General features: G+C 42.9%; 1 protein-coding gene across 1 annotated transcript; it reads right to left on the reverse strand.

The window, feature by feature from the left end:
• Positions 1-5,599: 5,599 nt before the first annotated feature.
• On the reverse strand, positions 5,600-56,191 carry SLC16A12 (solute carrier family 16 member 12). Its single transcript, XM_032770323.2, has 7 exons — positions 56,107-56,191; positions 24,527-24,748; positions 19,770-19,873; positions 17,228-17,371; positions 14,300-14,891; positions 11,651-11,910; positions 5,600-6,221 (listed from the first exon to the last, which is right to left on the reverse strand). The coding sequence occupies exons 2-7, from the start codon at positions 24,709-24,711 to the stop codon at positions 5,959-5,961; spliced, it is 1,548 nt and encodes a 515-aa protein (XP_032626214.1). The 5' UTR covers positions 24,712-24,748; positions 56,107-56,191; the 3' UTR covers positions 5,600-5,958.
• Positions 56,192-72,089: the final 15,898 nt, after the last annotated feature.

A 72,089-nucleotide genomic window follows, 5' to 3' on the forward strand; every position in this document is an offset into this window, starting at 1 on the left:
TACTCATACAAGAGGCTTCCTTGAAGACAATGGAATTACTGGCATGAGTAAGGGCTTCTCCTGTGAACAAGAGGATACTGGACTGGGCCTTTAATTTTATTAAATACTGCTTTACCAACTGCTTTACTGTTCCTAAGCACACAATTCGTTTTGCAAGCTAAGCTCATGTACCAGTATCCTAAAAAGTTGTGTTCTTAGAGATCAACCCATCTAGTTATTACTCCATCAAGATTTACATTGCACTCTCTGGGCATGTATAAGGTGCCAATCATTATGCTATAAAAAGCTGTCATACACAAACAAGCATTTTTGTCTACACAGTTGCAAAAGCACAAGACAAAAGAAAATACAAAATTAACACATGAAAGGGCCTGCAAATATAGCAACATCTTTCAACTGATTAAGGACCAGATTCTGCCACTCTTACTCACATTTAATAGTACCTTACTTGGTGAGCAATTCCATTTATTATTACTTAACTTAATAAGTATATATTATCTGCCATTTACAAATGATAAAGTAATCAAGAGATTTCAAGCCTCTCCAGCTTGAAAGAAATGTGCGTTGTTCAGGGACAACATTATACCCCAATTTTTTAATAGGATTTTGGAGTGGGACCTAAAAGACCAGGGTTCTACTCCTGGCTCTGCTACTGACAGTCACTTCACCTCTCTGTGCCTCCACAAACTCTTCAGGAGGGAGACTGTTTCTTGCTATGTGTTCAGTGCTATTTAAATATCATTCTCATAACTGGGATTTTCCCCATTGGTTTAAGCAGGAGCAGAATCAGAAACTAGAAGATACGTTGAATAAAAGCTGACTTCTTGTGAGCAATATGTGTTTTTATTTAGTCTCTGGTGCAACAGTACCAACACATGCTACATTCACTATCTGCCAAGATGCTGGTAAACAAGATGCATACAATTTAGAAACGTATATATTTCAATTTAACAATACATAAACAAAGTACTGATATTTTGACTTTGCTGTATTTTAATCTTGTGCGGACGTATAATCATTACTGCACTTTTTTCAACATAAATGTCTTTGAAAAGTTCCATTTACTGTTATAAAATACTGAAGGTCTATAATAAAATAAATACTCCTATTCATTCCTATCAGTACATTTTCCCAAGATGCTGACTATATGACCTATATTGGTCATAAAGAGTTATATAGTCAAACTTTTATTCAGCATTTCAGGGTAAATGGGTTGATAGCAACGTATTCTACAGCCAATTTTAGAGTCACTGAACACACTGCCATTACCACCGTATTTTCTACCTCCATATTTGCATGCCCCAAACATATAAACAAAAAAAAACTAATGAATGAATGTGACTGCAAATGCCTTTTATTTTTTCCTTAAAATACAAGAAGGGAGCCTGACCTTGCAAATCCTTACTCAAGCAAGTAGTTCTTATTCATATGAGTAGTCCTATTTGGATTGCCCGAAAGGGCAGCCCGACAGAATTTGAAAAAAGGACAAACTTCTTTTCCTAGCACAATTTACATACACAAGAACAATGCATTAATGTTTCTTTTTTATGGCAGCTTGTGGGAGTTTCTTCAGTAAGAAGAAGATGGGCAAACAGAGGGGGACAAAGTGAAGACAGGAGTTAGAATCTTACCTGAGAGTTTCCAAACTCTTTGATGTATAGGTGTTTTGAATGACAGCATAGTTCTCTGAAAACATCCCATCAATGTGCAGCAGCAGTCAAAAAAGATGACAGAATGTAAGGAACCATTAGGAAAGGGACAGATTATAAAACAGAAAATATTATAATGCCACTATATAAGACCATGGCACGCCCACACCTTGATTACTGTGTGCAGTTCTGTTGCCCTGTCTCAAAAACAATATTAGATATGGAAAAGGTACAGAGAAGGGAAACAAAAATTATTAGGGGTATGGAACAGCTTCCATATGAAGAGAATCAGAGGGGTAGCCGTGTTAGTCTGTGTCTGACGAAGTGGGTATTCACCCACGAAAGCTCATGCTCCAAAACGTCTGTTAGTCTATAAGGTGCCACAGGATTCTCTGCTGCTTTTACATATGAAGAGAGATTATAAAGATTGGGACTATTCATCTTGGAAAATAGACAATGAATGGGGGGTATGATACCATTCAATTATGAATGGTATGGAGACAGAGAATCAGGAAGTGTTATTTACCCTTTAACATAACATAAGAACTGGGATCACCTGATGAAATTAATAGGCATCAGGTTAAAAACAAAACAAAGGAAGTACTTCACACAACACACAGTACCCTGTGAAACTTGTTGCTAGAGGATGTTGTGAAGGCGAAAACTATAACTGGATTAAAAAAGAATTAGATAAATTCATGGAGGAGAGGTCCAGAAATGGCTATTAGCCAAGATGGTTGGGACGCAACCCAATGCTGCAGATGTCTCTAAACTGCCAGAAACTAGGCGTGGACAACAGGGGATGGATCATTCAGTAATAATGCCCTGTTTTGTTCATTCCCCGCTGAAGCATCTGGCACTGGTCACTGTCAGAAGACAGGATACTGAGCAAGGTGGACCTTTGGTTGACCCAGTATGGCCATTCTTATTTAAAAATAGCTCTTTTTGCTTAAGGTATGTCTGCTGTACCATACTTACAACTTGAATCCTTCCTGAAATTTATTGTTTGGCAATATTCCAATGATTTTTAAACCAGAATTCCCTGTGTGATTTCCTCCACTTAATACCCATTTTTGGTTTTTTTAACACTTTTTAGTAGCCTTTCTAGTTCCTCTGCAGCAATTATAATACACTACAGAATAAGCTGCAAATAGCTGAAAGAGTACAGAACTACAGGCTTCCAAAGAGAAAAGGATTATGTTAAAGTCAGGGGTCAGATTCACCAGTGTGGTTTGACCACTTGCATTGCACTATTGGCATAACTGGCCCACAGAGGGTCACCTTTGAGAGCGATCCTCCAGTGGCATAGAGTCAGCAAACTACGTTCTTCCTCTATATTATCAGAACAGCAAGGAGAAAGGGGATGTGGCTGGGACACCCTCATGCTATATGTGGATGAATGTCTGGGTCTTTCAGCCCCTGGGCCCTTTGCAGTCTGTGAATAGGGGTACCAGCCCTTTCACAGAGCTGCTGTAGTATCAGTGAAATGCAAAGGTAACTTTAAAGCTACCTTTGCATGCAACCCTCTTACCTATGCTCTGTGCAGCTAAACTGGAAGCAGAATCAGGCTCTTTAGCTTCATGGAACATGGTACCCATAACAAATACCTTCTCAGAACACTAACAATGAGGTCAAATTATGTCTCAATATTTTATATTGAAATATGCATGACAAATCTAGTCAACTCATGTTCTATTCATAAAAACAGTAAAAAAATATAGTGTTAAGCCCCTAAACTATGTACCATCAGCTCCCGATGATCTAAATCAGCTTTATATACTGTGATCACTGTCACTTTCCCTTCTCACATTTACAGAGAACTAGGAAATCATGAGCAACTGCTGAATACATTGTAGAGACAAAGAAAAATACTAGTTCGGTGTTAATGAAAATTCTTTGAACTCTAATCAATTTGAGAAAAAATAGAACACAACCTTATACAGTATCAAAACATAGAAACAACCTTCATTTCAGACTTTAGATGTCACCTGTCTGTTACATTTTGGAACAGCATTTTGGAAATGTAGAAGAGTGACATTATTTAATAGGTTTCAGAGTGGTAGCCGTGTTAGTTTGTATCAGCAAAAAGAACAGGAGTACTTGTGGCACTTTAGAGACTAACAAATTTATTTGAGCGTAAGTTTTCTTGGGCCAAAACCCACTTCATGGGATGCATGCAGTGAAAAATACGGTAGGAAGATACATATACACAGAGGACATGAAAAAATGGGTGTTGCCATACTAACTATAATGAGAATAATCAGTTAAAGTGAGCTATTATCAGCAGGAGAAAAAAAAACTTTTGTAGTGATAATCTGGATGGCCCATTTCCAACAGTTGACAAGAAGGTGTGAGCAACAGTAGATGAAAAAAAGTAGCATGGGAAAACAGTTTACACTTTGTGTAATGACCCATCTACTCCCAGTCTTTACTCGAGCCTAATTTAACTGTGTCAAGTTAGCAAATTAATTCCAATTCTGCAGTTTCTCGTTGGAGTCTGCTTTTGAAGTTTTTTTGTTGAAGTATTGCGACTTTGAAGTCTGTAATCGAGTGGCCAGGGAGGTTGAAGTGTTCTCTGACTGGTTTGAATGTTATAATTCTTGACGTCTGATTTGTGTCCATTTATTCTTTTGTGCAAAGACTGTCTGGTTTGGCCAATGTACATGGCAGAGGGGCATTGCTGGCACATGATGGCATATATCACATTGGTAGATGTGCAGATGAATGAGCCTCTGATAGTGTGGCTGATGTCACATCTACCAATGTGATATATGCCATCATGTGCCAGCAATGCCCCTCTGCACTGGGAGTAGATGGGTTAATACACAAAGTAAAATCTACTTCCCCATGCTAATTTTCCCCTACTGTTACTCACAGCTTCTTGTCAACTGTTGGAAATGGGCCATCCTGATTATCACTACAAAAGTTTTTCTCCTGCTGATAATAGCTCACCTTAACTGATTACTCTCATCATAGTTAGTATGGTAACACCCATTGTTTCATGTCCTCTGAGTTTATATATCTTCCTACTGTATTTCCCACTGCATGCATTCTGTGAAGTTGGTTTTAGCCCACAAAAGCTTATGCTCAAATAAATTTGTTAGTCTCTAAGGTGCCACAAATACTCCTCGTTCTTTTATTATTTAATAGATGAATGTATCAGTAATGTACTCCATAAGCTACATTTACTCCATAGCTTTTCTGAACCACCCAACTGTATTGTTTTTTTTCCCAGTACAAAAAGTCTGAATCAGCAGTAAATGTCAGCAGTTGTCTGCTGGTCCAAACAAGCCAAAAATAACTAGAGCCAGATCCTCATCTATTGTAAATCATGGATTCACGTCCACTGAGGATCTGGCCCCTGGAGTTCTAGAAAAGAGAAGGACCTCTCTGGATTTGGATCTGGTTTGGATTTCAAGCAATGAGAATTTGCTATGGCTCCTTTACATATCAGTATGGCTGGTCCCATGCATAAAAACCCTGGAGGACAAACCAAACACACTGGGCTCTAGAGGCCAGCTGGGATGGCAGTCACAGGCTCCTTTCCCATCTGTTCACAAAAGGGATCAGCAACAGGGGATAATACCTGAACTGGAACTCTACCCCCTAGAAATCCAGTTTCCAGGGACCTTTGAAGTGGGAAAGGGCAAATATCTTGTAGCAAGTTTGGGAACAGAGCTGCAAGAATCGTATTTTTCATAAAGCTGCATTCTAGTTATGTACAAAATTTAGGCACACTGTAAAATTAAAGCTGCTTCAGAGATACTTTGAAATAATGTTCTATATGGTCTAAAACACAACTCTCCTGCAGAATTCCTTAACAATGGCATTGACATTTGTAACAATGATTTTCAAACATTTGGCAAAGACCAATAAGCTTGGAACATTTTTTTGCTGGTCAGTCCACTGAAAAACAAGATGGAGTGCAACACTGAAAAGCTTATTTTTTAAAACAGTTTCAACTTAAGTTATATTGTTCAGTTTTGCTTTGTGATGGTCATGTGAATTACCTCTGATTATGATCAATTACCTCAGTAGATTCATCCTATTATCTCTGGAGCCAGCATTACTGACTCAGAAAATATCCTGCACACATTAACTGAAGAACTTTCCTCATTTGCATCTAACTTTGCTTTAGAGCTGTATAAATCACAGTTGTTATCCTACTAAAATATGAGAGAAAAATCTAGTTGAAAGATGCCTTGTTTCTTTCATTGTATGGGGAAAATATATCTTCAAAAGTGTAGCATGTGCAGTCACATCTCTCTTAGCCATGGCTGTGCTGCGTACCAAAGCTTGATGTCACTTGTCATCTGTTGCTGTAGCTATTTGCCTCAGTGGCCAATATTTCTACATCCTTTTGGTCTAAATCTCCAGACACAGAATAAGCTGCTGTTCCATTTGTCCAGTTCTGCTGTTTTGTGTCAGTATCTCTGGTAAGAGACCTCAGCTGTGTCCTTTTGATTTTCTTTGCTAGTCTAGCAAAGCACAGTAATGTTGAACTGAATATCATAGAAAATCCACACAGAATGAATGCTGCAGTGTAGCTGCTGGTTGTATCCACCAGCCAACCTATTGGAAAACAAATAATTTTTAAGGTATTTAGTAGTTTACAAACTCCTTGCATGGTACAGCATTCATACTGCAGTTTATCACATACAATGGTGATTAAGTGACAGGTATATATAGCTGACACATCAGTAAAAATACATTTTGCCTCCAGGGAAAGAAAACAAATATCTTACATAATGATCTCATCACACTTAGCTCAAGTTTTTAGAAGCTTTTGTTCAGAACATAACCCCATCACAAAAGGGCACTGGATTTTTCCCTACAATCCTATATAAACATCCTCTAAAAGCACTGATTTAGCTGACAGTCTGGAAATGTGCTCAGAGCCATCATGGGAGTAAATGCTATTCTGTGCATGAGTTCCCCACCCAGAAACTTTGTCTGGGCTTGTGTATCACTTGAAATGTTCCATTAATAATTTTGCTGTGACAAATCAAATTAAAAAGCATCAAAAGCAGAGGTGAATTTGAACCTAGAGTGAACAGCAAATACAAAATGAAAGACATATATACTGTACTATGGCTATTCAAGAAAGGCAATATGAATTGGTGATCTTCCCACATCACTCAAAATGGAGATAAATCCTTTCTGTGGAATCATCAGGACATCATTGTCCTAATCCCTACTACATTTTTCAAGCCAGAAATTTAAACTAAACTGGCAGGAGATATGGTGTTCACATATCCTGGTGATGATGATGGCTACTTAAGAACCTGAATAGAATTGAATGGACTATTGCCAGCCCATACTAAAGAAATTCAACAGTAAACCCCACTGCCTAACCCATGCCACATTTCTGAAATGGACGGATAAAGCTCTCTGGACCCTAAAGTCTATAAAAGAACATCCTTTGATTAAAACTCAAGGGTTATTTAATTTCAAAGCAAAAGATACATTTTTGCACTTTTTACATTGCTGAACTACATGAAACAATTAAATAACAATGTGCTGCATTATTTCTTTGTATGCCCCTGAATTTCCATTTGTTTTTAGTGTGCCGAATTCACTCCATCAAAATAGGGCTTAACTGGGACCCAAGCAGTGTGTAGGTCGTGCACTGGCCCTGTGCTCAGGGCTCAAGTGGACTCAAATACTGTTTGTTTATTTTCCTTTCTCTTTTCCATCATTTAGTGCTAAAGCCCACATGAATTTTACATACAATTTAGAAAACAACTAAGCCACGGGGATCTTTTCCTCACCAACACAATGAAAACATCAGAAACAGATTACTTTGATCGGTCACAAGGGAAGAACACATTGGGACTGTTCATAATATTTGAAAATGCTATAAAAATACACAAACTGAAAAGTAAAGCCATGCTAAGGTGTTTGCTCTTAACCACCATGGGCGGTGCACATCATAGCCTGGGGAAGGCTATGCCTCCTCAGACAGCCCTGTGCGGCCCTGCCCACGCTCTGCCCTGAGGCTCCCTTCTGCTTGCCGCTAGTTGGCCCTAGCCCAGGCAGACTGCTCCTTTTCCAGAAAGCCTGCTGTGGCTGTGGCTAGGGCAGCCAGCCTGTGGCCGGGACTTGGGGTGGCTGGAGCCACCCAGAGCAGGGGCACCCACAGCTCTGGGGCTGCACTGCCAGGCGCTCCAGGGCGGGGGCCACACTGCCCTGCGCTCTGGGGCTAGGACCACTTGTTGGTGCTTTGGGCAGAGGGGGAGCGCACCGTCCACCCGGCACTCCGGGGTTGAGGGCACTCAGGCTACCGGGACAAGGGAGTGGGGCCTCAGATGGAAGGGGCGGGCTAGGCCAGGGGTTAGCCTCCCTGAGCCCATGGCTCACCCACCACCCATGTTAACTCTTCTGGCTTTGTTACCTCCTTACCAATATCGGAGAAGGACTTTTGTTTTTAATATGGGCCAGATGCTCTCCTCCGCTCCAAGTGTTTTCTTGTCTCACCAAAATTTGTCATGGGAGTCTGTGTGGCGGGAGGGTCCCAGAGCTTGGGCTGCAGCCTGAGTCTAAACATCTACACAGCAATTAAACAGTCCCTTGGTCTGCGCCCACATGCCCAAATCAGCTGGCATGGGCCAGCCTCGGGTTTTTAATTGCAGTGTAGAGGGCTATGTTGCCAGGGCTGAGGAGGGATGCACCCTGCATGGATGTCCTGACCTCCACAGGATTCATATCAGGATTGTCTGTGGCTCTTCGTGCCATTTGAGAGAATGTGATCATGAAATGATAGATTACATGATTCTAAGGAAAGGAAGGAAGGAGAGCAGCAGAATAAAGACAATGGACTTCACAAAAGCAGGCTTTAACAAACTCAGAGAACCGATAGGTAAGGTCCCATGGGAAAAAAATCTAAGCAGAAAAGGTGTTCAGGAAAGCTGGCAGTTTCTCACAGAGTTAATATTAAAGGCACAACAGCTAACTATCTCAATGTGAAGGAAAGACAACAAGAGGCCAATATGGTTCTATCAGGAGCTCTTCAGTGACCTGAATATCAAATAGGTATCCAACTAAAAGTGGAAACAGACAACTTGCTAAGGAGGGATACAAAAGAATAGCACAAGCACGTAGGGACTAAATTAGGAAAGCTAAAGCACAAAATGAGTTACATCTAGTTAGAGACATAAAAGGCAATGGAAAGAGGTTCTATAAATATCATAAGAAGAAGAAAAAGATGAATGAAAATATAGATTCTCTACTTAATGGGGAAGGTGAGCTAATAATAGATGACTTCAAGAAGGCTGATACGTTTAATGCCTATTTTGCTTCAATCTTCACTAAAAAGGCAAACTCACCAGATACTTAACACAATAAATATTAACAAACAAGTGGAAGGAACACAAAGTAAAACAGGAAAATACCAGGTTAAAGAACATTTAGATTTAGATTTGGCTAAATGTAAATGTATACATCTAGGAACAAAGAATATAGGGTGTACTTACATAATGGGGGAGTCTATCCTGGGAAACTGTGACACTGAAAAAAAATTGGGGCTCATGGTAGATAATTAGCTGAACATGAACTCCCTGAGTGATGTTGTAACCAAAAGTACTAATGCAATCCTTGGGTGCAGAAACAGAGGAATCTCGAGTAATAGTGAATAGGTTATTTTGCCTCTGTATTTGGCACTGGTGCAACCACAGCTTGAATATTGTGTCCAATTCTGGTGTCCACAATTCAAGAAAGATATTGATAAATTGGAGAGGGATCAGAGAAGAGCCATGAGAATGATTAACAGATTAGAAAATTTGCTTTATAGAGACCGATTCAAGAAGCTCTATCTATTTATCTTAACAAAGAGAAGGTTAAGGGTTAACTTGATTACAGTTTACAAGTACTTACACATGGAGACAAATATTTGATAATGGGTTCTTCAGTCCAAGAGAAAAAAAAATAACAGGATCAAATGGCTGGAAGTTGACATTAGGCATATTCAGACAGGAACTAATTTTTTAATGGTAAGAATAATTAATCACCGGAACAATGTATTAAGTGTTGTGGCAGTTGCTTCACCACTGGCAATTTTTAAATCAAAAGATTGGATGTTTTTTCTAAAAGATATGAAAATTCTAGGAATTATTTTCAGAAAATTCTATGGTTTGCGTCATACAGAAGGTCAGTCTAGATAATTATAATAGTCTCTTCTGGCCTTGGAATCTATGAATCTAGATAAATTAGATATTTTCAAGTCAGCAGGGCCTGATGAAATTTATCCTAGAATACTTAAGGAACCATCTGAAACAATCTCAGAACCATTAGCAATTATCTTTGAGAAACCATGGAGGATGGGTGAGGTCACAACAGACTGAAGAAGGGCAGACACAGTACCTATCTTTTAAAAGAGGAAATAAAGAGGACCTGGGGAATTATAGGTATCTAGAAAGACAATAGAACAAATTATGAAACAATCAATTTGCAAGCACCTAGAAGATAACAGGATTACAAGGAATAGCCAACATGAATTTGTCAAGACTAAATCATGCCAAATCAACCTAATTTCCTTCTCTGACAGGGCTAATGGACTAATGGATGGGGGGCGGAGCTGTAGGTGTGATATATGTTGATTTTAACACAGCTTTTGACATAGTCCCACATGACATTCTCATAAGCAAACTAGAGATATGTGGTCTAGATTAAATTACTATAAAGTGGGTGCAAAACTGGCTGAAAGACCTTAATCAAAGAGTAGTTATAAATGGTTCTTGTCAAACTAGTGGGGTACTTGTCCTGTGTCCAATACTATTAAATATTTTCATAGACTAGAATTTGAAACTACTTTGACAAATTGGAGAATTGGTCTGATTTCAACAAGATTAAAGTAAAAAAAGACAAGTGCAAAATATTACATTTAAGAAGGAAAAATCAAAGGCACAGCTACAAAATAGGGAATAACTGGCTAGGCATTGTAAAAGCAGCAGAGAATCCTGTGGCACCATATAGACTAACAGACGTTTCGGAGCGTGAGCTTTCATGGGTGAATACCCACTTCGTCAGACGCAGCCACTAATACTGCTGGAAAGGATCTGAGGGTTACAGTGAATGACAAATTGAGTTAGAGTCAACAATGTTTTGCATTTGTGAAAGAGGCTAATATGATCCTGGGGTGTGTTAACGGGAGTGTTGTATGTAAGACACAGGAGATAAATGTCCTGCTCTATTCAGCATTGGTAAGCCCTCAGCTGGAATACTGTGTCCAGCCAGGTGCCACACTTTAAGAAAATGTGGAGAAATTGGAATTAGTCCAAAGGTGAGCAACAAAAATGCTAAAAGTTTTTTAAAAACCAGACCAGCGAGGAAAGGTTAAAAAAGCTGGGCATGTTTAGTTTCGAGGGGGAATAAAAGACAAGGGCTGGTCCTGATACCAGTCCTCAAATATGTTAAGGGCCTTTATAAAGAGGACACTGATCAATTGTTCTCCATGTCCACCGAGGGTAGAACCAAGAGTAATGGGCTAAATCTGCAGCAAGGAGATTTAGATTAGAGATTAGGAAAACATTTCTAATTATATGGATAGTTAAGCACTGGAAAAGGCTTCCAAGGGAGGTTGTAGAATACTCCCCATGACTGGAGGTTTTAAGAACAGGTTGGTCAAACGCCTGTCAGGGATGATCTAGGTTTACATGGTTCTGCCTCAGCACAGGGAGCTGGACTAGATGACCTTGGGAGGTCCCTTCCAATCCTACAGTTCTATAATTTTAGGCTCTGTTTTTTCACCTTTTAATGTGTTTTTCCACAAACGTGGATAATTTTGATGGCTGTAAGTTAGAGATGGGCAACGTTTACCAGAACTTGATTTTTCAATGACATTTTTCATCAGTGTTTGAAATTTCTATGAAACATATGGAACAAAATTTATGCACAAAATTACTTCCCACGTCTGACCAGCTCTAGATAAATAAATCATTCTGCTTTCAGAAGGTAAATCCAGAGTAACAGTATAAACAGTACAGTATAGTCATCTGTGAACTGACCTGCAATGGGTGGACTCACTAGATAAGGGAGTGCATGAAGAAAATACACTACCCCTAGGGCTGATGATAAGGAAGCAGTTCCCACTACATCTGCTGTCACAACAGGGATCAGTGTAACGTAGGCTCCATCAAAATACCCAAAGGTAAATGAGAATGGCACAAGCATAGGGAAACTTTGGAGAACAGGAAGGAAGAGACAACAGAGGCCATCCATTCCCACAGCAAAGAGGTAGCAAACATAGCGGTACTTCTTCAGACACCTGCAGATTTTAAAAAGAGGAAGGATAAGTCAATCACCTGTACTTCCTCTCTGTTTCTGTTCACTTCCAGACCTATTAGTTTACCACATGCAATTAACATAAAGTTGAGTCCTGGGATATTTTCTGTGTTAACCTGTTCCCTGTCTTTTCTATGCTGCACAGTTTTAATGTCTGGCTTACCACACAGCTTTCCAAGTGCAAAACCCAGCCAGTGAGGGCTCTAACACTGTGCTGGATTGACAAACCTGGATAGAGAAGTTCTCTATCTACCTGCAGAACACACAGTAGACACAGCAGTATGAGCTTCCCTACACTATGCACATGCCTCAGTTTTCTTGGGGACCACCCTGGGTAGGGTGAGGGTAGTTCAACCTCCATGCCCATTCAATCCTCGGTCTCTGTTTTAAAACTTTGTCTGAATAACATATACAGTAACTCCTCACTTAAAGTCATCCTGGTTAACATTGTTTCATTGTTACGTTGCTGATCAGTTAGAGAACATGCTCGTTTAAAGTTGCGCCATGCTCCCTTATTACGTTGTTTGGCAGTCGCCTGCTTTGTCCACTGCTTGCAGGAAGAGCAGCCTGTTGCAGCTAGCTGGTGGGGGCTTGGAACCAGGGTGGACTGGCAGCCCCACTATCAGCTCCCCGCTCCTCTAAGTTCCCTGTGCAGCAGCCGCTCAGCAGGCTATCAATTGCTGGCAGTTCAGCTGTCCCTTCCCGCGCCACTGCCATGTGTGGCTCCTGCCCTCTGCCTTGGAGCTGCTCCCAGGAGCCTCCTGCTTGCTGTGCAGGGGAGGGGGGCGTGCTAATGTCAGGGTGTCACACTTACCCCATCTCCATAGAGCAGGTGGGGACATGACAGGGCTCAGGACAGAGGGAGCTTGCTAGCAGCAGCTGCTGTCTCAAGTTGCTGATCCACTTAAAAAGGCAATGTACTTAGAGTGGAGTCAGCGTACTTCAAGGGGCAATGCACATCTCTCTCACACACCGGGTGTGTGTGTCTTCGTCTGCCATGCTGTCTCCCCTCCCTCCATTTGTGCTGTCTTGTAGAGTATGAGAGGCTATATTAACAACAATATGTTAACCCTTGAGGACTCAGCCGAGTGCTAGTTCATCATTCAGCACTAAGGCATTCCCCTGGGAAATACTCCACCCTCTGACTCCACCACCTCAACCAAGCTTCACAATCAGATATGGAGATATACCTATCTCATAGAACTGGAAGGGACCCTGAGAGGTCATCAAGCCTCCTGCCTTCACAAAAGTACTGATTTTGCCCCAGATCCCTCAGTGGCCCCCTCAAGGACTGAACTCACAACCCTGGGTTTAGCAGGCCAGTGCTTAAACCACTGAGCTATCCCTCCCCATCATTGCTATGTACAGTATTAAATTATTTGTTTAAAATTTATACTGTATATAGAATATAGTCTTTTGTCTGGTGAAAAAAATTTCCCTGGAACCTAACACCCACTTCCCCACATTTACATTATGGAGAAATTGGATTCGCTTTAACATCATTTCGCTTAAAGTCGCATTTTTCAGGAACATAACTACAATGTTAAGCAAGGAGTTACTGTACTCCTCTGTATTTATATCTAAGATCACTAAGACTGTTCCTAACATTTTGCAAAAATAAGACAAATGTCCTTATTCCCTCTTCTTACTTTTACAGGTGTAAATCAGAACTGATGCAATGGAGTTAAAAGTGGTGTAAGTGAGAGAAGCATCAAATCCACAATCCGCATTGACTCAAATATCCAGTGTACTGAATAAGTATGACGACTGAAAGAATAAGTATGATGACCTTTAGAATAACTTACTGCCACACTCACCTGATCTTTGCCACCAGTATTACAGACATTGCATAGAACAAAATGTCACAATGGAGTAAAGGTAGCAAAACATGGCTAAGTGCTAAAACCTCAGGAAATGCAGAAGTTAGGATTCACATACAACCTTAACTCTGCCCTTTTGTGTTTATGCATTACAATAGAGTGCCAGATCCTTCATCCCTTTTATGCCACGACAGCAGCACAAATGAGACAGAAAGGCAGAAGCAGTAGATCACATCCTCTACAGAGCTGGCACAGAGGGCAATGCTTAATATATACTGAACATTGAGCTGCATTTACACTATAGACAACAGCAACTTTGGACAAATATTATTCATTTCTAAAAATGAAAATTAAAAATATAAGTTAACTCAAAGATGAAAACTAAGGTAAAAAATGAGGATTTCTGAAAGTTGTATAAATACCATAAATTGAGCTGATCTACTGGAAAAATAACACAAGCCATTGTAATGTCCTCAAAATGTACGTTAGCAAGCATTCCACCTGGCTATTCCACATGCAAAGGTTTATAACTAGTTTGCGGTCTGTCGTTACCTTCTGTCTGTCAACCATCCAAAGGTGATATTACCAACGATATCGATGACACCAAGTATGGACATAAGGAAGGCAGCCTGCTGGTGACTCACACCAACACTCAAAGCATAAGGTACTAGGTAGACAAAAAGAGGGCTACAGCCATATGCCATAAATAAAACAGACACTGCTAGCACCAGGAAGTCTGGCATCAGGAAGAAGTTGTATTCTTGCCAGGAGCAGCAGCACAGACATTCATGAGACCATGCTTTGAATAAAGGTGAACAGCTAGACAATTGCTTTAAGTCTTGCTTCTGTGCTTCTGAGACATACTCCTGTTCAAGAAACTCAGAAGGGTGTTTATGGTCCTCCTTAAGAGTAATAGGCCTCATCAGGGCACCACAGACACAGAGATTTAAAACAAAACCTCCCAAGATGAGTAAGGCTCCACGCCAGGAAAATTGTTCAATCAAGAGTTGGACCACAGGGGCCAGAATGAAGGTACCGATTCCGCTCCCTGACATGGCTATTCCATAAGCCAGTGCTTTCTTTTTGTTGAAATATTTTCCCACCATTGCTATGGCTGGAGAATAACAAAGTGCAAATCCAAGTCCTAGGGAAAAAAGCAGAATGAAGGTTGTTTAATACTGAATACAAGTAACAGGATACATTAAATTAAACCAAGTAACCCACTCCCATCAGTACTAATAATGAAGAGGCCCTTTGTGGATTATCACATTTTGCAATTTAGTGAATATGGGATAAAAACATGAAGAAAAAAACAGGGATGCCAAGTCAAACAAATATAGTTGAACCTCACTAATATGTACCAAAGCAGTGGCTCAGTGAGGATTGATGAGCTTTGCATATGAACACGTACTCAGGCTAGATAGGAGCACAGCATCATCAGCCAGTTATCAGTAGCTTGGCCCTGTACCCAGGCATCTCTGAGTGCCAGGGGATGGAGGGACCTCTCATTTAGATTGTGGGATCATTGCATCAGGTACATTGGTCCTACCGTTGCTCGGTGTTACACTCAGCTACAAACCCAAATATCTATTTTCAGGGCAGATTTGTGTGTTTGCAGATCTCTGAAGGATGGCATAGGGAATTCTCTCTACTGTAAAATGTCCTACAAGAAACTTTCTTTGACAAGATGAAGAAATCTGCATTTCAACTGGCTGGAGTTCTGTGCAGTTTTAAATCCCCTGGGAAAGTCCTTATTCAAGGTGCTGAGACCACTTTCAGAACCGAGGTTAAAAAGGCTCAGAACAAGATGCCACTCCTGTTTAGTAGATTAATTAGATTCATTTGGGCAGGGAACAATTTCATGGATTTTGCCACAGAGCTTCAAGGACAGATGCACAAGAATCAGATGTTAGCATCAGTGCTGGCATTTCTGCAGGGATTTCTGAATCAGACACAGAAACTTATTCCAGGCTGGTATTTTGAAATAAACGGCACCCTCAGTTACACAGGTACCTCTCCCATTGCCTTTGGCAGAAAGCACAAGCTTGGGAGATTCTCAGGATGTAGCAGGCTATCAGTGTTGGCCTGAAACATTCCATCCTGCTAACAGGTGCTGACTCTGCTGGGAGAGGGCTGAATGGATTAAATTGACACACTGAGACCAGCAGCTTGTTACCTCACCAAGAGAGGTCTTGGGTGCCTTGAGGCAGGACCTGTGGCTTTTGCGGGGAAGGTTTGAATGGAACTTTATGTTCCCTCATTGTTTATTTCTTTGTGAAGAAAGCCAAACCCCAGGAAGGGCAGTGAATTTTGACACTACAAAGCTAGTGTTGTTCTCAACTGCCCTCTAGATTACAGGTCAGCTCGCTGCATCAGCACTACCAGCCTTTTACTATTAGTTCATTTCTTCCCTACTCACTCCCTGCAGACTAAATTCACCGCTTGTGAAATGGACTGTCTACAACTTAATGTACACTGCTTCATTGCTTCTCTTCCTCAATATTCATAACCGCTCTCATAAAGGCAGCCTCAGTGCCATAGGAGGGAATGTGACATGGTGCTGTGGGTTACAAGGGACCTTTTTATTTGTTATGAACACACTGGACAAGGATTAACATTGTAATGCAGGAGCAACACACACTGTAACAAGGAATTTTTTTTTTCTTAGCAAATAAGCTGTTGGCAGCACACAAAGTATAGTAATTCTACCAACTTGCTACTCAACGGCAGGGGACCAAGTACAAGGCTTATATCACCGTGGCTACCGTGGCAGTTTTAATGAGGCAGGAATTTCAGCATAACTATTGCAACCTCTCCCTTTCTTTAGTGTACAAGCAACTATACAAAAACAGGACAGACTGAGGGTATTCTTTTAACACCGTGGCTGAACTCAAAGGGAGGATGCATTAGGATAATGCATTCAACAGAAGATTTGTGCTTCTTAACTGAATGTAGAGCATGCAGAAATAAGCCATGCAATGGTGACTTAAGAAATTGATGCAATGACTCCCTCATTTATTTATTAATCATTTACCTTGACTTAAACAATTTAAAAAATCACCAATGCAAAGCTTTGTGTGTCTTGACCTATAATTTATATTACAACAAAACTCTGGAAGCATTATGCCAAAAGGAATCCTGCCGGCCAGTAACCTACCAACAAACAAACAAGCAAACAATCCTCTTTCCCACCCTCTTATCACCTGAGAAGTTTACCCTCAGCCACACAACTGTTGAGCAGTTGACTTTTGCTGTGTGCTAGGCTGGTCACCAAAACTGGGGTTATTTCAGATCAGGAGCAAATACCAGAGGGCTGGAGCCCTCCCACATAATTCTCAGCAAGCTGGTCGTTCTTTCATAACAAGGGGGTTCCAGCTTGAAAGCCTCTGCTGACTGCAGCTGGGGCAGTGTCAGTGGGACAGTGGTGGGCCCTCTAATGTAAAGGTAATGGCTGGAGCAAACATTATGAATCCCTCCTACCTGTAAGCACGCCTAATGAAAAGTAGAGGTGTTCCAGGCTTGTGGCAAATGAACTCAGGATCAGTCCAGCAGATGCGAGCAGTCCTCCAAGCATGATGCCCACTTGACATGATAGATGGTTACTGATAAAACTTCCAAGGGGGGCTTCGAAAATAATGAATGCAGTTAGTGAATGAATGCAGTGTATACTCACCTGCACTTCACCACCAGAGTCAAGGCTTGGGAACAAAAATCAGCACCAAAGCCACACAAACAAGAGAAAAACACTGATCTGCTGCTGCAGCTAATCGGAGTGACGTTTCAGATTCACATATATCATATCATGGTGTTTGTGACCTCCTCAAAAACCCTTTCAGAATGGCTGTTTTCTATTTTCCATAAAATCAGGTCAATGGCTATTTTAAAGCAGGCAATACCACTATAAGACAAAGCTGTTTTTCAATTAATGGGGTCAAAGAAGGCAAAGCCAATGACTAGGTTTTTGTTCATTACCCTATCATTACAGCAGCCATAAACCTGCTACCTCTGGAATTTGTACGGCTACTCTATGAAAAAATGGCCCTCTGCCTCCTCATTGAAGAGTTTAGACCCTATAAGTTGTAGAAATGATCTCTCTCTCTGGTAGGAATAGGCTGACCCAGAATATTAAAGTTAAAATCCCTGCACACACAAAGAGCAGTGTGGAGTGTCAAAGTCCAGTTTCACTCACGGGAAGTACAAATCCTAGAAACCTTTGTGCTCTTCTCTCTCCCTATTTAAAATTCCCTTTGCATTTCATGTGGAAAACTTTGTCCCCACATCTTCACCTATGACATGCGGTATAGTTGGTGCAGAGGTGTCTGGCTACATTTTAGGCCCCAGTCCTGGAACGCAATGAATATGGGCAGACCACTCTACGTGCAATATGATGTGTGCAGGATCAGAACCTAAGTTTGCACAGTACTTTGCAGATCTTTAAATGATATCCATGAGAAATTAAGTGTAACTCCAGAACAGAAAGGGTGTCCTAGGGCAGTGGTTTTCAAACTTGTTTTCTGGCGACCCAGTTGAAAAAAATTGTTGATGCCCGTGACCCACTGGAGCTGGAGATGAGGGGTTTGGGGTGTGGGAGGGACTCAGAGCTGGGGCAGAGTGTTGGTGTGCGGAGGTGAGGGCTGCGGGATGGGGGGTTCAGAGTGTGGGAGGGGGCTCTGAGCTGGAGTAGGGGGTTGCGGTGTGGGAGGGGGTCAGGGCTCTGGGCTGGGGGTGCAGGCTCTGGAGTGGGGTTGCGGATAAGGGGTTTGGGGTGTAGGAGGGGGCTCTGGGTTTAGGTGGGCTCAGTGCTGGGGCAGGGGTTTGGGGTGCAGGAGGGGCTCTGGTCTGGGGATGCAGTTCTGGGGTGGGGCCAAGGATGAGGGTTTAGGGGTGCAGGAGGGGGCTCCAGGTTTGGGAGGGCTCAGGGCTGGGGCAGGGGGTTGGGGTTTGGGAGGGGCCAGGACTCTGGCCTGGGGCTGCAGCCAGTGATGAGCGGTTTAGGGTGTAGGAGGAGGCTCTAGGTTTGAGGGAAGGGCTGAGGTAGGGGATTGGAGCGTGGAGTTGGGATGTAGGCTTACCTGCGGCAGCTCCCAGTCAGCGGTGCAGCCGGGGTGTAGAGGCAAACTTCCCGCCTGTCCTGGCACTGTGAACCATGCTGTGCCCCGGAAGCAGCCAGCCGCAGATCTGGCTCCTAGGCAGAGGCAGGCAAACGGCTCAGCACGGCTCTTGCCTGCAGGCACCGTCTCCTTCTCCTAGAGACCCCATTGGCTGGGAACCAGCCAATGGGAGTGTGGAGCCGGTGCTTGGGGTGGAGGCAGAACATGGAGCCCTGTGGCCCCCTCACCTAAGAGCCAGACCTGCTACTGGCTGCTTCTGGGGCCTAGCACAATGTCGGAACAGATAGGAATTAGCCTGCCTTAGCCGGGCAGCACCACCAATGGGACTTTTAATGGCCTGGTCGATGGTGCTGATCAGAGCTGCCATGACCCAGTGCCTTCCATTCTACAACCACAGTTTGAAAACCATTGTCCTAGGGGATATTTCATAAAGAAAACACACAGGACATTTGCTCACAAAAAAAGTTCAGTGAAGGGATGTGATGGTTGTGACTTGAACCAAAGGAACTAGGAAACACAGTCAAGTCTGAAATGTAACTGCAGTATACTAGATAAAACAAGTCCTAGTAGAATGCCTCTTAAACTGTGACCTTTCTCATAAGGTTTTTTTTTTCACAAAAACAGTTCTTAAAACACACATCACTTGACAATAAAATGCCCTGTTTCTTTTCAGTATCAGACAACATGGTACAAAAACCCCCCCTCCTTGCCAAACTGTGCTGTGGGATACAGCTTGGACATACTACACCCATTTGACGACAAAGCCAGGATGTGTTGGACAAAAGTCATTAGACAGCCTGAAACTAGAAATTTTCCACATTGGCTCTGATGAGTTGTGAATATACTAATATCAGGTGTCCCACAGCTCTAAAGAACAAACCAATTTATTATTCAGAGAGTGCAATACCCACCACACAGCATTGTGGCACAGTCTGCAATGGAATGGATCCAAGCTGTTCGCGCATAATCCTGAGCAAAGTATGTCTGGAACTCCACAAAGAAAATTGAGATGCATCTAGGAAAGAAAACATGAATACTGATCTGTTAAATTCCAGGATAAAGGGTACCTGGTTTGAGTCTGTTCCAAATCCTGTGAAAGTCAATGCAAAGATTCCTACTGATTTCCAAGGGAAATGCATTGAGTTATTAAACATCTGCAAAATGAAGCCTGAAATGAGAGACTATCTGGATGCACAGGAAATAATGATAAATGAAAATGGGGCACATAGGATGGATAGTTCCTACAGTAATTCATGTGGCTGGTTTATATCTGTCTAATTGAATCAGAAAAGAACAAATGAGACAATGACAAACGAGTCACAGAATGGTTACCAAGTATGACCTTAGTAGTGGGATTAGACAGATCAGTTTAATCCAGCAAGGACAAGGAAGACATTTCTTTCCACAAGGAGAGCCAATCTTTAAAAGAGCAGACAATTATATTGCCCTCTTTTATTTTAACCTCCCATAGACTATTATCCAATTCCTACATTGTTGTTTCTCTCTTTAAGGACTAATATATATTAGTCAGATGACTTCTGATGGCCCAGAAGTCACTTAAGGCACAAAGAAGGCCCTGCCATCCCTGTGTATCATGTTGTTTTCCAGAGTGGCTATCTTGTTGTGTTTCTATAACTTCACTTTTTCACTAGGCTAGGTTGTTGACCTATCATTCAACCTGTGATAATTCCCAGGTATACCCAGGGTCATGAGGAACTTCACTACCACCAGTCCTTAGCATGAGGAAGCCTTGTCTGTGTCTGCTCCCTGGCTGCATCAGCCACGGACAACACAAAAACTCCCCTATGCAGGCCCTGATTTCTCTACAAATTAGTGATAGGCACATTCCAACCCCCAAGCCCTCCAAGAATCTCCCTGGACTGTTCAGCACCTGATCCACCAGACACTTGCAGTATTCACAGAATAGCTGCTTCCAAAGAAGCAAGACACCCCAGCTTACCAATTACATCTCAGATCAATGCTCTATTTAACACACAGCACTTAGGTATGTTTATAGCGAAAACAGTAAACTTTTATCTAATAAACTATAGAGGTTCAAGTGATAACAAGTAACAGTACTGAAAACAAATCATTACAAATAAATTAAAACTGTAGCATGCATTCTAGAACTTAGACTTACTTTCAAATCTTAGAGCAATACTTATCCAAAATCCTTCCAGTGTATTACAACCAGGCTTGGCTGTGATCTTCCATTCATCAGACAAGTCATGCTGGCAGCTTGCCTCCTCAGTGAAAGATCTAGCATGTCTGTTTGCCTTCCCAGATAGATCAGAACAATTCATTGTCCATACTTATAAACAGCATACCACCTGCTGGTTGTTTCTTCCTGTGTACAACTTTACTGTAGACTTTGCCATTTCTTAATCAGCATCTGGCTCAATATGCAAATTGGCCTCCGTTGAGACACACACAATACACAATGACCAGGCAGGAAGATAAGCATCTGTTACCCCCTTCCTGAAAGGAAACCATCCAAGACATGTCATCTCCTGGTTATCTGCCTTAAGGATCTCATTTTCAGTATAGACATAACTCCTTAAATATTATCTGTGCATACATTTTGCAGTGATTATGATGGACCAGTGGGCTATTGGTTCTCAGTAAAGACTTCATATGCCAACCTTTACTGAATTATTAGGCATATATTTGACCTGGCAATCCCTATAAAACTCTTTCCACCCCTTGTGCTCTCAGTCAGTTGGCACCAAGATATTTCTCAAGGATAGGATGTTGGCCTGTCATTCTCCCTCGCAACCTGGAGGACCTAGGGACTCCTTTTTTGTCTAGCCCCTATCCTTTGACCTGTCCAGTTTGGGTGCCCCCACCAGAAGTTACAAATGCTGCCAGCACAGCTCTCAGGGTCACTGGAATGCAGAGGCCTTCCCATCGCTTTCCACCACATCGAGGATACTCTTCTCCTTTCCTGGGGACTGCACCTGAATGTGGTGGGAATGTTTGCACATGACCCTGAGAGCTCTGCCGGAGGGAGATTTAACTCCTGGCAAGGCCACCCAAGCAGGACAGGCCAATGGGAAGGGAGGGACCAGATGAAAAGTAGTCTACTGGTCCTCCAGGCTACAGGAGGTTGAGGGAGGTGGAAAGAAGGGGTTGAGCAACCTATCCTTGCAAAAAAGTGAAGTTATAGAAACACAACAAGATAACCACTCTGGCAAACAACATGATAGACAGGGATGGCAGAGCCTTCCCTATGCCCTAAGTGATTTCTGATAGCAGAAGATGGATTCAAATTCATGTTTACAGAGACATATAGCTATACAGACCTACACACGAAATGATATTCAGTTATGTATGGCTGGAACAAACTCACAGTAATCAAGGAATCCTGCACCCAGATGCCTGCAGACAGCAGCACACACGGTAACTGAACAAAGGATCCAAAATGCTGACTGCTTTAACAGTACAAACTCTGAAAGGCTCTTCACATACAGAGACTGATTCTGAGACCAGCCCTCACTTTTTGTGGCTGCAAATACTCGTGGATGCATTGTGCACACAAAGACAGGAGGCCATCTGTTTAAAATCTGGCCAATAAGGTAGAATGTTGAAGTACAAATAGTAAGCAAATCCCCCCTCCCCCCCACAAACCATCACCACACACATCCTGTCTATACTGATGCTAATTAATGTTAGACTTATTAGTATTATTTATTTAGGTACCTCCTACTGTAGATCAAATAACACAACTCCTGCTCTGGCAAGCTTATAAAGTATGGCATCAATGAGACTCATGTGCATAAAGTTAAGTTGTGTGCATGACGGTCTGCAGGATTGGGCATAGACTCTGACCCTGCAATCAGTTCAGTGTGGATAGAGCCAATGCCCCATAGATTCCATTAGCCTGAGTTGCAATAGAATACATACAAAAATAACAAGGTGTCCGATGGCACCTTAAAGACTAACAGATTTATTTGGGCATAAGTTTTCGTGGGTAAAAAAACCCACTTCTTCAGGTGCATCTGAAGAAGTGAGGTTTTTACCCATGAAAGCTTATGCCCAAATAAATCTTAGTCTTTAAGGTGCCACTGGACTCCTTGTTATTTTTGTGGGTACAGACTAACACAGCCACCCCCTGATACTTGAGAATATATACAGACATTCTTCTTCTTTCCTGAATCCACAACATCAAAGTGCAGGGTGTGTCTGCCATCTTTCCATATCACATGAATGAACAAAATTGACCTTTAGGATAAAATGCATTCATGTACTACTAGGAGCATGTTACTAAAGCAAAATAATAAGAGTTTTGTTGGAATGAAAGCACCAGTAAAGATGAGAGGCACAGTGTAATTCTCAAATATAGTCTGGTAAAGTAGACCTTTTCATCAGGTCTTCTTGCTGTATCTATGTCTGATCTCAAATTCACCATGGAATTCCATGGCCTCCTTCACTGCTCATGTGGCATCATACCACTATTTAGTAGTGTTTTTTGATACGTTAAAATAAAATATCAACACATCCAATATCTGATTGAGAAATAGGAATATTTCAAGTTTGCTAAATAAGCAAGGGATTGTTGGGTGGTTTTCCTGCTCTGTCCCCAATCAATCAACTGTCTCTCAGTTCAAAGTCAGATTTCAGATGCATCTGTTCTAGGAAACATAGCATCAATTAGATCAGTTATATAATGCAAATCAATCTATTTCACATGCAAAAAAGCAAACATTATGGGGACAAAAACTGCCTTTATAAAAACTAGTTGTGTTAGTATGTAGTTCATGTAGTTGTAGTAATATGGTAGCACTAGATCAACATTTACATGGTTATAGACAAGTGTTTATGAGACTTACCACACAATTCCTTCATCAAGTGTGGCAGCTTTATTTAAAAAGAAATACATTATGTAGGTAAGAAGAGTTGTAATTGTATCATGTTGCCAGTTCAAATGAGACTCTTGTCTCCAATGCCCCTCACATACTATGCTGCCTGTCTCTGATATCCCTCATACAGTTTACATGATCATATCAACATAGACCATCCTCCCAAGTATAGTAAAAATAAAACACAGCAACACCAGCAGAAGGAACCTTCTTGTCCCCAAATGTATAGATGAGCTTTTCAGAGTATGTTAGCCTATTTTCTCTCCTATTTTTGAGGAATACAGCAACAAATATTTCCTGCATAGTTAGGATACTTGAGGTATATATAGTGAAGGGCCTCTTTAGGTCATAGCTCTCATGCAGGATGGCACCTGAAATGCTTGTAGAGAGCAAAGAGATTACACTACAGGTCGATCGGATATACCCAAGAGTCAAACAAATCCACAGGAACTGGCCAAAACAAATCACAGGAAGGTCAAAGGGGACACAGGGCCTGGAAAGACCCTAACTGCTTTCTCTAGTCCCCACTGAACAACTACAGCATGAAGTAACTCTGACAGTGCAGAATAGTAAGGGCAGTGATAGGACAGGGCAGAACAGCTGTCATCGGGGACTAAGCAGGACTAATATTGGAAGAATCTTAATCTCTTAGCTGTCCCAGCCCCCATACAGATTTATCTTTCTTATTTTTCTCTTTAGAAAATAATAGTAAAGATTATCAGAATATCTTTCTTATTTTTCTCTTTAGAAAATAATAGAAAAGAATAGAAAAGATTACAAAGAGTCAGCCTGACAAGAAGCTATTTTACCTTGTTACAGCCCTAGTGCAGATAGTAACGAGGAAACAGCCAACAACAATCATCCATCCCCAGCCTCCATCGGGAGGGGAGGCGAGTAGAACTTTCTTTGGTGCTGCCATAGTTGTGATAGTGATTCTTTTTTCTTCTTTCCAGAGCCACTGTAAGGGACCGACTGCAGATGACGCGCAGAGCATGCATGGAATGTTACCTGGTACAAGGATTATTTGCCATCTGAAACAGAAAAACAGCAAGGAGAGAATCAAATTAAATCACCCTTCACCCAACCCCTGTGAAACCACACTATCAAAGGGTAAATATAGCTGTTGTTTTATTGTATGCGATGATTTATTTCTAACTACAATGACTGTGTAACGTGTTTTGTGCATTGTGACAAGCAAATGACTTTGGGTCAAATTCTGTTCTCATATACTCAGCTGTAAATCAGGAGGAACTTCACTGATTTCAATTTACGTTGTATAATCAAGAGCAGAATTTGGTCCTATATCTGAGAGATTTTCTATCTTTAATATTTGTTCCCGCAATTACACCCTAGAACATAATACCACAAAATGCAGTGATCCACATGTACAGGCAAAATCCTCAACTAGTATAAATCCCTATAGCTCCTTTAACTTCAACAGAGCTACATTGACTAACTCTAACTGATGCTCTGGCCTGATTTTAATTAAAGTTGTGAAATAGTTTTCCTTGTAATCAACTGTTTTCACTCACACATACTTTACTGAAAAAATTCACCTTTGGGACTGAAATTTTCACCTGGACATTAAGGTGAATATCCCTGGAAGTCTGATCTTTTTTGAACTTTCCCCTTCCCCTCCCGGCAAAATCTGTTAACTTCAGTTATGATTTTTCTGAGTAAGGAGAGAGGAGAAGCCTAAAGGGAGGAATTTTTACCCTTTCCCATGAAAACAGTCAACACAATGTCTGTGCACCACTTACATCCGAATTAAAACCTCAAAACAGGATGTAAATGCAATTTGAGTGGGGCTGGACCTCTGCATTAGACTGAATTCTACCCAAAGGGCTCAATCCTGTAACCAACTAAAATCATGTGGGTGGCCTTCTTAACAACTAAAGTTACTCAGGATTGAACCCATAGTGACAGTTGCCATGGCTGTGATTCAGCTTTCACCAACCACTACAATACAAGGCAGGGCTGAGCGTTCTGAGGCTAAGCCCCACTTATGCTCAGTTTCCTGCACATGCAGCTTGGCTGTCTGGGCTGTTCCCCATTCCCAGGTTTGGGCAGGATGACTGCATGGTTTGGGTGATTACTGTTAAGGGCTAGTTGCTTTGTTGCAGGGTTGTTGTTTTTTTGTTTTGTTTTGTTTTGTTTTTTTCCTGAATGAAGTAAAGACTTCAAACAAACAAGCAAAGCGGTCTGGTATGTGTTTTAATTTTGCTTGGAGAGAAACCTAAAATAGTACAGCTATAGTGTAATATTGTAAATGCTGAACATACAGCATTCACGCTGACAAGAATCACAGGCAGTCCCATGAAATGTTATCTGATAACATTTGGAGAAGGGCTTTGGGGCTCTTTAAAAGTACACAGTGATAAGCAACTCAGAGTAGCGATTAAATCTCTGACGAGATGCCTGCTCAAATCACACAGTTCCTCAGCCAGACACTGCACAGGGGCTCGACCCTGAAAGGCCCTGAGCACGATGGCCACAAACCAGCAAAGCACTACAGCACATGCTTAACATTAAGAACCTGAGCTCTCCCACTGAAACTTGCACAATCCACCCTTATATGCCGTAGCATCTCAGTTTGTGCATTTTGAAAGAGAAAATTCTTTCCAAAGTCAGAAGCTTCAACCCACTGGTGACCAGAGTTATATAATGAAGAGAAATATTTGGAATTGCAAAAAGGAAACGTGTGCTTGTCTTCCGTTTCAGGCTGTTATTTTAATGCAAATGTGTTTTAGAAGGCATACCCCAAAAACTGTATCAAGGAATAAAACAATCCACAGAGCAGGCTAAATCTACATGACACTGCCATGCAATGACACAAGTTAAACCCGGTCACTGACAAAATGTCTGCCCCAATTCTTGATGTAAAGGATACCAGAAAAACCAGTTATTTCTATGTTGTGATCCACTGGTTTTCTGTCACTCCCTTTACTTGAGGCCAAGGTACTGTTATCATGTGTGTTTTCTCTCTCTCTCTCACATCTGATGGGGATAGCTGATATTTCTAAATGATTCAGAGTCATCAAGCTATGCACATTGTCAGCCTATGGAAATGCATGTTTGTATATTATTACACCCTCCTCCCTCTGATTGTTTGTCACACCCATTGGTTTTTCACTTAAATCATATTGGAAATGGGCCGTGTCAACCTCCATGTTTGTATAGCACCTTGCACAATAGGCCTCTTGAGTGGCACCTTTGGGTGCTACCATAGCACAAAAAATAACAACACATTCATTAAAATAAAATAGGGCTGTAAGTGGCTCCAATTGTGGTGAAAATTATATCCCCTGTAACTGGTCAGCTACTCTTCCCAATTCACAGTGGCTTTCAATCTCATTAATTTGTCAGGCCCCTTATCCCCAACATAAAAAATAACCCATGTCAAACTGAACATCTGAAGTATCTGCAGTTTGGTTATATAGTAATGGTTATCTTTGCTCACAGAAATCTCACAAGAAGTCTCAGCCATCATTGCAAGAGTTTTTATGAGCAGCCACAGGAATAGGTAGATCAGCCACAAAAGTTCCTTTGGGAGTTTAAATTATACAACCTAATACAAGTACAAGGTCACTCTTGCAGGAGTAGAGACCACAGGCCTTGTCAGTTCAAATCTAGTTCAAGGTCTCAGCCCTTATCTTCAAGGCACTGAATGGTGTGGGCCAAGGATATCTAAAAGGTCAACTGAAGCTCTGGGATGAAGACTATGGCCGACAGCTTTGCTTCTCTGAACTCTACAATAAGAGTAAAGCTCTTCTGTTCAGGAGATAGGTCTTTCTCTAGGACTGGTCCAAGACTGTGGAATTAACTCCCCCAGGCACTATGGACCATCACAAACCTCGCAACGGTCCAGTGCAAAGTATGTTTCTTTGACCTACCTTCTCTAACTAAAACATATAGCAACATGTCTATACACCTTATTTTCAGAAGTTCCAAAAAAAGATGCTCCACTGCATACACTTCTCCCCTGATGGGAGGATGAGAGAACAAATATGTGACAAATGTTAGTCAGGTTGCTTTATCCATTAATGGAAGGAGCTCAGATATTATGGTGGTGAGCGCAGTATAGGAACCCATAAAGAATTACACACACACACACAAAATATATAAAAGAAAAGAATATTAAGGTTGCCAAGTCAAGCTCTCAAAAGCAAGGAGATGCCAGAGCTAAGGTTGCCTGTGTGTCCTTAATTTGTCCCCATTGTGCATATGCATTACGATACAGTCTTTAATTACATAATCACAGGGTGAGACTCAGGAATCTTTCCTTCCATTTCAGACTCTGGAGGAGAGTGTGTTTTAGTGACTATAGACTTTTTGGTCCTTTTCCTCCAACCTTGAGCCCTTCTGCCTCATCCCCTGTAACTGGTCCCTGACCCAGTCCTGTCTCTTTCACCACCCTTTGCTCCTTGTCACAGTCCCATTCTCTACTCCTCAGTCTTCTCATCCCAGTGCCAGTCTCCTTGTCCAGCCAGTCTTTGTATTCCCTTCCAGGTTCACTTCCAATCTCCCCACTGGCTCCTAGTTTCTCGACCTCCACACACCCAATCCCAGTCTCCTTGCCCAGGCAGTCCCAATTCCTGCCTCCCAGCTCCTCATCCAATCCATCTCTGTCTTCCCCACATTGGCTTCCAGTCCCAGTCTCCCTCCCTGGGTTTATCCAACCTCAATCTCTTCCTTTCATCTCCTCACTGGCTACTTAGCCTAGTCATTTTGCCTAGTCCAGGTTCTTCCCCCACACCCTGCTCCTTGTCAGATCTGTATCCCCTCTACCACTGACCCCATTTCCCTCCAAGCATTCCTAGTCCAAGTCCCCTTGTCTGCCAGTTCCAGTCTTCCTTCTGCCCTCCATCTCCTAGTACTTCATCCAACCTCAGTGTCATCCCCCCAGCCAACTGGTTTGCAATCCCCACCCCAGCCGAGGAGTCATTACAGATTAAGTCCCTCTGAGCTCCCATAACCCTGGGCTGTAGCATGTTCAGTCACTCTGTGGGGATGGCCACATATGCAGTCTGGTCAGCACTAGGCTATGAGAGTATGGAGCATGCTCAGTGAGGATAGAATCTTTGTAGATTTTAGCTGTGAATATTGACGTTTTTATTGAGCATGTGCAAACTGCAATTTTCAAAGGCTTATAACTTGACCAAATTTGGGAGGATTTTCCTGAGGTTGGCAATAGGCATATCCTTGACACACAGGCAATCCCCTGTCAAATTTCAAGTATCTGCTCCAAAGTACTAGAGCATTTCTGAAAAAGCCTCAAGAATTTTTTAATATGGGCTAAATAATGTATAGTTCCCTAGATTCTTTCTCACAAACAGGTGGACCATTTTGGCTGAAAGTTTCAAAGAAAATTCAGTCTCAGATTGACAACTGGCATAGAAAAATTCAGCACAAATAGTTAAAGTTTTGTAAAGTTATGAGCAACTGGAAACAGGGTCTTATAATGGGAAGTGTTGGAAAAGGTTCTATAACAGGCAGTGCTACCAGCCTTACCTATAACAAAATAGAATCACTTTCAGAAGAAAATGCTAAATTCCTCTCATTGACTTAGTTTTCCCCAGAAAATTCTTCACATGGTATATCCAGTAAACTAATAAGTAACTTAAATTATGTCTGTGCTAGGTGTTTCTGCTTCTGTCCACTGCACATTTATTTTGGCACTATGGCAATTTGATTCTCCAGTTAGAAAACGTTATCTGTCGTTAAACAAATCCAGTGTTATTTTTCTAATGGTGCCATACAACTGAATTTCTTTGGGTTGTGGACTCTGCAAACAAAGTCTTGAAAACTACTAATAAGGCATGTAGTTGTGTGACCCCCTGTCCTCCCTGCCACCATTCCTACCACTGTTTGTGCTCTGATCTATTGCATTTTAGCTTAATCTAGACACTAAGCTTTTCAGTGCAGGAAGTGTCTTCCTGGTGTTTTCACAGAATCTAGCATATGACCCTGATCCCAACTGGTCCCACTGGGGACTGTGGTAATACAAATAATGCATACATCATGAGTCTTGCTCTCAGATTTGGATGAGGGAAGGAAGGGTTAAGGGAAGAGATCACTAGAGAGTTTACACTTTGGAACCTTTCTTGGCTCATTTCCACTTGAGCATTAAAATGAATCTGCCTTATAATGAGTTCACATGAGGCTCCAGGGGGAAAAGGTAGCAGAAATTCTGCTGATGTATGAGGAAACTCTCAGCTTCCCTGTTTGTCCAGGAGTCACTGCTTACTGAGCTGGTTCTCAAGTTAATATGTTAGGGTCTAATCTGGAAAATAAATAGCCTTCAATTACTTTTACAGTTGTCTTCAAGATCCCTGGATAGGAAACAACAGTAACAGCATCTTCCTCGCTGTATCTGCTCAGCCAACAGAAAGAAGAGGGGAACTGTGCTCAAAGGACACTGCCTCAGTGTCTCACCTCATCAGGAGATCCCTCTCCTAATGGTAGGAAGGCAACCAAATCCACTGCAACCTAGCAACTGGCCTCTGCACATCACATGAGCCACCAGCCTTTAAAAAATGGCACATAGCCAATGAGGCATTTACTGCATCTCTCCGTACATCTGTCCTTTCACAGTAAAGATTTCATTTATTAAACAGTCCAATTCAGTGACACAGTGATATTGCAACAGCTTTTGTGTTTTAGAGGATATTAGTCTAAGTTATGGAAATTAGAGAGAGTCTCTTGTTTTTTCTTTTCTAGTCCATCTCTTCAATCTCCAGTGCAGAGTTTCTGGTTAATAATACTTCCGAAAATAGCAACTTCACCCATTGCAGATTTTGGATGATTCTCAGACTTTTAGGCTTCTCATTAGATATTTGATCCATGATGGAGAAACAGACATAGGGCTGGATTCTGCTCTCCCCCAGGGTAAAGCTGCAGTAATTCTATTAAAATCAATTACCATTAATCTCATTTATACTAAGCCTGCTTGGAAGTATAAAGGGAGCCTTAAAGTGGGAGTAAATTAAGGCCCCTTTCCACTGCAAATATAGCATAAAAGGGCCCGCGTGTAACTGAGAATCAGGCCCAAGAAGTTAGTCCAGATTTACAGCAGTATAATGGCAGTCAGAATCTGTCCCGTAGTTTCTACATATGTCAAATAATACAGAAGGAAAGGTCATTTTCATGAGACACAGATGAGTAACAAAGGGATTAGATAGTGTTTTGTCAGGAAAAAAATTCTGAGAAAAAGTTGTGTGTGTATATTTGTTATAGTTGTATAGTTGGGTGTGTATTTGATATTCACTTCACTATTTTAGCTGTAGTGTTTTTCTGTGATCAGATAAGGTACATATGATGACTGCTGCTGTGCCCTGAATGGCTGAGGGTACAAGTTCTCCTAGAATGAATTAATTTGCATGTGTGAATGTAAAATCTGTTTTCTGTGAATAGTAATGTACGTAGATTAGAAATTCACTTTCTGGGAATGAATGTCCATGGAAAGTGTATACAAGCTATATAAGCAAGGCTAATGCAAAATTAATTTATAAATTAGAGTGATTAATCACAGCTTTTTGTGTGTGTTCAATATTCACCCAGTTCTACTCGGTTTACTATTTTCCTAACAACTACTTTTTCCATTTTTCCATAGGATTTTCAATGCAGGGCTCAGATTATGAGATTTACTATAAATGGTTGGTATGCATATGTTATATTAATGCATTAACCTCTTGCTTGGATCCTTTCTGGTCTTCATTCTCCTCTGAATATTGCATATTTTCTTAGCAATGGAAGAAGGGGAAAGGGCAGAGAGGGGAAGAAGAGCAAAAGGTGGAACAAAAGGATGGAAATGGGAGAAAGAAGAAAGAAAATGGATGGTATAAAAGAAAAAATTAAAATATTTGATAAGTGCTATCGGAGATAGCTCATGTGACCTATATAAAGGTTAAGTCTGCATATGATTCCTGAATGTGCCTTGAAAGAGTTGTTTGCCCTAGAAAGGTTTTCACTGCTGCATACAGATGCATATAAACACATAGAGAAAGTAGCCTAAACCAAGCAGCACATTTGAAGGAAGATGAGATAGTACTCGTGATATGAAATAGCATGTTACCTTGCTGTGATCTGATTCTCTAAATTGGTAAATATTAAATATGGTATCAAGAATCTCCCTTCCCCACTCTCTGGTGTCCTTAGACGTTTACTATCCATTTTAGTTATTTTCTAAGTACACCTCTACCCCGATATAACACAACCCAATATAACACGAATTCAGATATAACGAGGTAAAGCAGTGCTCGGGGGGGATGGGGCTGCGCAGTCTGGTGGATCAAAGCAAGTTCGATATAATGCGGTTTCCCCTATAATGCAGTAAGATTTTTTTGCTCCCGAGGACAGCATTATATCAAGATAGAGGTGTATAATTAAAGATGTTAGTGTACATAATAATCTGCAAACTTTCTTTTTAGGAGCCATTTTTAAGTAATAAGAGGTGTGATACAGCATGGCCAGAGGGCAGCATAAGAGTGTTAGCAGGGGGCCTTATTCCCACCCAAGGGAGGAAGGTTTGCTTTAGATTAACTAGAACAGCTGTGGCCAGTTAGAGCACCTGACTCCAGTTAGAGCACCTGACTCCAGTCATGGGATATAAACCCCCTGCTTCAGTCAGACAGGGTGTGGTAGTTGAAGGAGAAAGGTTGGATTGGAGCAGAGTGCAGATTGCAGAAGAGAAGAGTTTGTCCAGAGAGAAATAGAAGGTTTGGAGGAGTGCTGCGGTGGATTGGGAAGCCCAACAGAAACCCTAGGTAAGGGGCACCAGGCTTGTATAGAAGAGAGGCGAGAAGCCCTTCACAAGCTGACGGGTATGAGAGGGAAGTAACCCAGGGGAAGAAACCGCTAGTCAAGTGGTTCACCACAACCCCAGGGCCCCTGGGTTGGGACCTGGAGTAGAGGGCGGGCCCAGGTCCCTCCCTCTACACTCCCCTCCTCCAAGGACACTAGGGGAGTGATTAAGAACTGGTTCAGAGGCAAGCAATATCGCCCTGAACCTACCCCAGAGAAGAGAAAGCACGAGACCCAGAGAACAATACCGGCAATTTGCCACAGAGGGGAGAAGATGTTGAAGGGCACAGGAATGTAGTCAAATGAATTATTATGAAAGAGCACCAGTTCTGGCCTCTCTTACCATTTTTCCATGACAATTACTTATCTCTAATGGCATTAAAATGAGAAGTTTGGCAGCCAGATAGATTTTAACTTATTCTTTAATGCATGAGAAACAAATACCCTTTTATTCTGGGATTCGAAGGCATTTTTTATTCTAATATGTTTTGTCCAATTAAGAAATGAAATGTCCCATTTTTCAACCTTGATTAGCTATTTAACCAAAAAAGAACAGCTTGTTTGGATAAGTAGCTCTGAGTTCTATGATTATGACTTTGCCTTGTTTTTAAATAAAACTCACTTGAAAATTTTAGTGCTGCTGCCCAAATGTCTCAGATTTCTTCTCCACTTAGAGATGTGTCTGTCTAATCTTTAGACAAAACCAGTTGTTTATGCTCTTCTGAGATAACATGTGGGGTTTACAGATCCCTACACAGGTTGCCCAATTAACATTTGCCCCCTTGGATTACACTGACTAAGGAACAGGGTTGTTCATTCAACTTTTAAGTGGGTCTTCCTAACTTCACTGCTTCTCTTATAGCTTTACGAAAGGTCATTAACAATTATCATTCCTTTAGTGAATTTTGCCTGTCAAAAAGATTTCAGCCAGATTATTAATTGTCACAACAGCGCTGAGATGGTACATACCTACTCTTGACCAGCTTACATTCCTTATCTCACTGTACCTTTGAGAAACATTTAGCCCTACATCACTCGTATCTTTATCAAACATTCATCCACAATACGATGCATTGCCTTATTTCTAACTGGGTGGCATCCATCTGATTGGTAGATAAGATTTAAATTGAAATGAGTGTGCTAGGCAATCTTATACTGCTATTAAGAAATGTTAAGAGTGAATCCAGGCACATGTCTATTTTTCTAAATTACAAATACGTTATATTTTGGATCATGTACAGGCCACACTGATATAGCCTGAGCTAGAAATATACCTTATTTATCTCAGTGCTCTCCGATTATGGGCTACATTCAGCTTTCAGTGCAGCCACTCAACCCTATGGATGATGACGATATGGCTCAACAATAGCCATAGCAGCTATTAGAGTAAAAAATCCATTTTAAAAGATGGCAATGCCTGGTTTACGTGCATCAGGAGATTCAAAACTTTTAAAGACACCCCCAAGGGGCAAGGACTGTTATTGTATTGTGACCTGAATCCTATTTTATTAATACAAACGTAAAACTATAGAAAAAAATCATCTTAGGCCAAATCCTACCCTTCTCTTTTACAGTTGAACATCTAAACATGTGGTGGTACTTCAGTTTTTCATTTTCTTGATTTCCCTAATTGTTCTGGGAATCATAAATTCACTCTGTTGGGTTGGGTTTTCATCAATTTCCCATTATGCCTTTAAACAGATGTGAACTTTTCAATTTAATTGCTTGCAGAAAAATACAGAAAAAGCTTTTTGTAAAGCCTTACACTCTTCCATCTTGCAGGAACACTACCATGAGAAAGAATTCTGCTGTACTACTGCAATAGGACACATGGGAATATGATGTTTTTCTCAAGGCATTTGATGATCAATGTGACTAAATTATTACTTTTTTTCCATTCACTGATGCAAACCAATTTCATCACTGAGATACCCTGACAATGATCCAAATGTTCTTCTTCCTTTGTTTTAGCTGGGGATGGTTTAGTAACAATGCGAACTGTAAAGGGAACATGACCTAGAAGAAGCTCATCTCTTCATTAATTCAGGGAAGATTTTTGGTGCCCAGGCAGCCCTAGCTGTGTGGGGAGTATAACATTATGTAGATTAAAAAGGAGTATGCTACATCATGTGGTCATATAGATAAGTTTATAAGAAAAGAAGCCAGGTCACTAAAAAGCAATGATACTGCCAGCTCTCTCAAGTCCCAGTCCTCAAGTGAGATCTACACAGGTGGACACTTTCTTCCACAATTATAGGATCAGAGCCTTAGGGAAGTGCTGGCAATAGTTCTGCAGGTTTATGGGAGCTTTGTTACTCATGCCTAAAATACTCCTAAATAGAGTGGATACCAAGTAAGCAGTAGTCAGGGCTACAGGAAGTTGAGATGACCCAACTTAGTACTTTTAGAAAATGTACTTGTATTTTGAGTTTCTCTCATTTTTCATCTGATGCTTTTTCATCCCTTCTATATGTGGAGTTGTTTTCATTCAAGTTATGAAAGGCTGAGCTGGGCAGTAACGTACTTGAGTTCTAGTAAAATGCAAAAATGCCCCTGTAAAGGAGTTAATTCATGGCAGGAGCACCTCCATGTGGCCAGTCGTAGCACAGCGGTTGTCCCCATATGGAGCTCCCTGATGAGGTTGCTCGCTCACTGCTGTGGTCTCTCTTCTCGCAATTTGGCCAAGTCATGCTTTAGTCCACCCCTTCTGAGGCAACAGAGTCCAAGCACACTACAGTCGAATGACTTAACAGGTGTCTTCCATTGGTCTCTGGGCTCCATAATGTGGCCAATGACATCAATGAGTGAAGGCATCTCTATTATAGCAGTGCCGTTCTTGCTATTAGAGATCATATGTCTGTGTCACCTCTGCATCTAAGAGTCATTAACACCATAAAATATTGTTCTGAAACAATCTTTGAAATAAAAGGCATTGGTGCAGAAAGAGCTGATTTTACAAAATGCTGAATGAAACCCTTTTTGCCTAGGTAAATATGTTGTTCCACATCTCTTGTCCCTTTACAGACATTATTTTCGTTAGGAGGTCAGAATAAAGGGTGAGCATATACTTTGTTCAAAATAAAGTTTGTCTATATATTAACAGGTGGAGGGTGCTGCTGTCTTTCCCTGAAGTGTCAAACAATAAGCCACAGGCCAACTTTTTTCATTTATAACCTTAAAATTCCCATTATTTCAATAATTCTCTATTTCTCAACAATACCAGTCTATACAGTATCTAATAAAAACCCTCAGCGGACACTATCCCATCTATTCCTAACCTATCTGCCTATTGCAAATTATATTTAAAAAGTAATGCATAGTTAAAGTTTGTTTTAAGAAATGTTCTCACTCTCCTGTAACTAAAATACTTTAAAAGCAACCAACCATCTATGCAGGTGACTAGTCAATAACAAATTATGCCATTCATATTCATAGCAAGTAAGATTTTAGGAAACACATGCTGTTAGGTACAAGAGAATACTTTGATGTGCTAGTCACTCTCAATCAATATAAAAAAATATAAAGTATTAAATACCCTATGACTAAGAAACATTGTAAGGAAGACACAGACAGGCAAACAGTGTATTCACATATAAAATACATGATCGACTTTCCTTGTTCCAGAAATCTGTATACGCCTAAGTTTTCCCTTGTATTTTAAGAAATGAGTGTAGGACTAAACTGTTGCACCTCAAGTCATCATCTGATTAGAAGAACCACTCAAACAAAAGGAAAGTCACTGCCTCTGTCATCCCCACAGCTTTTTGTTTTTCCACATAAGCTCATTCTCAGGGCAGGCACTCTTATAATACCAGGCAAAAATGAAAACAAATCTATGATTATTGTATCAATACCAGACTGATTTCTCTGTGATATTTTTCCAAAACAACAGGATAATATACTTCTGTGTGCACGCAACTTTACCATCCACTAGGAACCAGCATAAACTTCGAGTAGGTCACATCAAAGGCTTCTCTTTTCCAACATGAATAAGGCCACATTTCATGAGAAATCTTTGAAACCTGAGTGTTATTTTAATTCTGTTTGTTGAATCTCCTTCAACAATGTTTGCTTTTCTTTCCCACATATACCAGCACTAATCTGAGTTATAACCAGAGCCTAATAAAACTAGAATAACTCTTATCTTTCCCTGCATTGACTTAGAGATTTTTCTGTAATAATTTCCAATCTCACTCCTGCTGTGGTAGGCATTATAGCAGAGACATATTTACTAAACAGAAAGGTCTCTTCTTTTGTTCTTACTCCATGTTCATTAATACCAAACTGCATTCACATGTGACCATGACTGTAAGTGGCCAAATTCTGCCTTAGATATGTGTTTACAACTCCCATTAAAGTCAATCAGAGTTGCATCCATGTACTTTACGACAGAATTTGGCTAATTGGTCCTAATTTTTTCCTTTGACTGAACCATTCCTGACCTGACTACTTATTTACAACTCCAGTACAACCATAAGTACCATTACCTGCATCATTTAATAATAAGCAGCCAAAGTTCCACTACTGGTCCTTTAGGAGTTCAACAGAAACTCATTCAAGCATTTTAACAGTTTGAAGTCTGATTTCCCTGGCTAATAATATGTCTTTCTATATAGTCCAAATATTTTCATATATAGTTCAAAATGTATAACTTTATCACAGAACTCAGAAAATCTCAGACCTAGCTGAAGGGCATGCAGTATCTCTTTTGATTCCCTGAAGACTTTCCATAAAAGACACACATCTCTGCTTTCAGGACACTTCCATTTTCTTTCCTTGGTACGCTTGGCTTTTTCAAATAACTCTTACAATGTAGATTCTTCAGATGTTCTCCAGAGCTGGTGTTAATTCAACAGATCTGTAAATCCTTGTCATAAATTTAGGCCCTTTCTAAATATTTTACATTGCACAAAGTCATTCCAACAATATGAACAATAGCAGGAAGATTTCCTAGAATGAGGTTAATTAACAATAAGTTAATTTGAATATTATTTAAAATATTAAAAGTTGTGACCATAAACGTAGCTCTCAGAGAAGTACAGCAGGTACTCTGAAATGTGTTTCATTTCAGTCATCCCATTTTATTAGGAAAGTGCTGGAAGCCTCATCACTGGCACACTTTATAACTAGATTGGACAAAGCTATGGAGACTATCTGGAACAACCCTACGCTGGAAGGGGGAATATTTTCCACCTTTGTGATAATGTTATGATTCAGATAGTTCCTTCTCTACCTGCAGCACATCAGGCTGTGATCCTGTCTCATCTCGCAAACAAAGATAGGAACCTAGCTAGGAAATGTATGGAAGACCACCGGAAACACATGCTACAGGAAGCAGGGTTGGAGACTCAATAGTCTGCAATCTGCCTTCTAAGGCAGTGCTGAATCAATGCCTCAGTGAGATGATGAGTGCACAGTGTGACTGAATGGAGCTGTCATATTCTGGATGAGATATCAAATTTTTGACCACTTGTGTCATTAAAGATTCTATGGCATTTTTCACAAGTGTAGACCTATTCGCCCAGTTGCAGCTGAGTAATTTATATTCTGCTTACATAAAAATCTCCCTTATTTCAGTTGGTTAAAGTATTCTTCCCTTTCAGTAGTGCCCTAGTGTCACTGTCTGCCATTGTAAAGTTACAGATTTCCACACTACAGGTAGCTGTATTTCAATGGTAGGTGAAATGATTCATAAACCATGTGATTCCTCTAAATAGTTGTTCATTCTTTCAATAGCGTACTTGGAAATTCCAAGTTCTCTATCAGTCTGGAGTCTCTGGATTTAGTCAGAATCATATCTGTCCAAATAATACAATTACAATATATTCTTTTTGTCACATTGTATTTCTTTTAATAGAAATTGGGGGGTTTTTTCTGAGTTTTCCAAACAACATGGGAAGGAAACATCACACATTAAAGTGGAAGGAAATAGGTTGAGATCAAAAGAAAATGCTCTTTTGTTTTCCTTAGAAAACAACCTTTGAACAAGGAGAACCTATTATTCTGTAAGCACACTGTGAAACTAGGTAAAAACTTTGATCTGTTCACAAGTAAAAGTTTATTTTCTTGAAGAAATTATTTACCATGAATCAAAGAACAGCTGACATGTCTGAAATAAATGAGCACATTCCCTATGCTCAGTGTCCCAGTTTGTCTTACTGAATAATTCATGTTTAAACTAGTTTCCCATTAAGCTTGTTTCTTTTTACTCTTTGAACATCTTTGGAGCTATAAGAAAACTGCCTCTCTAGTTTCCACTCCAGAGCAAACCCTGGAACAGCTGTGTGATTACAGAGAATCTGCAGTGACTTCCAGGCATGGTACTGCTTGAGGTCATTGCAACCCAGGAGTTCAGTTTCAATATTCATCTCCCTTAATCGTTGACTTTGTGATTGGTAGAAGAATTACATTCTTCATATGTTTCAATGTATGGATCTGTAACTACTGGGAAATACTGAAGAAATAACTGCACATGAAAACAGAGGATTAGCCCAACACACAAAAAACACTAGACCAGGTGCTAGGTAGGTGAGATGCATAGAACTAAAGAACTACAACTGAGAACTAAAGAGTGTCCATGATGCTAAAACTAACTAGTACAAATGGAAGCCTGTGATTTTATATAAAAAGAGACTGAGTCACATCAGAGCTCAGGAGACAGCAAACAGAGAGAAAGACGGCATCACATTTGTTCTTTGATCGTTAGTAGCTACACTGAAACAGGAAAGAGAGCCATAAAAGAAAGGTTTGAGCTAGCAGAAGAGAAGAAGATAGTGAGTCAATGAACTGTGAGGCAGCAATCTTGGAGAATAGAGAATCATCTTTTAAGAAGTGAAGAAATTAATATAGCAGAGCCTGTGAAGGATGACATTTAAAGAGCCTGAAAAGACAAAGGGAGAGAGAGAGAGACAAAGACTGACTATCTATAAACCAATCTATGAATTTATCCATGAACCACTTACAGGAAAACTGCACAAAAACCTCTATATCTCCCTCCCATCAAATAATCCCCTACATCCACAGTAATTTTGCCTATGGATTAGAAAATTTACAAGACAAAATACTTGACCAGGCAGGCATTTTAGAAAAGATTATAGAACTAAGTATCAGATGATAGCATATGAATGGTACTGTTCTCCCACAGGGTGTGGGACAATAACAAGGGTGTGTAGAAATGGAGCAAGTACATCATCTTCCTGATACCCCGCTAGACTTGATCAGTGAACCATTCTAAGGAGAAGTTGTCGCTGGCTTGCCAGCCTGCACAGTCACTTCCCTAGCTGCTGGCAAATATCTGAGCACATACCTCAGCTAAAGGAACTACCACTATGTCACCTGTAGCAAACAAAAAGTGGGAGTATATTAATAGAATTTGCAGGTGATGAAGTTGGGAGATATTGCCAATACAGAGGAGGACTGGAATATCATACAAAAGAATAATAGAAATGGGATGAAATTTAATAGTTTGAAGTGAAAGGTCATGAATTTAGAGATTAACAATAAGAATTTTTGCTATAAGCTGGAGATTTATCAGTTGGAAGCAACAGAGGAAGAGAAAGACCTGGTGTTATTAGTTGATCACAGGATGACTATGAGCTACCAACATGAAGCAGCCAATGTACAAGATGTTGGTGGGACCTGATCTGGAAAACTATGCACAGTTCTGGTCTCCCATATTTAAAAAGGATTAATTCAAACTAATAGGGTGATCCGAGGAATGGAGAGCCTGCTTTACAAAAGGAGACCTAAGAAGCTTGGCTTGCTTAGCCTAACCAAATGAAGGCTGAGGAGAGATGTGAGTGCTCTCTATAAATACATCAGAGAAATAAACACCATGGAGGGAGAGGAGTTATTTAAATTAAGTGCCAATGTTGGCATAAGAACAAATGGATATAAACTGCCATCAATAAGTTTAGGCTTGAAATTAGATGAAGTTTTCTAACCATCTGTGACATTCCTCTCTGCCATTATCTGGACTGGTGATCTGCTAGGTCACTCCAATCCTTGACTCTTGGAGCCAGCCTTACCCTGCTCTGCTGTGAGATCCCATACTCCTGTTCACGCACAGCCTCTGGCATGTAAGCTGCTTCCAGCCACTTGCAACTGAATGACATTAGCCAATATCTCCGGTCCCAGACACAACCCTAAGAACCTCCATCTTGCAGTGTCCAATTACGCTCTCTGAACCTTGCAAGCTTATATGAATTTGTCAATTTAACAAATAAATTGATATGTACCAGGCTTGTTATCCCAAGGGGAGTCCCTGACACACTTCAAACCAAATGCACTGCTTCAGGTAGAATAAACAAACAGATTTATTAATTATAAAGATAGATTTCAAGTGATTATAAGTCAAAACATGTCATATTTGGTCAAATAAAAATAAAAGCAAAATGCATTCTAAGCTGATCTTAACACTTCCAGTGCCCTTACAAACCTAGATGCTTCTCACCACAGCCTGGCTGGTTGCTCTTCAGCCAGGCTCTCCCCTTTGATCTGCGCTTCAGTTGCTTGGTGTAGTGGTGTCTGTAGATGTAGGTGGAAGAGATAGGAAGAGCATGGCAAGTGTCTCTCCCTTTTATCATGTCCTTTCTTCCCTCTTGGCTTTGCCCCCTCCCCGCCCACAACCTCTACCTCAGAGTCAGGTGAGAATTTTCCTCCAGGTCAGATCGGCACAGACCCTGGGGGGCTTTCACCTTCCTCTGCAACGTGAGGCATGGGTCACCTGCTGTTTTGAACTAAAGTAAATGGTGAATTCTCTGTAACTTGAATTCTTTAAATAATGATTTGAGGACTTCAGTAACTCAGCCAGAGGTCAGGGGTCTATTACAGGAGTGGATGAGAGAGGTTCTGTGGCCTGCCATGTGCAGAAGATCAGACTAGATTATCATGATGTTCCTTCTGGCCTTAAAGTCTATGAGTCTATGAGAATTCTACAGCTAACTTTAACCCAGGTGGTTAGTCTAGTCCACCAGTTCTCAAATTGTGGGTCAGGACCCCAAAGTGGATCTCGAACCCTTTTTAATGGAGTTGCCAGGGCTGGTGTTAGACTTGTTGGGGTTCGGGGCTGAAGCCGAAGCCTGAGCCCCACCGCCCTGAGCCAAAGCCTAAGGACTTCAGCCCGGGGTGTCGAGGCTCAGGTTATAGGTGTCCTGTGTGGGGCTGAAGGCCTTGGGCTTCGGCTTTGGTCTCCCCACCCCGGGTAGTGGAGCACAGGCTTTGGCTTTGTCTCCCTTCCCACTCCACCTCACCCAGGTGGCAGGGCTCAGGCTGGCTCAGGCTTCGGTCCCCCATCCTGGGGTCATGTAGCAATTTTTGTTGTCAGAAGGGGGTCACAGTGCAATGAAGTTCGTGAAACCCAGTCTAGTCATTTGTCAATATACGTCAGCCTATGAACTCAGGAGCACGGAAACAATAGAGAATAAGACGCATAAGTCTCCTCAGGGACTAAACAACCATCCCCTTATCCTATTATTCTACTCCGTCTGGTTAACTAGATTCCATTACCAAAAACCCTTAATAACTGAATCTATTTAACCTTAACCAGCCTATTACACAAGACACCAAGAAAAACAAGAATGATGCAATATCAGAAGACAGAGATTCTAGCAGAAAAAAGTTTAGCTAGAAAAACATAAGATTACATTCCTAACAATCAATTTTGTCTGATTTAGTTCAATTCTTCCCCTGAAATATGCAATGCCTCAGTGTTCTCTTCAGAAAATTCTCCTATTTATAAAAGTAAATTCATCCCTTCAGAGAAACTATTACTATGTGATTTACGTGAGCAAATCACGTGAATAAATTCTAAATACCGAAAATCTGAAAAAGGACTCACTCTAGAAAGTTTTCAGAAAAGCCACAGGCACATATATTATCTATTCATAACTGTTTGGCAAAAAAATTATGAACAAACAAATTAGTATGAATTCCAATCTGCTTGTGGACAATTCATGAACAGAAAACAAGGACTGATCCAATAAATACATTGTTCACAATGAATAGTTCATCCAGCTCTGCTCTTATTTCTTGTCCAGTTAAGTGCAGCTTCAGTTTCTTTCTCCGTCTCCCCCTCAATCCCCAACAATTTCTAACTCCCTTTCTTGTTTTGTATGCAGAAAAATACTGTAGACCTTTCAGGCTATAAGAACATTCAAAAAGAATGTTCATTAGCTTGAAAGCCTCACCTGATTTATTATTAAAAAGTTCAACTGCAAATGAATTATGCATCACAATTTAGGCATGTTTTAAAAGACTGTGGGCCATATTCTGCTCTCCATTATGCACTTACATTGACCGTCACAGACATTACTGAATGCTGTTTGTGGAGATGTGGATTATTTGTGAACAGTTTAATTACAAGTTGAAGAGTCATTCCCGAGAGGTTATGCTTCAGGGCATCCTGGACTTTTGACCCAAATATGGCAATAAATAGAATGTCATGAGGACTGCACAACTACCAATACTCCTTGTCTTTTGTCTGTATGCTACGTACAGTATGTATTTGTGTCTTTGAATGGCCAGCTCCTTGGGGCAAGGACTGCGTGTTTTGTGAGATTTCATTTGGTATACTTCACCAGTTGTAAACTGCCACATTCATCTGTAAAATGAGGTTACTTGCCTCCCACTCCTTCTGAGGCAAGTAACCTCATTTTTCTCTTTAAAATCGATCCTTAAAAATATACTCTATGTGTTTTACATTGTTGCACAAAGCCTTCTGATGTTATTCTCTTTGACAGCATGTCTGCACCTTTGTGTACTTCAGTTTTAACTAATGTCTTAGAGCACATTGCAGGGAACTGCTCTTTGATGTATTGGTGAAGTGCTTCATATGCTTATTGTAGTCTATAATTAACAATCAGAGGGGTAGCCGTGTTAGTCTGGATCTGTAAAAGCAGCAAAGAGTCCTGTGGCACCTTATAGACTAACAGACGTTTTGGAATATGAGCTTTTGTGGGTGAATACCCACTTCGTCGGATGATGTAGTCTATAAGTAATTGCAAAAGCTCTTGCTCCTTAACCAGTCTAACCAAATCGCAGCCCTATATTCCAAGTTATCCAAAGTGCCTCCTGGGATTTACTCTCTCAACAAAGCACAGGTCAAAAAGTAAAATCAAACCCCTAAGAAAGGAAATGCCTCTAGGATTCTGTCTTTGAGAATTTCCGATGTGAAAGCTCTCATTTGGGAAGCATATTACTACTACCATCTGTATCTTGCTGGCAGACAATCAGATCCTGAAAACTATACCAGAAGGCACTTGGATGAAGGCTTCATTTCAGCACCAGTTGCGTGTGTTTGGGTATTTTTGCCCAAAGTGCAGCACAAACAAAAGCAGCATTATACAATGTGGCTCTATATCAACTCCCAAAAAATGACTATCCATCCATTAACTTCTCCAACAACCAACTGGCTGTGTTCTATAACTTGGTTAGTTCATTTTAACTTTGCTACTACAGCGGGGTAAATGAAATTAAACCTAATAGGATAAAATCCAACCACAGGTAAAACGTAAGAGAATGACTCCAAATAGCAAAGAGTGGGCTAGTGGTGGCCCAGCGGTGGCCCAGCAACCTACAATAACACTAAATTTGAGGTTCTCTCGTTCACCTCCACCCTACAGTGTCCCTGTATTGTTTCCACATCTGGATCCCTAAGCAACCTGGAATGATTATTTTTCAAACCCTGGGAGAGTTGGATTGTGCACTATTGGATTAAAGAATGTCAACCAAGGACACAGTGCTTCTTTCGACAGGAAACAGGCTCTTGCTTGTGTGCACAGTGATGTCTCTGTTGTGAAACTTTGTTGCCCTGCCAAATTACATCTCAGCCACATGCAAAAACCAAAACCAAACTGAGGCAACACAATTGTTCTCCAATAACATCCTGTTTTGAAGGCTGAGCATTTTCACATTTTTAAGGTAGAAGACAGTGTCTGCGTGGTGTAATGATATACCGTGCATATTTTTGCTCTTTGAAGGTTCTTTTTCTTCAAGCTGCAATGCTTCATACAGTACATGCTTCACTTTGGTGGATTCATTACTCTCATCGAATTGTATTCTGTAGAGTCTCCATTTCCCCGTTTGGTTGCAAATATGAATGTGACCCAAGCATAATGAACTAGAGGGAAATTGACTGAAATGATGTAGACAGGGAAATTAGCAAATTTAAGCCCCAGTTCAACAGTAATATCTTCTTTCACATCACAAAACTGGGGCTTCCTGAGACCTCATATCAGTCCCTGATGTGCAGAAGTTGCTTATTTTTGTATAAATCAGGCCTTTGCAGTATAGAATTGCTGCTCAGACTCTTGCTCAGCTGGGTTTCATTTCATTTCATGTGTCTTCATAGAGGGATTATTTTAAACCTCTATTGCCACTTAAAAGCATAGATGTGTTTTTGCCAGCCAGTATACAGATGTGATTTGTTTTTATTTACATTGTGCCATGGCTATACATGGCACTTCACTGGCTTCTTAGCCAAGAAGAGACTGCAATTCTAATTAAATAAAAAACATAACAAAATGACAAAACATAACCTGAACTGAAATGAGGAACACTGTTGGCTGAGGTGGGGCTGGGTAGGAGGGGGAGTGTTTGGAAGATACTGCTTATAGAAGTAAAGCTTCTCCCTAAAGAGCAAACTGGATTGGTTGAGTAGATCAGGCCGCTCAGACAGGATGACCTTTCTTTGGTGGATTCATTTTTAAGGGTTTATGGAAGAAATGTACTTTAAGAAGTGGTTTCTATGAGAACAAGGTGGCCAGCTGGTGGGAAAGTTCTCCAGGCATATGATGCAAGATGAAAGATGAGCAGATGAGAGTGGACAGACTGGCTCTGTCATCCAAATGAAAACATGTCTTCTGGAAAATCAGAAAGTTTACAGGCAGAAAGAAGTATTAATGCAAACTGATCTGCTCTACACAAATGATAGCAGAGGAGGAAGAACAGAGAAAACTAAAATCAGCACAGTCTCAAACTGGAATATCCCAGGGAATCAGTTCCCTGGGCTTTGAGAAAAGCCATTACACTGCAAACTGAAGTTATTGAAAAGATTGTGATTGAAAAGATGGTTCTTTGGTCTCATTAAACTCAGCATTGTTAATGTATAAGGCACCGATTATTTCACAGAGGTCACAGAAGTCACAGATTCTGTGACTTCCCGTGATCTCTGTGACTTCTGCAGTGACTGGTGCGGCTGACTTCAGGGCCGTCCGAACAGCTGGCCCTAGGGCCCCAGGACCAGCCTCTCAGGTGCCCCAAGGCCAGCCACACTGGCCACTGCTGGAGTGACCCTGGGCCAGCTGCTCCAGCAGTCCCCAGGGCCAGCTACACTAGCCGCTACTCGGGAAGCCCTGGCAGCTGGTTCCGGGGTCTGCCCGAGCAGTGGCTGGTGTGGTTGGTCCCACGGACTGCCCAAGCAGCGGTCCTGGGGCCCACCCCAGAGCGAGCCACAATGGCCGTTGCTTGGGTGGCCTTGGGCAGCTGGTCTCGGGGACCACATGAGCAGTGGATGGTGCAACTGACTGGTCCTGGGGGTACCCTGGGGACCATCCGAGCAGCAGCAGGATCTGGGTGGCTGGAGCAGCCCCAGGGGCACCCTGAGGCCATTTGGAGAGTGGTCCCCGGGAGCAGCAGCTGGGAGGCAGTCAACCTCCAACACTGGAGCAGGGCCATCCAGCAGGGAGCAGCAGGGACCCAGAAGTAGAGAGTTAGTCCCCAGTGTTTTTGGTAAAAGTCATGGACAGGTCACAGATCATGAATTTTTATTTATTGCTTGTGACCTGTCCATAACTTTTACCAAAAATATCTGTGACTAAATCTTAGCCTTATTAATTCATTTAACAAACTTGTAATTGTTTATTTATTAGCCACAGTGCACTAGGCTCTTCACAGACAAGACTGAATATAAGCTCCTGGCCTGGGGAGGTTACAGTTTAACTATATGAAGGGCGGGATCGAATAGCCAGCAAGTGACTGAGTGGTGACACTGGCACATGTCTTGACAGTTAAACCATTTTGGCGTTGGGATTTTTTTCTTTTTTCTTAGTATTTAAGTTTTCCTGACACCTGTTTGGTTACTGATTCCCAGAGAGGCAAGCTAAGGCTACAGGCCTTTAGGAAGAAGCATGTTTAAGGAGAGACTTCAAGCAGGCACACAAGCACAAAGCCCTGGAACCTGCAGAGTTCCAATACATGCTGGGGAATAGCATTCCAGGGAATGCCAGAGAAGCACACAGGGGGGTTAAGGACAGGTGCAGGCCAAGAGAGTCATCACTGAGATCATGATTACACCAAGGGGCTCAACAGCTCCTTGGCCCCTGACTGGACCTGGAAATTTGGCCTGGCCACCCCTCCATCAGGACAGAGGTGTGGCTGGGTTAAAATTGAGAGGTGTTGTGACCTTGTGCGCCAGGTCACAATGCTACTCATGCAGATTTGGACTGGCTGCCTATCCAGAACTGTGACCTCATGCATCAGGTCACAATGCCACTCCCTCAGATCTGGTCCAGCTTCCCCTTCCTCAGGATGGCTGCAGGTTGAGTTGAAACAAGATTTAAATGATGTAAAAATACCTACTTCTGCCCCGAGCTGCACTTTCACAGTATGTCTCCACTTTGTCAGGATGATCTTTCCATAGCACTTAATTGTACATGACATTAAAAATCCAGAGGCAATATAGCACATACCACAGAAAACACCAGTGATAAATGACACAGCTGAAAGGAACCAAACTTAAAATACCTTGGGGTTATTTGAGAGCTTGGTTCATCTCTCAGTGACAGTGAGTTTACATCATTTTACCCTCATTGACTTGAATGGACTTACTCCTGTTTACACCAATACAAGTTAAAGAAGAATTAGGCCCTAAAACTAAACTTTCCATCAACCTGAGAATCTGTTTTATGTACACATTTACATATTCTCCCCCATAAAAATATAACTTCCTTTAGTCTATTAATTCATCTAAGTGTACTAAATCTGTTTCCCCAGAGAGTGATTAATAAAAACCCAGTTCCTTATCTACATCTCTCTGTTTATTTCTTTTCTATAACTTATTAAGACAGAGTTCATAATAAAACCAATAAAAATCACCTCACAATAAAATAACCAAAAAAGGAGACAAGAAAAGGGAAATATTCCAACAGTAAAAGACAGGTAACATCACTGACTTAAAACGACACTAACGAACTCTTCAGTTACCATCTTCTAAGTTCATTATTTCACCTTCTAAGAGCATCAAGTAGTTAAATGTGAAAGTCTATAGGAGGGAGGCACAGACAAATAATTATGACACATACAAGGGGAAAAATGAAAGCCTTGTTTGGTTTGTTACAAGTGCTTAGGAGCCGGAGAGCAGAGTACACCTCTTTAGAGAGAACCTTACAAACAAGAGAGCTCAGTGCACAGGCTTTGCAGCCCAAGTAAACTGTAAAATGGCATCATTTACTCAGGGCCAGCGCTACCATTTAGGTGACCTAGGCAATGGCCTAGGGTGCCAGAATTTTGGGGGGGGGCACCATTTTGCCGGGGGGCAACACCAAGCACCGGGGAACCTACCACAGGCATGCTGGCGGATGGTGCGCTGGTCTAAAGGCTCCGGCGGACCTACCGCAGTCATGCCTGTGGCAGATCCACCGGAGCCTTTCCAGCAGCGGACCGCCCACCGGCATGACTGCGGTAGGTCCACCGGACCCGTGGGGGGCGGCGAAATGGCCGTCCACCTAGGGCGTCAGAAACCCTGGCGCCGCTCCTGCATTTAGTGCATGACAGCTAACTGATCAGGTTTACCAGAGATAAACAAATTGATTCTAATAAAATCATACACACCTGGTGATCTTGTTCTCCACAGCAGCTCTACAACTCTCAGCTGCAGTGCAGGTCTGGCTCAGGGGAGAAGCTTTTGAGACTCCAACAATAGGCTCAGCTTTTGGCTATGTTATCTTGCTGTTGAGCTAAGATTTACTGCCTCTGAAGTTTGCACAACTCCAAAGTTTGCAGGTAATAAGTGCCAGATTTGGCCTCGGCTATTGAAGGAGAGAGTATTAGAGGTCCTTCCTAGCTATATTTGAATTTTGCAGGGCTCTGTAACATGCAGCCTGAGCAATCTGATCTTGGGTACCAATCACTGTGTTATCTAGGGACCACATGGTAACTGAATATGCACTGAGTTTGTTCTCCAGGGCATCAACCTCTTCCCAGTGAAATAAAAATTGGAGATATGTCTTGCTACTCCAAAATGAAGAATAACCCTAAATACAAGGAAGGTTTTTAATATCCATTACTTTGATACTAGAGCACAGTTCCTAAAGGATTAATATGACCTCTAAGTGTGGTCAGATGGGTCCTACAAAGGGAAATTTTAGGCTGCTTCTTTTGTTTTATTGGTAAGGGGTCAAAGCCTGCATTCCTTACCTAATCTTCACTACAGCATAACTCCCATGGAAGTCAATGGGCTACTGCTAACGTCGCTGTTAGCACTATCTTTTGTAAAGAGGGCAAGGAAGAGTGGGAACCGGGCAGCAGAGAGAAGTGAATGCTGCACCCCCCTCTCCCTGAGTGGTGCAGCAGTCATCTGTGTTCCTGAGAGCTCCCAGAGGTACTGTGTCTCCCTGAAGCACAATGTACCCTAGAGCTGCTGCTGGACTGGGTGCTCCTGCACTCCAACCTACAATGCAGGGCTGTGGCTATCTACTATCCAGCCCAAGGAAATTGTTACCATAGTGAAGGCTGTATAAGAACTGCAGAATTTTACCCAAGATCCCCAGCAGGAGCCACTTGTGTTATGCTGAGGGCAGTAAAATGCACCAAACTTTAGACCATGAGACCACAGCCCTGATTAAAATTGAAGGGGAATAAATATTGGCCAACACCAGCTGGGTCACCACATTCAGCTGCTCCCGAGATCTTGCACATTCAAAACTGATCATGGTAGGCAATCCAGAAAAAGAATTTAGCAGCTGCTTCCAAACCCAGTTTGAATTGATATGTGACCTTAGTGGCAATGGGACTCCCACCACAGCAAAGGAAGATCATCCTCTTGAGAAGAGCTCTACACCTTTGGGATTGGACAATCCAAGAGAAAAAACCCCACTCCAGGGATGAAATATGAAGCCAATGAGGTTCGTGGATCTCTAACTTGTTTTTAAATATTCATTCTTGTTTAAGTTTCTCTATATAGGAAACAGGGAGATGTGAAATATGTGTACCATTTCTTTAAATGTGTATCAGGGTCTCTAAACAAGTGGGTTCCAGGAAGATTTAAGCTGAAACTGCAACAATGAAACACTGAGGAGACTGAGTAGCTTTAGGGAAAATACTGGTTTCTTTGTTCTAACACAATTTCTCATTTCATGTAGAAGACAGCAAATCAGTGGTTCTTTACCACTGTCTCAGGACTTTAATAGCAAGTAACTGTAATTCAGAACTTTCCCCATATGAGTATCAAATTCAGTTGCTGTTAGAAAAGTATAGTAAGGATGACAAGAGGTCTCTTGAACTTAAATGAAATAGTAAGTAGTGGCACAGTTTTTACACTCACTGTAAATTGCCCCTAGTGTACAGTATATCTCTCCATCTCTGAGAACAATGAAGTATAGCAGTGTTTTTTTATTGACACCCACACAGAACAATACAGAAATATCTCTCGATGTAAATTTTTTGTGAGATGCTACAGCAGGATCATCACTTAGAAAGAATACATGTATCTGGCTGGGGTGGGAATAGGAATTTTAAAATTCTGATATAAAAGCAACACACTTTTATTCCAGTTGGGAACCACTTACAGTGGATTTTGCAAGCTGCTGTGCCCCACTGATTTTTCAATCTCCTTGACTGTGCTTCTAAATGAAAACATGGCTAGTTGCATCATACTTTTAGAGTATGTAAAACTTTAACAGCATGTCCACAGAATACTCCAAGTGCACACTGTGTAACATTCCCATATGTAAGCAGTATACATTGTGACTAGGTAACTTTGCCTACTTTTAACTACTCTGTATGCTTAGAGGCATCTCAGCATGCTTTACAAAAAGAGTACTGGTTATTATGGGAGGCATAGCTCAGTGCTTTGAGCATTGGCCTGCTAAACCTGGGGTTGTAAACGCAGTCCTTGGGGGGAGCCATTTAGGGATCTGGGGCAAAAATCTGTCTGGGGATTGGTCCTGCTTTGTCCAGGGGGTTGGACTAGATGACCTCCTAAGGTCCCTTCCAACCCTGATATTATATGATTATCTGGACACACCACACTCCTGAAGCTTTACAGTTCCACTTGACTGGCAGAATGAATTCCAGTGAATAACATTCTGTTCCTATCAATACAAAGATCCCTTCCTATATGACAGCTGTGATTGTAAATCACCATGCTGCATGCATGCTGCTGTAAATCACCATGCTGCAAAAAGAATGGTACAGTAAATGTCTCCTGAAATTGATAACAATTATCATCAAATACTAGTAAAGTAAAATCAATGAGGACAAGCATCTGCCAAATATACATAAAAGTGCATGCCTTCTTTTTGTGTGCAGTCACCATGGCTGCACACACCTACTTGTTAACTGCATGTCCAAATGATCATATGAGGATGTTTGAGCATTCAATTACTTTTTGTTTCATGCAAGTGCAGTAACCACATGCAAAACTAAAGAAGGCAGTTCCCAGTGCATATCTAAAATATTGGAAAATCTCTCCCTACAGGCTTGATCTAAAGGATTTCAGCATTTGGCCCAGCCTTAGCAGTCAGTAAAACTGTATCTTTTTAAAGCCATTTGTTAGGTAAAGGTATAAGATGAACACTCAACCCCAAAAGCTGGGCAAAATACTCTGTTTTCAAGCTTTTCCTCCCTGAATTTTTGTAGCTAAACCAATTTTAACAAAGTTTTGTAAAATAAAAATGCACTCTCTTGCATTGAGATATTTTATTTCATACCATTTCCCAGTCTTAACTTAAAGCAAAAGTTAATAAGTGAGTTTTAAAGTGCTAAAAATCGAAGCTTCTAAAAAAAATACTGATATATTCTCAGTTAAAATGGTGTTGCCACACACTCTCATCGGTAATGACAAAGTAAAAGATAAAATCGAATAGAAAGGAAAAATAGGGTATGAAATAAAATAGTGGAGAAAAAGTAATGAATGGATAATACTACAGACTATTTTTGTGAAAGATTTTATTGTAATGATTGTTATATATTAATAACAATATTATCTACAATAAAGGCATAACAGACCTCTTTTGAGCAAAATGTAATCCTGCTACACTTCATTAAGTTTCATGTTTTCCCTGTAATTTCCCAGCATTAAAGGAAACATTATTTCACTGACTCTGCAGGAACAGACATACAATAACAAATAGAAAGTGGCTGCTCCAACTAGCTTGTTAATTTGATAAAATCAACGCAGTCAAAAGGTTATCGTGCAAACATACTTGAATTCATCCAAAATGTTTCATTAAGAGTCTACATTCTTGGAAATTAAACAAGTTTAAAAGTAAACTAATGGCAAATGAATCAAAAAGCATTAGTTCAGCCAAGACTCATTATAAGTATTCTCATTTTGCTTTTTTGGTTTCTGGTTGAATTATCAGGCATGTACTAATTTATACAGTTACAAACAAAAAATTGTTTAAAAGCTTTATAGTGTAAGTAGGTTTGAAGGTATTTGCATATTTATATTACTTCATACTTATGGGTTGGCTCAGCTCAGCAAGATGCTGAGCACTCATACCGCTAGCACTGAGGACCTCCCAGTAGGCACTCAACAAGATTGAGACCTATCTGAGTCACCATTTTTATTTTTATGGTTTTAATATCCCCATAAAAGAATATGGGCCACATTTAGCAATCCTTCGTCACAAAATTACTTCCACTGATTTCATTGGGACTACTTTTATAAGTAAAGACCACGTGCATGATAAAGTCTTAGGTAATGAACTGACAGAAAGACAATTAATCCTCTCTACATGTATTACACACTACAAAGGCATAGCTAGTGCTGCAAATGCTCCAATGTTCATTCTTCTATTTGAAATAATTATTTCCAAAAGAATTTGGAACAGGTCTAGTTGTACAGGTATCCCAAGGAATAAGAGAATTACATTCTGTGATACTATCTGGGAATTTGGACAGTTGAAGCATTTTTTTTTTATTGCATCACTCATGGTTAATCATACTGATGCATTATAAACTGAAAAATTGAAAATAAATATGTTTTTAAAAATCAATCAATCACAGTTCTGTGATTGGAAATCACAAAAGTAGAGGGAATCTGAAGACCATTCACTTAAAATATTGGTTAAGAAACTCATGTGATTCAAACTATTGGACTACATGATAGAGCTTTTATGTAAGTTTGCCTTATTATACAATCAGCAACAAAAATGTAAATATTGTGGAGCTGGTCAAAAAAATGGGACTCAGATGATTTGGTGTGGGGCAGTGAAAGTTCCATCACACTTTTCCTGTTGAATTTGTTTTGAATTTTGAAATGTTTCTACTAGCTCCATAGCTAACTAGAAAATGGAATGAATTTTTCACACAATTGTTTATGAAATATATGCCCGTTTTAGTATAAAATTTTCAAAGTTTTTAACCAGCTCTAAAATAGTCACATTTATGATTTTATATTACACTGCAGCAAACTACTTCCATATATGCAAGGCTAAATATAGGTCTACCACAACACACTGTCTCTTTAAAATCTCATCTCCAATACACTTACAGGAACAGTGTTTGACAACAAGCCCAGAATGCCAGCTTGTGGTACCTCTGACTCTCACACATTGAATTAGTACCACTGAAGTTGACAGGGGTACCTGTGGAGGACAATGCTACTCGATGTGAATAACATAGCACGGCCTGGCCCCAAAGCAGCAATCCTCTTCCCACTGAATTCACTGGGCATTTTGTCTTTGAACTCAAGGGGGGAAAGCCGGACTCTGCTCTGTAACAATTTTGCAATATGAGTTTTTGAAATTACTTCCCAGTTGAAATTCTTCCTAGCAGGTAAAGTTTAACTTCTTAGATCTAAATCCTGACATCCCTTTATCTCAAAATAATGCTCTTTGGGTTGCTTTGGTTCCTGCACTTGGCAAGCAGGCAGAGAATAGGGCTGCACTTTGCTCTGGGAGACCCCTGCCCATGTCCACTCCAGTCGCATCTCTACCTCACCTTGTCCAGGTAACAACACCACATCCTTGTTCCAAGACTGTTACAACAACCAAGGAAAAGCCACTTTCCCTAGGAAGTTTCCTAACTGATCTAACTAGAGGAGCATTTGGAAATCTTCTTGCCATTGGCCAGGGACAGTGAGTTAAATGGGCCCTTGGTGCCTGTGTCCCAGCAAATTCAGGCCACGGGGGCCCGGCTCTACCAATGTTCAGGCCTGGGTCTCTCCCCCTGCCCCCACCTGCTGCCCTGTGTGCCTTTCCCAGCCCCAGCTGCCACCCACACAAGCCTCCCCCAGAGTGTCCCTGCCTGCACCCTGGACAGCGGGCCACCCTGCTGCTCCTCACTGCACTCCCTTGCTGGCAGCTGCCAGCTACAAAAGGGAGCGGTGCTGGCAGCAGGCAGAGGCAGTGGCACAGCCACCACCTGCGGAGGGGAGGAGGTGCACATGTGATGGCAACCCTCCCCCCCAGCACCCACTACAGGGGAGCCAAAGGGGCTTCCTGGACCTGGGAGGGGCCCAGCCCCTAGGAACAATGCAATGATGGTGCCGGATGAGTGTGCTGCTGAGGACAGACAGCGGGGGTCCTCCCCTGGAGCTTACTGCTGCTGGTGGGGAGAGGGCTAGGGGAACTGTGGAGTCCTCCTCTCTGGTTCCAGCCTGAGGCAGCCTGCCTGCACCCCAAACTGCTAATCCCCAGCCCTGCCCCAGAGCCCACACCCCCAGCCCTGAGCCTCCTCCTGCGCTGTGAACTCCTTTTCCCTGGCTCCACCCACTGCCCTCACCCCTGCACCGCAACCCTCTGCCCCAGCCCTGAGCCTCCCTCACACCCCAACCCTCATCCCCCCACACTGCAACCCTCTGCCCCAGCTCTGAGCCCCCTCACATCCCAAACTCTCATCCTGTCACACTGCAACCATCTGCGCCAGCCCTGAGCCCCCCGACACTGCAAACCCTCATCCCCCACACAGCAACCCTCTGCCCCAGCCCTGAGTCCCCCCACCTCAAACCGTCTGCCCCAGCCCTGAGCCCCCTCCTGCACCATGAACCCTTCATCCCCAACCTTAACCCCAGAGCCTGCACCCCCAGCCAGATTCATCGTCTCCCCAACCCCGCATTGTGCAATATAGGGAAACTGTTAATCTACTCCATGTTCGCATTAGTTTAAAATATATATATATATATATCGATTTACAAGGCAGGCGCGTATGTTGGGGCAGGGGAACCTTGGACCCATTCTGGGCACCCGCAAAAATGATACAAACCTGCTGCCCCTGCCGTTGCACCTTGGAATTCTGCTCCTGCTAAGGGAGTGGCTGCCTGACAGCATGAACAGGGTGGTGGGGCAAGAGAGACAAACTCTCCTGTCATTATACAAGCAACAGTTCAGATGAGTTCCTGCCCCTTTCCCCCCAACCCTCAGCACACACCCGTTACCCCACATAATCCTCCCCCGGTCATACCGCCCCCCCAACCCTCAGCACACACCCCGTCACCCCACATAATCCTCCCCCCTCATACCGGCACCCCACAACCCTCAGCACAAACCCCGTAACCCCACATAATCCTCCCCCTTGTCATACCGCCCCCCACAACCCTCAGCACAAACCACTTACCCCACATAATCCTCCCTCCCGTCATACCGCCCCCCAACCCTCAGCACACACCCCGTTACCCCACATAATCCTCCCTCCCGTCATACCGCCCCCCCAACCGTCAGCACACACCCCGTAACCCCACATAATCCTCCCCCTCGTTATACCACCCCCCCAACCCTCAGCACACACCCCGTTACCCCACATATTCCTCCCCCCGTCATATCGGCACCCCCCAACCCTCAGCACACACCCCGTTACCCCACATAATCCTTCCCCCCCAACCCTCAGCACACACCGCGTTACCCCACATAATCCTTCCCCCCAACCCTCAGCACACACCCCGTTACCCCACATAATCCTTCCCCCCCAACCCTCAGCACACACCCCGTTACCCCACATAATCCTCCCCCCCCAATCATACTGGCCCTTTCCCCCCACCACAACCCTCAGCACACACCCCATAGCCCCCATAATCCCCAACACTCTCACGCACGTTAACTTTCCCCCTCGCCCAGTAGGGTCCTGGTCCATGACTGGAGCCGGTAGGTGCTATTGCAATCCCAATAATGATGCATCCCTCCCCCTCCCCAACCCCACACATCTTTCCTCCCCTGCAGTCTCCACCACCACCACCCCTTAACACCCCCGGTCCCTTTCCATCTCCTATCGCACCCCGCTGCTCCCCTCTCCTCCTCCGCTGGCCCCCTCGCATGCAAACTCCCCGACCCCTTAGCGCTATCACCGCCCCCGCCTAGCCAGCCCTGACCAGCCGCTGCTATAAAACCCTACCCCAGGGTCAGCCTCGCACGGGGGAGCAGGAGGCGCTTACCGCGCGTGGGCCTGGGCTGCAGCGGCGCTGATCTCCCCGCGCGCCCCGAGACCCGTGTGGAAGAGGCGGTCAGTCAGGGGCACATCCAGACTCCTCCTAGGGCTGCCCGGGGCGTTCAACTGCAGCTCGTGGCGATCCGCCGTGAGCTAGGGAAGCCGCAGCCAAGTTGCAGTGAAATCCTGGCCCCTAGCTCACTGGAATCGGATTACACCAACTCCCGTGGCCTCTGCTTACTTTACATGAGGCACCTGAAACCACAAGGATCTAATACAAGTCGGGCCGAAAAGAGCCGCATCTGATCTGGATTGCCTCCAAGGGGGGTGGGGGGTGAGCTTTTCGGAACCAGAGGCCAGTGGGTTCGTTTTTGCTTCCGGCATGATGGGTTCTCTTTGATTCAATTAAATACTCGGATCTTAACAAAATAACCACCAAGGCCCGCAAATGTTGGCAAATGCATATCTTTCAAAAGTACTTCAGGCATCACTTTAAGCAGCTTGTAAAGTATTGGAGAAATTGCTGTGGATTTTAAGTTCACTGGCCAGATGAGCTGGCTGGACATAGCTTTATTCACAATAACGTTCTTCACTTTACAATAACTGTAAATTGTATTAATGCAGGGAAAGGCAGTGGCTGTCTGAAATGCAAGGTGCTCCTTATTTCAACTCAGTATTTGACAAAGAATTCTGGGAATTATTTAGTTAAATCTATGCCACAGTATAAATAGTAGGATAAACCCAGCGCCTTTCCCAACACTGAACTTCACCCAGAATGATCCCAAATTGACGCTAATGTTTGGTTAAGATAGACTCACCATAGTACCTGTTGTCCAGTCAAGGGGAGCTGCTAGAGGCAGGCGGGAGTGAAAGCAAACAGAAAGTTGAGATTAATTTGGGGAAGTGAATTATGCCTGGGCTGTCCAGGACTTGTCTAGGCTAAGATTTATGGAGTGATGTTACCCCTTTTATCTCAGGCATTTAGCATGGATTAAGCTAAAGCAATGTTCCTTGTTTACACTAGACTTTAAAAACATATTATATGTGCCAACATCACATACTGAATCTAGTCTAAACAAGGCCTGTATTCAGCACAATACAGTCCTGTCTTCTAGGGCAAAAAAGTGTTTTTCAATCCAATTTCCTCAGATGAGTTAGCTTTAACTCAATTAAGATATCCTTTAACTCTTCCTAGCAGGTAAAGTCTAACTTCTTAGATCTAAATCCTGACACCTCTTTGTCTCTTAATAATGCTCTTTGGGTTGGTTTGGTTCCTGCAGTTTGCAAGCAGGCAGAGAACAAAGCTGCACTGAAGCCTAACAACCAGCTCTAAACACTCTGAAGGTGCATCCACACTAACAAAACAAAAACAAAAACAAACAAACAAACAAAAGTGGGGGGGATCAGGTTACTGTGTACTAGATAACACATGATAAAATCCTAGTGTGAGCAAGACAAGTGTAATTTACACATGGGTCAGAGATAAATACAAGTGGGGAGCTGAGGGTTTATACCTCAGTGCCTGCTAAGGTATGAAAACCTACAAACGGAGGTGTCCACCTTAGGAAATTACCACATTAGCAAATGTGGTAAAAAAAGACACCAGGTGCTAAAACTACCTGAGGGGAGAACGTCTCCTTATTTGTCCATCTAGACACAGCCTCGGAGGCCATTGTGCCTTTCTCATAATTTTTTAAACCCTCTGACGCTTGACAGATGAATTAGGTGTGTTTTGTTAAATTACTTTGGCTCAGTCAAATTAGTTTAACAGGATTAACAAGCCTCTTTGGTCTTCATGAGCATTAAGGGCATGTCTACACTGCAGGTGAGAACAAGCCCTCACATGCAAGTGCTCCAGAAATAGCTGTGTAGATGTTGTGGCCAGGACGGACTCTGAAGCCTGGAGCAGGAGGGGAAAGGACTTAAGAGCCCAAGTTACAAGATTAAAGCAACATTTATACTGCTATTTTTAGGGTACTAGTGCAAGTCTGTAGCCCTGGACGGGGAGGCTCATTACCACATGCAGTGTAGACATACCCTTTAAGAGGGCTTCTTAGTTAATTCAATTGAGCTAATACAATTAGAAACATACCCTTTTTGCCCAACAAGACAGAGCCTATAGATAAGCCCTTTGAACTTATCTCTTACTAACATTAACTTCAGACTTTCCTTTAACTCACTTAAGGAAAAAAAAAAAGACAGATACCTTTTCCGTAACTAGTGTTCTTCGAGATGTGTTGCTCATGTCTATTCCACGATAGGTGTGCGTGCTCGTCACGTGCACCGGTGTCAGAAGTTTTTCCCCTAGCAGTACCCATAGAGAGCGCCCCTAACAACCCCTGGAGTGATGCCTCCATGGCACAGTATAAGAGGTGCTGTGTGCTCCCTCCACCCTCAGTTCCTTCTTGCCAGACAACTCCCACAGAGGGGAAGGAGGGCGGGATGTGGAATAGACATGAGCAACACATCTCAAAGAACACCAGTTATGGAAATGGTAACTGTCTTTTCTGCTTCGAGTGATTGCTCATGTATTCCACAGTAGGTAATTCCAAGTTGTATCTGTTGGAGGTGGGTAGAAGGGACAAATTCTAGGGACAGCGCACAGCCCTGCCGAACCCAGTGTCCTCCCTGGTTTGGGAGATGATCGCGTAATTCGAGGTGAAAGTGTGAACTGAAGACCACGTAGCAGCCCTAAAAATGTCCTGGATGGGGACATGGGCCCAAAAGGCAGCCAACGAGGCCTGCACCCTAGTCGAGTGTGCCCTCATAATTGACACCGGGGAAATTCCCACCAAGTCATAACATGTACGGATACATGATGTGATCCAGCTGGAGAGCTGCTGAGTGGAGATCGGCCAACCCTTCATGCGTTTGGCTGAAGTGATGAACAGTTGCGAGGACTTTCTGAATAGTTTTGTCTGCTCCAGGTAGAAAGCCAGAGTCTGCCTCACATTCAGCATGTGGAGGTGGTGCTCCTTACTGGACGCATGGAGCTTGGGGCACAGGACTGGCAGGAAAATGTCCTGACCCAGGTGTTAGGCGGAGACCACCTTCGGGAGGAACGAAGGATGTGAATGGAGCTGTACCTTTTCCTTGTGGAACACCGTGTATGGGGGCTCAGAGGTCACTGCCCTGAGTTCTGAGACCCATCTAGCTGACGTGATCACCTCCAGGAAGGCTACCTTCCACGAGAGGTGCGACCAGGAGCATGTAGCCAGCAGCTTAAACCGGGGGCCTGTGAGGTGGGCCAGCACCAGGTTCAGGTCCCACTGGGAGTCTGAGATATGGGAAGAGACAATCCAATGCCTTAAGGAATCGGCCAGTCATATCATGAGAGAATACCATATGGCCCTGCCCCGGTGGGTAGAAGGCCAATATGGCCGCCAAGTGCACCTTGACGGACGAGAGTGCCAGGCCCTGGGCCCTGAGGTGAAGGAGGTAGTCCAGAATGAGCTGGATCAGGGCAGCCACGGGGGAAATGCCCTGCTCATCTTCCCATTGGGAGAACTGAGACCACTTTGCCAAGTAGGCTTGGTGCATGGAGGGTCACCTGTTTTCCAAGAGGAAGCGCTGGACGTCCTCTCCAAGCACGTCCTCGCCTCCTGACCTAACCATCAAGCAGACATGCCATGAGATGGAGTGCTGCTAGGTTGGGGTGGAGGAGGTAGCTCTGGTCTGGGGAGAGCAGGTCCAGGCAGGATGGCAACGGCCACGGCAGGGTGACCACCAGGCCCGTGAAGGTCCCGTACCAATGCTGCCCGGGCCATGCTGGAGCAATCAGTAGGACCCAGTCCCTGTCTGCCTTTATCTTTTCCAGGACCTTGCCTATCAGTGGGAATGGCGGAAGGCATAGAGAAACCAGCCTGACCAGGACAGGAGGAAGGCATCAGAGATAGCGCCCCATTCCAGTCCCCCCTTGGAGCAGAACAGGTCCATCTGGGGAGTTCCCCACTCTTGGAAAAGTCTGTACACCACCTCTGGGAGAAGAGACCACATGTGCTAAGAGGAGAAGTCCCTTTACAAGTGATCCGCCCGTGAGTTCCAGGCACCCAGTAGGTGGTAGGCTTGTAGGCAAATGTCATGGGCTATACAGAAGTCCCACAGCCTGAGGGTTTCCTGACAGAGGGCCGAGGATTGGGCCCCACTTTGTCTGTTGATGTAAAACATCAAGGCCATGTTGTCTGTGAGAATCCTGACCTCCCAGCCCTTCAGGTGAGAGCAGAAGGCTATGCATACCAGCCGCACTGCCCTGAGCTCCTTGATGTGGAGGGCCAGGTTCTGCACAGACCACAGACCTTGGGTCTGAACATTCCCCACATGGGCTCCCCACCCCAGATCCGATGCATTGGGCACCAGTTTCATCGACAGGGACCTGCCTCTGAACGGAACCCTGTGGAGCATGTTCCCAGGGGAGGACCACCATCATAGGGAGGCGATCACCGGTTTGGGCGCAGTGAGGACTTTGTCTATCATGTCTCTGGCCTGGGAGAATGCTGAGCTGGAGGGCCCTCATCCTGAGTCTGGTGTGGCAGACCACATACGTGCACACTGACATGTGACCCAGGAGCTGGAGGCACACTCTGGCTGTTGTCACTGGGAACCTTGTGACTGTGTCGATGAGCCCTTTCAGGGTCTCAAACCTGTCCTGAGGGAGGGAGGCTCTGGTTGATGTGGCATTCAGGACTGCCCCGATAAACTCTATGCGTTGTACCGGGACTAACATGGACTTGGTGTCAAGTATCAGAGGGGTAGCCATGTTAGTCTGGATCTGTAAAAGCAGACGAGTCCTGTGGCACCATATACACTAACAGATGTATTGGAGCATGAGCTTTCATGGGTGAATACTCAGTTCATCGGATGCATGTCTTGGTGTCATTTACCAACAGGCTCAAAGTGGTGATATGGACAGAAGGAGCACCACGTGATCCCACACCTGTGACTGGGAGCTACCCTTGACCAGCCAGTCATCCAGATAGGGGAAGATCTGGACCCCCCGGCGTCTGAGGTAGGCCGCTACCACTGACATACACTTTGTAAATACCCTGGGGGCAGTGGGCAGGCCAAATGGGAGGAGTGTAAATTGGTAGTGCTCCTGCCCAACCATGAAACGGAGCAAGCGTCTGTTCCCTTTGAATATATTGATGTAGAAGTACGCGTCCTGCAGATTGAGGGCGGCGTACCAGTCCCCAGGATCCAGGGAGGGGATGATGGAGGCCAGGGAGACCATGAGGAACTTGAGCTTCACCATGTACTGGTTCAGGCCTCGCAGGTCCAGGATGGGCCTGAGTCCCACTTTGGCCTTCAGGATAAGGAAATAGCGGGAATAGTACCCCTTGCGTTTGAACTCCACTGGCACCACTTCCACTGCTTCTAGGCCAAGGAGCCGTCCCACCTCCTGCTTGAGCAAGATCCTAGAGAGATGGTTTTGGGGACCCATCGGTCCGAGGTCAGCCACAACCACTCCGGGAGGAAAGCACACAACCGATTGGAGAGGGGAAGCTCTATTGTGGGTGAATCCCTGATGAGAACTGGCAAGGCACCCCCAGACATCCCATCAAAACCACCGTTTCTCTGCCTTTTTGCCCTTGGAGGACACAGGCTGGGAGGCAGGCCGAGACTGCCTCTGTGGGGGTTTCTTATAGTCCCACAACCTTTTATAAGTGGGCTCGTATTTAAAGTGCGAGGCCTGGGCAGGAGCTGCTACGACAAACTTAAGTTTAGTTGGATCCAGAACATAGAGGCCCAGAGTCTGAAGCATCATGTGGGAGTCTTTCAGGCCACGAAGTTTTCTATCTGTTTGTTCCGCAAACAGTGCATTGCCATCAAACGGGAGGTCCTGCAAGGAGGTCTGCGCCTCACTGGACAGCCCATAGAGCAGAAGCCACAATGCCCTTCTCATGGACACCGTGGAGGCCATGGACTACGAGCCCGTGTCTGTTGCATCCGCCGCTGCCTGCAGGTTGCCCTGGCAGCCTTGTACCTTCCTTCACCAGAACTTTGAACTCCTTCCTGTTACGCTCCTGGAGGAAGTCCTTGAACTTGGGCAAAGAGTTCCACAGATTGAACTCATACCAGCCCAGGAAAGCCTAATAGTTTGTTACCTGTAACTGGAAGCTCAAGGATGAATAAATTTTTCTTCCAAATGAATCCAGCCTCCTTGAATCTTTATTTTTCGGAGTAGGGGCTGGTTGAACCTGCCACTCCCTGTGGTTGACCAACGCAACCATGAGAGAGTTAGGAACAGGCTGGGTGTATAGGTATTCATGCCCCTTGGTGGGCACAAAATACTTGACTTCTGCTCTCTTAGAGACAGGAGGCCAGTGAGGCTGGGGTTTGCCACAGGGCATTTGAAAATTTCCCCACTCTTTGTGGAGAGGCAAGGCCACTCTGCCCGGTACAGAGGCAGACAGTACGTTAAACAGGGAGTCTGAGGGCTCCTCCACCTCCTCTGCCTGGAGGTTGAGGCTTGATGTCACCCTTTTTAATAGCTCTTGGTGGGCCTTAAAGTCCTCCTCCGGGACGAAGGGGCTGTAATTGCCTGATCAGGGGAGGGCAAGGAAGCCAGTGCCATACATTGCGTGTCCACTAGCACCAGAGGGTCCACCATCTGGTCGGCGTCTGGGCACGGTGCCGAAGTTGTACGTCCCACCAACTCCTTCCTTGGAAGCCAGGAGAGGGAGGCCGATGGCCCTTCTGAGGCTCCGGCCACTGAGCAAACCCCCACCAGGGGCTGCGTCAGGGGCCATGGTGCCCAATGGTACCATTGCGCTGGCCATGGGCCCCAGTGCCACTGCACCTGCTGTGGCACTGGGGGAGTGGGCTGTTCGGCCTGACCCATCGATGAACGGTTACAAAGGGAGGCCAGGCTGACATATGACCTGCCACTGTCCCTGGACTGGAAGGAGCGGTGGTGCTGGGAGCAGAGCGGACCCTGAGACCTTGATCTCGACCTGGAGGTCTGGTACCATCGGTAACAGCTTCTTGGCTATTGGCTCTGAAAGGCGGATCCTCAATGGGGACTCGCTGGTGATCGACACCCAGGGCTGTGGGAGCAGTGCTATGAGATGAGTTTCACCCAGCCAGCATAAATAGTCTGCATGAAGATCACTCATTGGCCTTGGGCACCGACAAGTGTCACACGACTTAAAACCCAGGGCGCGGGGCATGGCCCAGCCCAGGCATGCTAGTTAATCTAAACTAAAACTAATTGACTACTAACTACAGGTCACATACACTGAACGAACAAGAGTTCTGGGGACAAGCTACAGCAAAGCTGGAGCAGAGCAGTTTTACTGGCTTTACTGGTGGCAAGAAGGACATGAGGGTGGGTGGAGCGCGCAGCTCCCCTTATACCGCACGATGGAGGTGCTACTCCAGGGGTTGCGGGGGGCGCTCCCCTGCGGGTACTGCTAGGGGAAAACTTCTGACACCGGTTCATGTGGCAAGCACTCACATCTACTGTGGAATACACATGAGCAAACCTTCAAAGAAGAACATCAGCTACTTCACTCAATAGGATTCAGATAGGGTTAAGAATCTGGGCTGATTAAGTACTAGTAATTTCCCCATCTATGACTATCAGGTCACCTTTTTCTGTGTCTGCTTGCAATTAAACTTAATTAAATGTTAATTTTGAAGTATTCTGCTCAAAGATCCAGGATAGAATATGGAGGCATTTTTCTTTAGGACGTATTTTTAAGCTGCGCCAAGTGCACTTAGTTCATATGGGTAGGTCCACTTATTAGCATTTCCATTAATTGTAATACATAAATAATAGAATATTGCCCATGTGAGGATGCCTCCTTATTTCCGTGTGCATGGATAATGTGCTGTACTGCATAAATCTCTAAACATCATGGTAAGTGTATGAGTGGGACTGCTAGCATTGATTCTGAATGCTTACAACCTGATTCAGAAACCACTGAACCCAATGGAAAGACTCCCATAGACTTCAGTGGGCTTTGGACCCTAGATTCAAACTCTTGGAACAACATGCTCAAATGCGAGCAGCCTTTCATTTGTATAAAGAAGTTGCATACTGAATACTGCATGTGGATTTTTCAGATGAGGTCTGGGCCCTCTCAGCTCTACATGGATATTAAAAATCCCATGGCACTTATTATATAGGAATATAGTAATATGAGCAAAGTAGGGCCAACATTTTCCCTTCTCCGATGCTATTCAGTGTGCTGAGTGTTGTTCGGTAGCAGTCTGCCATCCCAGACTTGGCTCCCTGTCCGTGGTGCTGTATGTAATTTACAAAAAGCACAGGCAACACTCCCATTGACTTCAGTGGTGCAGAAGCAGGACCTAGGAAAAGAGCTATGTTGTGATTTATTACACAGCTTCCACAGAACTTCTTCAGGGCCAAATCTTGGGCCCCTTACCCAGCACAAGTAACTGCAGTATGTGCGCAGCAGGAGAAATTCTTCTCCCTAGGTCATGGAGCTACTCTGCAGGGATACTGCAATCCAAAGGCGAGGGTAGCCCATTTGTCTTCCAGCCCTGACAACACATGCCCTACTTTCACCTGAACCCCATGTCCAGGCATCCAGGGTGCTCTTGTGGAGTGGGCTCTGCATTGCACAGGGGTGCTGCCTGCATACCTCTTCCCTTGCACTATGGAGTCACCCCAGTTCTGCTGCCAGGGGGTGCTCAGCCCAGGGTTGGATTTGTCCCAAGCACAGAACTGATAGGGGGTGATTTAAAAATATATAAATATAACAGTTATATTTTCGGTGAGATTCAGATTATTCTGGTTTCTGGTCTTAAACTAAAACCCTATCATGTTGTCTTGGTATTAAAAGCCTTTCCACATAGGGAACTCATGATTTAGTAGTAGAGTTAATACAATGTGTGAGAGCACCTCTGTTGGGCATCCAGCTTTTTAATACTGTATTGTGATGAACACTTGATTACGGTTAGAGATGCTCTTCTTAGATTGGTCTGCCGCTCAAGAGATATGAGTTCTATTCCTGCCTCTACCACACACTTCCTGTGTATCTTTCAGAAAATGATTTAGGCAGTGCCTGCACTCAGAGGAGCTGATTTTGTGGTTTCCCCTGGGGATGCTAGACTCCCACTCCACCCCAGGCCCCACCCCTACTCCTTCTCCTAAGCCCCCACCCCACCCCATTCCACCCCTTTCCCTTGCCTCTTCCTGCTCCCACTCCTACCCCTCCCCCCCAATGCCTTCTGCATGCCACTGAACAGCTGATCGCTGGGAGGGGGAGGCACTGAGAGGGAAGGGGAGAAACTGATCAGTGGGGCCCACCAGTGGGTGGGAGGCACTGTGGAGGCGGGAGGGGAGTAGCTGATCCAAGGGGCTGTTGGTGGATGCTGAGTATGCACTATTTTATTTCTGTGAATGCTCAGACTCTGGAGCACACAGAGTCAGCGCCTACGCCTGCACTGGCCTTTATCCTCAATGGCAACAATAATGGTGGTGATCTAGCCAACTGCTGCTATTTCATTTGTGTTGACAAGACACAGTTCTCTACTTCATACAATAGGGATAATAATACTTTCCTACCTCTCCGAGGTGTTGTACAGATACATTCAGATATGAAGGTGGTAAGCACCATAGAAAAACATATACATAAACAAACACATAACCAAATAAATAACGCAATAACAGTGCAGGGATTGGGAATACATGGACATTTTGTAATGCAACTACCATCTGCTGCACTGGAAAATGACAATTTAACAAATCATACAACTTGTTTACATCACGTATATATAGTGGTCAGTAATAGTAGGCGCTGAGATCTGACTAGCTAGAGTAATATACATGACTTCATTGAATCATTAAGGAACTGGAAGAAATTCTCCATGCCAGTAAGAATGTTGCAGGATCTCATCCTACATTCATGTCTTTCTGACAGGTTTCCCCATGTTACTCGTGGACATTTCTTTTTGCCCATGTACATTTCACTTGCTGCTGCATGAGAAGTAGTACTTTGAGATATTACATGAAGTAGTTTATCAAACAATAATGGACCTGAAATTCACTTTGATCCCTTCACTGCTCTCTCTTAAAATTTTCTGTTCATATCAAAATATCAAAGGAACACATTCATTTGCCTGGAATACTGGGCAGAGAAGAAGTGCATTTCCTGGAATATAATTTTTTAGCTTCTTGTTTAGTTTTCTGGGACAGAAAATGAAACTTTCAAGTTTTTCAAACCTCTTCTGAAAACAGTGTGACGCAACACCTAACAAAAAGAAACCACAAAGCTAGAAATTGCCAGATGTATGAGTGAATGCTTTTGGAAAGTTTGGGAGGGCAATAAATGCTCGCAGTATATAGTATCATTAGCTGTCTCACCCAAACAACTGTACACAAATGTTAATATTTCACCTACAGCAATTATTTGTGATATACTCAAAGCAGAGTAGCACCACCTCCCTCTCCCTGCCCCATTAAACCTCTCCAGACCAAGATTAAGGGATATATTTTAATGGTGTGTTTAGGCCAACATTTTAAAAAATGGCCACTGATTTCAGGTGCCTCCGTTTTTGGATGCCCAGCCTGTGACACCTTGAGACCACAGGCAGTCCTTGGACTTATGAGACAATTGGTTCCTGAAAATTGCGTCTTAAGTCAAAATTTTCTATCTCTGAACTGATTTTTCCATAGGAACAATGTTATAAATGGGGGACTGGTTCCTGAACCAAGGCCAGATACACTATTTGCACCCAAATAACCCAGATTTTTGTACTCAATCAATAACGGATGAGTAATTTAGCTACATTAATGTCAGGAGGCATGTCATCAAGGATGGTTGGATGACCAGAAGCATTGTCAAGGATTAACAATGCTTTAAATGCAAGACTGTTTTTGTTGCAATAATCCCTGATGCTTGGCACAAAATGATGATTAAACCAATCCTCAAAAATGTTCTTATTGACCCATGCCTTAGGATTGGATTTCCATATCACTGGAAGAAATGTCTTGGAATATCCCTTGAAAGCCCTGTGGTTTTCCAAATGGTACACAAGCTGCAAAGGTTTAAGTTTAAAGTCACCTGCAGCATTTGCACCAAGAAAAAGAGCAAGCCTATCTTTACAGCATTGTGCCCTGGCATGGATTTCTCTTCTTTGGCAGTGTAGGTTCTCGGTGGCATTTTTTTCCAAAAGAGACCAGTTTTGTCAACATTAAAAGCTTGCCGAGCACAATACCCACCCTCTTCAATGATCTCAGCCAATGTCTCAGGAAAAGCACAATCTGTCTTCTCATCAGCACTGGCAGCTTCACCTGAGACCCTGATGTTATGCAAATTGTCCCTGGCTTTAAAACACATAAACTACCCCCTACTTGCATTACATGGATTTTGATCCTCCAGCCAAACAGAGGATCAAATTCTCAACTTGAGCAATAAGTCCAACACGCTGCTTCGTTATCACAATTGATTTAATAGGAACTGAGCCCTTAACATGTTCTTGAATTCTTTTCTTGTCTTTAAGAATGGTCTCGATAGTCATTCAGAAGCTATCCAAAGCTCTACCAATTTCAGCCGGTGTCTCACCTTTCTGAACCTCTTAATTATTTCCATTTTTGTTTCCATAGTAATTGTTCTACATTTCTGAGAAGAAGAAACGTCAGATTTATTCTTTTCTGCCATTATTATGGGAAAATAAACACAAAATGTTAAGAAGAAGTTTGGAAACACAAAGATTCACCACGTAAAAATGGCATTGGAAGAGCAACTGAACATCTTGAGTCAGGGAGATGGGCGGCGCAGAATGTCAGTGTGCACGTATGAACGTATTAACTTGTTCGCTGGCATAGCATTGCATCGGACTGAGCATTGTAAATTTGAAACTGATGTCAGAAAGTCAAAACAGGGTGTCAATTTATAAACGTCATCAGTGTCGTTCATCGTAACTCAAACATTGTAAAGTTGAGGACTGCCTATAGTTTTCAGAGGTGCTGAACTCCACAACTCCATTTGAAATCAGTGAGTGTTTGGGTCCTCAGCATCTCTGAAAGTCAGGCTCAAGCTCTCAGGCTGGGCATCCATAAACAGAATTCCCTATCTGCATCTATAACCCAAACCTGGACACCTTTGGAACATGCAATTCTTAACTCCTTACATTCAAGATCAGTAAGGAAAGGCTCTTGCGACCAAATTATGTAGTCTGTCTTAACTATTTATTGGACGTCAATGGAAGATCAGAAGATAGTCTAAAGCCAACACCAGAATACACTGCAGCCTCAAAAATACATGAATGCATCAATCACAACTCCAGTTCCAATAGATATATTTAGATAAAATGTACAGGGGTTGATCTGTAAACAAAACTTAGAAAATAAAGCTTAAGGAAGAAAGGTCCACAGTATAGAATTAATTAAGAAGACAATTATTTGTGCTAGCTGAAATCTTGGTTAGAGGGGAAAAAAAGAAATATGAGAAATTAGCAAGAGCTTAATATTTACCCTCCCATAGCTGTTGAGAGATTAGAAATCACTGCATCTCTCTTCACAGACCATTTTACATACATCTCAGCACCACTTTCCTGCATCTCTGAAAGAGTTACTGGTTAGAGCCTTTTAGATCGGGTAGGCTAAATATAGGCAGAACAATTTTTAATATTAGTTTAATAAAAATATCCATTTCCATTCAGTAATTACCAGCTTCCATACTTTAAAACTGGATATGAGAAAGTACAGAAGTGATCTCTTATTCTTTTCACTAGGTGCTAGCCTGAATGCCAAAAAGCCTGAAAGGAAAAATCCTCCAGGCATTGTCAACACTGGGAAAATGCATCTTGTTAGAAACTGTGTTAACTAACATGATGTTAGATCCTTGGATACTTAGAGCCTGATCATGTCAGGTGCTGACCATCTCCTGTGAAGTAAGCCCAAGAGCTGCACATCACATTTCAAGACTGGCCCCTTAAAGAACAATTCCAGTTCATGGATTTCCAACCAGTCAACCCCAGATTAAAGACTAGATAGAGCCCATTTCCATGATCAGGTTGAGGTGTTGCTTTGTACTATTGAAGGCTGGCAGCCTCAGGGGCACTGCCGCTGCTTTTTGCTCTTCCTTGGGGCAGTCTGTAACATGGCTTGGCATGTTCTTCCACACACATGGAATTAGTAGTTCATACTGTATAAAAAATAACACAATACTACAGATACAAGACAAGATTCTGCCTGGCTCTTACAGAGCGTGGGTTGGGAGGAGAGGTCAAGGACCTCTCTCCCTTCACCTGGACTTTACAAACATGAGGGAAAATTGCAGTTTCACTGCCGAGGACAAAAAAGGCCTGCTCCTTCCCTACTCCCTAGTGGGTGTGCAATACCCAACTGGCGGGGGGTGGGGGGGTGGAGATGGAGGTGAAGCCATGGCCCTGTCCCAGCTCCACACCAGCTCACAAAGCTGGTGGTGTTGTGAAGGACATTAATTTCATTTCACAGATGGGGAAACTGAGGCTCTTGAACTCCCTCCGTCTCTGGTTTTCCATCTGTAAAATGCTGATAACACTAATGACCAACCTTCCTCTGAAAAATACCCACCAACTGGCCAGCTTGCACGGACCAAAGCTGCCACTCTCAGTGTGGGAGGTGATGTGCAGGGAAGACAATCTCACAATGAACATTCAGGGACTAGCTACCAGACTGCCACCCATTAGTAAGAGATCTACATTTCAAAATGAAGGGGAATCATACAGAATGAACTGGCAGAAGAAATGGCATACTTTTTCACTCAGCTTTGGGAAAGCAGATGGATGGGGGAGCGTCTATCAGACTCGCCATTCTCTTTTCTCAACATTTTACCGGCATAAATAACTAAAATCCGGGGTAATAATGCCATCTAGTGGTAAAAGTGCACACAGCCGGAGCGCTGAACATCAGACATACCACCGTGGTTTTATGAGAGGAGGAGGAGAAAGAGGAGGGTTTAGGTGTCATAGTTCTGTCCATGGAAAAAATCTTATAAAAAATCGAGAGCTAGTAGGTCAGCATGAATCAATGTTTCCATTTGTAGCAACAATTTTTCATACAGTTTTTCCACTGCACAAGCATGTAAGAGAATGATTCCACACAAACACACCTATGTAATTTTGGAGACAGCCCTGAAAAACATGAGATGTTAATCTTATGCTGGAGAGGGTCCCCCTTTCTTTCAGATTTTGTTGAAAGATGACTTGCAATTGCTCCCATGTGGGTCTATGTAAGGCATCCTGCACAATTCTTGGATGACATGTACCAGTCACCATCTACACACCTGAAGCCTAAAGCTTGCTCTTGGTGAAGAATGTTCAGTGTTGTCTTGTCTCTGCTGGTATATGAACTATATCTTCTAGCGTCTGTAAGAACATGCACTGCATGCAGGGAATGGATGGATCTGGAAACTGGTAACTGAGACAACTCCTTTCATTGATAGGTTACTGGTTCAAGCCAAGCCTGAATAAGTTGTTATAGAATGAAGAGCATTTCTCTGTGGTATTTTTTTATTGTGCTTTATAAAAGAAAGTGGGTAGATTTCAGTCCATTTCCTAATGGGCAAGTGTCCACATCACTAACATCACCACCACACCTGGCAATCTTGTTTGCAGGCTAAGCAGAAAAGTCAAGGCCTGAAAAGGAACAGAAACAAAACTAGGCTCTTTCCTCCAAAGAGCAGGCTGAGGCAAATGAGCAGGGTGGTGAGGGGGAGCTTGCTCTTCCCTATTTGTTTTGTGAATAAAGGGGTTTCAGCCTCCGGATCTGTCTCCAACACTAACATAAGAATGGCCATTCTGGGTCAGACCATCTAACCCAGTATTCTGTCTTCCAACAGTGGCCACTGCCAGATGCTTCAGAGAGAATAAATAGAACAGGCACTTGTGAAGCGATCCATCCACTGTCTTCCACTCCTAGCTTCTGCAAACAGAGGCTAAGAACACTCTGAGCATAGTGTTGCATACCTGTCCATCTTAGCTAATAGCCACTGGTAGATGTATCCTCCATGAACTTACCTAGTTCTTTTTTGAACTCTATTATAGTTTTGGCCTTCATAACATCCCCTGGCATCCAGTTCCACAAATTGACTGTGCGTTGGATGAAGAAGTACTTCCTTATGCTTGTTTTAAACATGCTGTCTATTATTTTCATTGGGTGACCCCTGGTTCTTGTGTTATATGAAGAGGTAAAAAACACTTCCTTGTTCACTTTCTTCACACCAGTCACAATTTTATAGATCTCTATCATATCCTGTTAGTCATCTCTTTTCAAAGCTGAAAAGTCCCAGTGTTACCAACTTCTGAAGCCACTTATTGTATAATGTCCTCACACAACTACCCCCATTCCACACACACACACACACACACACACACGGTGATGTCAGGAGGGATCCTTTTTGCCCCTGCCTAGTAACGGATCTAATAACTCAAGATGCAAGGTTGATAGACTACAGGGAAAAGGCACATGAGATGTAAATAGAATAAACATTTTTAAAATGTCACCACCACTGTACTGTAAGAAAGAAAGCTGTTTAGATTTGTCCAGGAAACTATAATCTCTTTGCATATCTGCTTTGTAACAAACTTTTGTTTGCAAGATTACTTCTCAATGACCTAGTAAAAGAGCAGAGATGTTAAATAAATAATGTAAGAGATTCAAAAACTCTGCCTGGGAAAAGGAGAATAATACTCACTGAAAGAAAATCAACTTACATTTATGCTTCTTCACCCAGATCAAAGTCCAAGTCATCCAAAAGGATCATCTTTAGAGAAAAGGCAACTTTTAAAACATGGTTCCAGCTCTGACAATGGAGAAAAATCATGGTAAAACACCACAGGAGACTATGGATCTCCATTAGCTCCTGCCTATCTGAAAATGAGGAAAGCAATCTGTCAAGTGAGATGATGCCAATGCCTGGGTCCTGGGGCTCTCACAAACAACAAAACACCTTAGCCTCCAGCATAGTCCCTCCCTACTCAAACTTTAAAAAGGCTGATCATGCATTGTAGAATTGTCCATGCTGTGCAAGGGTAGAC

This window comes from Chelonoidis abingdonii, chromosome 15, assembly GCF_003597395.2.
Source record: "Chelonoidis abingdonii isolate Lonesome George chromosome 15, CheloAbing_2.0, whole genome shotgun sequence".
NCBI lineage: Eukaryota > Metazoa > Chordata > Testudines > Testudinidae > Chelonoidis > Chelonoidis abingdonii.

Coding starts and splice junctions, on each gene's coding strand:
- SLC16A12 (XM_032770323.2), bottom strand. CDS start 24,711: ATGCTCTGCGCGTCATCTGCAGTCGGTCCCTTACAGTGGCTCTGGAAA. Junction 14,892..17,227: donor TTCATTAGGCGTGCTTACAG/GTAGGAGGGATT, acceptor TTTTTTCCCTAG/GACTTGGATTTGCACTTTGT. Junction 11,911..14,299: donor GGATGGTTGACAGACAGAAG/GTAACGACAGAC, acceptor TAAAATCTGCAG/GTGTCTGAAGAAGTACCGCT.